The following is a 70738-nucleotide window of genomic DNA, read 5'->3' on the forward strand; positions in this document are numbered from 1 at the left end:
TCTTCATCTCTCATGGCTTCAACATACTCGCCATAACTGAAACCTGGCTTCAAAATTTGGACTCAGCTTCTCCTGCTGCCCTCTCCCATGGTGGTCTCCATTGGACTCACTCCCCCAGACCCAATGGACAGAAAGGAGGTGGAGTTGGATTGCTCCTATCCCCACAATACACCTTCCAAGTCCTTCCCATCCCTCCCTCTCTTTCCCTCTCTTCTTTCGAGATGCACTGTATTCGCCTTTTTTCTCCTATTTCTCTGAGAATTGCAGCAATTTATCGGCCTCCTGGACCGGTGTCACGCTTTCTTGATGACTTTGCTGCCTGGCTACCCTACTTTCTCTCCTCTGAAATACCCACCATCATTCTTGGTGACTTTAACATTCCTATCAACGTTAACAACCCAACTACAGCTAAACTTCTTGACTTAACCTCATCTTTTGACCTAACCCAATGGACACATACTTCCACTCACTCTAATGGTAATACCCTTGACCTTGTATTCTCTCATCTCTGCAACCCTAGCAATCTCACAAACACCCCCTTTCCTCTCTCTGATCACAACCTCATTAGTTTCACTATATCTTTGTCTCCAACCACCCATCCTTCCAATCAGCAAACTATCACTTGTAGAAACCTTCGCCACCTTAAGCCTTCTCTTCTCTATTCTGCTACTGACCACCTATATGATATAATCTCTCCCCTGTCCTGTCCTGACCTTGCCATCTCTGTCTACAACAGTTCACTCTCTTCATCACTAGATGCACTCGCTCCTCTAACCACACGCAGAATCAGGCCCCGACCATTACAACCCTGGCAAACTGACAACACTAGAAATCTCAAGAGACGTTGCCGTGCTCTTGAACGGCTGTGGCGTAAAACCAAATGCCTCCAAGACTTCACCATATATAAATCTGCCCTTCTAAAATACAATTCCTGCCTCCATGCTGCCAAACAAGCCTACTTTGTATCTCTTATTAATACTTTGTCATCCAATCCTCGCCGGCTCTTCTCAACTTTTAACTCTCTGCTTCGTCCCCCACCCCCTGTACCCACCAACTCACTCACTGCCCAAGAGATTGCCAATCACTTCAAAGACAAGATTGATGCAATTCGCGAGGACACCTCCGCTGTGCGTACATCTTCCCCACCCAACATACCTGGCCCAATAGCACATTCAACACTCTCCTCTTTTGAATTGGCTACTACTGAAGAGGTTGCAAAACTTTTTTCAGATGCTCACCTAACCAATTGTCCCTTGGACCCTGTTCCCTCACAACTATTACGGTCACCCTCTAATTCTATCCTATGCTCCCTCACTCACATCTACAATCTCTCCCTCTCAAGTGGCACCTTCCCCTCCCCTCTAAAACATGCACAGATCACCCCCATACTTAAAAAACCCTCTCTGGACCCCACCAACCTGAACAACTTAAGACCTATCTCATTGCTCCCATTCACCTCTAAACTTCTAGAACGCTTAGTCTACAACCGCCTTGGCTCCTACCTCAGTGAAAATAACCTTCTTGACCCATTACAGTCTGGCTTTCGCTCTCAGCACTCCACAGAAACTGCCTTACTAAAACTCACTAACGATCTACTAACTGCTAAAACCAACAACCAGTACTCCATACTCCTACTACTTGACCTCTCTGCTGCCTTTGATACTGTTGACCACCCGCTCCTCCTCAATAAACTACATTCCCTTGGCCTCCGAGATTCTGCGCTCTCCTGGTTCTCTGCCTATCTATCACAGCGCTCCTTCAGTGTCACCTACAACTCTGTATCCTCCTCTCCATTGCCCCTTTCTGTGGGGGTCCCCCAAGGCTCTGTTCTTGGACCCCTTCTCTTCTCTATTTATACCTCCTCCCTTGGTCACCTGATAACCGCCCACGGCTTCCAATACCACTTATACGCCGATGACACCCAAATCTATCTGTCTACTCCTCACCTCACTCCTTCAGTCTCCTCTCGCATTACTAACCTGCTAACTGACATATCAGCATGGATGTCACACCATTTCCTTAAACTAAACCTCTCTAAAACTGAGCTATTAATAATCCCCCCTGCACATGCCCCCCTCCATGACTTTTCCATCAAAATCAACAATGCAACCATCAGGCCCTCCCCTCACGCCAGGGTACTAGGTGTAATCCTAGACTCTGACTTGTCATTTCAGCCCCAAGTCCAATCGCTGTCGAAAGTTTGTAGATTTCACCTCCGTAACATCTCTAAAATTCGCCCCTTTTTAACAATTAAAACTACCAAGATCCTCATTCACTCCCTTGTTATATCTCGCCTTGACTATTGCAACTCCCTTCTCATTGGCCTGCCTCTACATAGGCTATCTCCTCTTCAGTCTATCATGAATGCTGCTGCCAGACTTATCCACCTTACCAACCGCTCAGTGTCTGCCAACCCTCTCCTCCAATCCCTACACTGGCTCCCAATCACCCAGCGAGTTAAATTCAAAATACTAACCACCACATACAAAGCCATTCACAACTCTGCCCCGAGCTACATCACCAATCTTGTCTCCAAATATCACCCAAACCGTCCCCTCCGTTCTTCTCAAGACCTCCTACTCTCAAGCTCTCTCGTCTCCTCCTCCCACACTCGTCTCCAGGATTTCTCCAGAGTCTCTCCAATCCTCTGGAACTCGCTACCTCCACCGGTCCGGCTATCCCCTACTCTTGCTACCTTCAGACGATCCCTGAAAACTCATCTATTCAGGGAAGCCTATCACGTCTCAAACTAATCTCCTACCACTTCCATAAACTCATTCCCAACAGTTATAACCTTCTGTACCACCTGCCCCACCCTTTTAGATTGTAAGCTCTTCTGAGCAGGGTCCTCTTAATCCTTTTGTATTTAATTGTATTGTAACTGTATTGTCTCCCTCTTATATTGTAAAGCGCTGCGTAAATTGCTGGCGCTATATAAATCCTGAATAATAATAATAATAATAACAGTCACCTTATAGTTACAATCAGCCTAATTCCAATTTACAAGGGAATCAGGTTTTTTATGAGGACCCCCAAGGGCGAAAAAGGGGTCCAGACCTAAGAGAGGCTCCAGAGGAGGGAGGAGGTCTCAGAGAAGGAAAAAGAAGGAGAACATAACCTGTGAGGGTGTGTTCAACCTTAGTAAGAAAGAATTGACTAATGAGGAACAGTATCTCTTAGACAAGGGCCTTACATTTGCCCCTCCAAGGAGGCTTGACAATTGTAACACTTTTATTGATATTCATAAATATATTACAAAAATCAATATCCAAAGTTATCTATTCTCCAATCTATTCAGAAACATAGCTAGAGCAGCCACATCAGGAACTGTGCATTCAGGAATATCAAATCCATCTCTTTTTAACCCCCCTACCCAGTTGGCTCCAGCCATTAGCATGTTCAGAAATTTGGTTTTAAAAGACCTTGCTAGTTTACCATCCAAAAAGATTCGGAATAACTGCTTGTCTAATATGGGTCTTAAATCTCTGTGTAAACACAAAGACCTTAATGGTGGGGTATCGTGCTATTTGATAAGAGTGACTATTTATAAGTGAAAACTTATAGAGAACTACCTAATAATCCTACATCTTTGTTCAAGAAAGAACTTACCACTCTTATCCAGAAAGGGTTTCATTCACAGGTATTAAATGATAAAGAAAAAATATTTCTTGTTCCCCTGGCTCCCTGAATTCCAATAATGTACTATTTACACAAAATTCCTAAGAATCCATTACATCCCCCTGGACATCCAATCATTAGTGGAATTGATCCATCACGTCACGTATTGCGCAATAAATAGATTTTTTTTCTCCAACCCCTTGTTCGAAAAAAAAACTCCCTCTTACCTCAAAGACACCAAGGATACAATTAAATTGTTGGAGGTAGTTAATGTGGGAGGTGATTACATTATGGCCACCGCTGATGTGGCCTCATTATACACCACAGAGGTGTCGAAGCTGTGCGCTGGTTTCTTGGAAGAGATAATACTCTTACTTCAGTCCAGGCTGAATACATTGTTGAACTACTTGAGTTTGCTACACAGCACAATTATTTTTGGTTTGACAACAAATTCTACCTTCAACAGAGGGGAGTGATTATGGCGGCAAAGTTTTCCCCCAGTCTCACAAATCTGTTTATGGCCAAGTGGGAGGAGGATTTTGTCTATGCTGATCATAGACATCAGCTCATTCTGTGGGCTAGGTACATTGACGACATCCTCCTCCTGAATCTCTGTCTCAATTCTTCTCATCCCTTAACAGGAATGATAGAGGTATTGTTTTATCATATGAGTTCAGTCAGGCAAAGATACATTTTGTGGACCTATAAATAGAATTATGTACGCGCCAATTCAAGTTCCGTACTTACTTGAAACTTACGGATCACAATAGATGACAAAATAGATCCTGGTTGCGTTCAGTCCCTAAAAGTCAATTCCTGAATTTATGCAGGAATTGTTCAGACATTGACACATTCAAGGATCAAGCTAACATATTAAAACAGAGGTTCCTTGATAAGGGTTATAGACAGGACGAAGTAGATTCGGACCTTCAACAAGTTCTAACCATTGACCGTGCATCTTTGTTGGGTGTCAAGCCTGGTGTCAAGCCATCCCGAAAGATCAATATGATTCTTTCAAATGGTCACTACTGACATTCTTCTCAATACAACACAAATAAATTCTATTGTTGAGCGTCATTGGGGTGTATTGAAGTGATCAGATTCTGGGATCTTTGATTCCAGAAAAAACAAAGGTTATCTACAGGGGATCTCCATCCATAAGGAGTAAGATTGCCCCCAATGTAATTAACCCACCGGTTAGATTATCCTTTTTATCATAATTTAATTGGATACTATCCTTGCAAGAAATGTACAGAGTGAGGCCGCGTACACACGCGGGGACTGTTCGCTCAACTTTGTCCGTCAAACAGTTTCAGCAAACAGTCCGCTCAAAATTAGCATGGACGGACTTGCCCACACACGACGAACGAACAGTTTGCTGAAACCGTGCGCGATGACGTGAACGGCACGTACGACGGGACGGAAAATACAACGTCCTATACACTGCATTACAACTTTCGGCGTGTAAATCCTTTCTGAGCATGCGCGGAACTTAGTTTGACGAACAAGCCTACACACGAGGGGACTGTTCGCTGAAACCAAGTTTCAGCGGACAGTTTTTCGGAAATTCCGAAAAACCTTGTTCAGCAAACTGTTCGCTGAAACTGTCCGCTGAAAGCCCACACAAGGGCGGACTGTCCGCCGAAACACTGTTCAGCGGACAAAGTTGGGCGAACAGTCCCCGCGTGTGTACTCGGCCTGACAGAATAATATCTGTAGAGGGCGGGTTGTTAAAGAATTTTCATCCATCATCACTAAATGCATTTTTCCTATCAAACAATTTTGTACATGTGCTACCACCAATGTCGTGTACTTGCTGACCTGCCCATGTGGTATACAGTACATGAGTCATACTATACATGCTTTTTCCATTAGGGTCAGTGAACATATTGTCAAAATAAAAAATGGGAACATCAAACATACTGTTCCACGCCATTACCGCAAATTCCAGAATTGTGATCCCAGGGGTACAAAATTTATGATCATTGACAGATTAATTCCTCTAGTTTCTGGACTAGAAATGTTTTGGATATACCAGTTACAGTCCCACTCCTCATTTGGAGTGGTACATAAATGCTTTTATAAATAAAGCATGACATTTTTATGTTCATAGTGGATCATCTATCTGAGATTCTTCCCTGTGAGTATACCACTATTTGTTATTGTTTATCATATTTCAGATATGTATATTATATTTAACCTGTGCATTATATACACTTAGTTGTATATAGTTTAACTGCTATGTACACCTCGCACCATCATGACGTTTTTATGTTTTTAGTTGTTTTCTATGGGAGTTCCATCTCTGAGAGTTAATTATCATCTTTTCTATAACTATACTCTAGATGTGCACATTGTTGTTGTATATAGCAGGACTAATATGGCTTCAATTTGAAATGGCCTCTGTGGAGATATCATGGCCGGCACCCCATTCCTCTATATTTTGCCGATTTATGGTTCTGCATGCCTTTCGGCTATATTGGTCGACACTAGGGATGAGCTTCGAGTTCGAGTCGAACTCATGTTCGACTCGAACATTGCCTGTTCGCCTGTTCAGCGAACAGTGAACAATTTGGGCTGTTCGCAGCAAATTCGAAAAGCCGGAACACCCTATACAAGTCTATGGGAGAAATCTAAAGTGCTAATTTTAAAGGGTAATATGCAGGTTACTGTCCTAAAAAGTGTTTGGGGACCCGGGTCCTGCCCCAGGGGACATGGATCAATGCAAAAAAAAAGTTTTAAAAACGTCCATTTTTTCAGGAGCAGTGATTTTAATAATGATTAAAGTGAAACAATAAAAGTGTAATATTCCTTTAAATTTCGTAGCTGGGGGGTATCTATAGTATGCCTGTGAAGGGGCGCATGTTTCTGGTGCTTAGAACTGTCCCTGCACAAAGTGTCATTTGTGCCGGAAAAAAAGTCTTTTAAAATCATTAGCGGCTATATTGTCGGGTCCCGTAATACAGAGAACACTCAATGAGTGTTCTCTGTATTAGCCGACAATTCATTCATTCATTGATAAAAAAAAAAAAAAGTGTGGGGGTTCCCCTAAATTCAATTACCAGGCCCTTCAGGTCTGACATGGATATTAAGGGGAACCCCGTGTCAAATAAAAAAAAAAAATTTACGTGGGGTCCCCCCAAATATCCATACCAGACCCTTCAGGTCTGATATGGATATTAAGGGGAACCCCGCATCAAATTTTTAAAAAAATTGACGTGGGGGTCCCCCTAAAAATCCATATCAGACCCTTTATCCGAGCACGCAACCTGGCAGGCCGCAGGAAAAGAGGGGGGGATGAGAGAGCGGCCCCCCCTCCCTCCTGAACCGTACCAGGCCACATACCCTCAACATTGGGAGGATGCTTTGGGGGTCTGTGACCCCTCAAAGCACCTTGTCCCCATGTTGATGAGGACAAGGGCCTCATCCTCACAACCCTGGCCGGTGGTTGTGAGGGTCTGCGGGCGGGGGGCTTATCAGAATCTGGAAGCCCCCTTTAACAAGGGGACCCCCAGATCCCGGCCCCCCCCCTGTTTGAAATGGTAAGGGGGTACAAAAGTACCCCTACCATTTCACAAAGAAAGTGTAAAAATGGTTAAATAAGACAAATACACTTTTGAAAAATTCCTTTATTAAAAATAAAAAAAAATAAAAAAAAGATTCCAGCGGTGCTAATCCACTCTTGCTATCCAGCGACGAATCTCCGGGGTCCAGCGATGGATGCTCATATCCAGCAACGGGGGATCTCTCAGTCCAGCGCTGTCCATACATCCGTCTTCTGTCTCCACTCCGGAGACACTGCGGAGATCCCAGCGCTGACGTTTCTTATATTAGGAGGGCGGGGCCACTCGTCACCTGACCCCGCCCTCTCTGACGCTGGTGAAGGGAGCCAGGGGTTCCCCAGTGACGTATGGGTGACCCCGCCCCCTCTGATGTAACAGAAACCTGCGTTACATCAGAGGGGGCGGGGTCACCCACACATCACTGGGGAACCCCTGGCTTCCCTCTCCAGCGTCAGAAGGGTGGGGTCAGGTGACGAGTGGCCCCGCCCTCCTAATATAAGAAACGTCAGCGCTGGGATCTCTGCAGTGTCTCCGGAGTGGAGACAGAAAAAGGATGTATGGACAGCGCTGGACTGAGAGATCCCCCGTCGCTGGATATGATCATCCATCGCTGAACCCCGGAGATCCGTCGCTGGATAGCAAGAGTGGATTAGCACCGCTGGAATCTTTTTTTTTTTTTTTTTAATAAAGGAATTTTTCAAAAGTGTGTTTGTCTTATTTAACCATTTTTACACTTTCTTTGTGAAATGGTAGGGGTACTTTTGTACCCCCTTACCATTTCAAACAGGGGGGGGCGGGATCTGGGGGTCCCCTTGTTAAAGGGGGCTTCCAGATTCTGATAAGCCCGCAGGCCCTCACAACCACCGGCCAGGGTTGTGAGGATGAGGCCCTTGTCCTCATCAACATGGGGACAAGGTGCTTTGAGGGGTCACAGACCCCCAAAGCATCCTCCCAATGTTGAGGGTATGTGGCCTGGTATGGTTCAGGAGGAAGGGGGGGCCGCTCTCTCGTCCCCCCCTCTTTTCCTGCGGCCTGCCAGGTTGCGTGCTCGGATAAAGGGTCTGATATGGATTTTTAGGGGGACCCCCACGTCAATTTTTTTTTAAATTTGATGCGGGGTTCCCCTTAATATCCAAATTAGACCTGAAGGGTCTGGTATGGATATTTAGGGGGACCCCCATGTCAATTTTTTTTTTAAATTTGACACGGGGTTCCCCTTAATATCCATGTCAGACCTGAATGGCCTGGTAATTGAATTTAGGGGAACCCCCACGCTTTTTTTATTTTTTTATTTTTTTTAGCAATGAATGAATGAATTGTCGGCTAATACAGAGAACACTCATTGAATGTTCTCTGTATTACGGGGACCCGACAATAGCCGCAAGTGATTTTAAAAGACTTTTTTTCCTGCACAAATGACACTTTGTGCAGGGACAGTTTTAAGCACCAGAAACATGCGCCCCTTCACAGGCATACTATAGACACCCCCCAGCTACGAAATTTAAAGGAATATTACACTTTTATTGTTTCACTTTAATCATTATTAAAATCACTGCTCCTGAAAAAACGGCCGTTTTTAAAACTTTTTTTTGCATTGATCCATGTCCCCTGCGGCAGGACCCGGGTCCCCAAACACTTTTTAGGATAGTAACCTCCATATTACCCTTTAAAATGATTATTTTAGATTGTGAACGTTCGAGTCCCATAGACTTTAATAGGGTTCTAAAGTTCACACGAAGTTTAGGTCTGTTCGCAGGTTCCGGTGCGAACCGAACAGGGGGGGTGTTCGGCTCATCCCTAGTCGACACACGTATTGTTATCACATTCCATCATGCTGTTCTCTAGCCCTTCACCATTATTATGATTGAGGGTTGAGGCGCTACCACTTCCGGTTTTCATATGGAAGTGGCGATAGTGTCCATTCAAAGCGAGGCTTGAGGCACGTCAACTTCCGGTTTATCTGGAAATTATGTTGTGTTGTTTTTGTTAACAGTATGGCTCCGGTTTTCCGCACTTTGCCATTGTGGCTTGTTAGCAGCCCACACCATTCACCTTATACAGTATATATGGGGTATATATAGGGCATTGTTTGTTACTGTTGGGCGCTTGAGATTTTTGCTCCGGACCGGACGTCACGTTTATTCGATCAGAACCTTCGGGTAGGTGTAAATTCAATTTGAAGCCACATTATCTATAAAAGCACACTGGTGATGGCTAATTATACCCCAGATAAAGTCTATTCAGACGAAATACGGTGGGTGAAGTTCCGCTATCACCATTGTGCCATCTTATGCCATTAATCCTCAATTGATATATGAATGTTTCATTTTTTACAAATTTTAATTAAAAGATCTGAAACATTATCACACTATGTGGAAACTTTTTTGTAATTTTGGTTTTACCGTGTGAGTTGATTCCAACCTCCCTGGGTGTTCTCCCCATCGGTTGTACCATATTTTGTCTATTGATGTCTATTGGCCTACAATTACTAACTCACGGACATTGTCCTGATTCACCAGACCATTTGGTCTTTATCACATATCTGTCAGTTTGTGGACATTATCACAATATTGTCTATATTGTATATATTTATGAACATTTTTTTTTTGAAGCACTGCATTATTTTTTCTTTTGGTTTGTCTCCGGGCCATTCTGGCTGCTTAATCTTTCACACAGCACGGTTTATACACATGACAAAATTCAGAAACATAAAACACAGGTAGCTGTCTTAGGGCTAGTTTACACTTTGCTTTAAAGCAAAGTTTCGGAAAGGCTTTGTTAAAGCTCTCTGAAGGCCAGTGAAAGCTCCTGTCACTAAATAAAATGGTTAGCTTACAGCCCTGTTTACACCTTGTTTTTGCTTAGTGCTTCGGTGGGCTTTGATGCGGCTTCCATGAAGCTTTTTGCTGGAGCATCAATGAGCCTTTGGTGAGGCTTTGATGAGGCTTTGGTGAGACTTTTTGAGGCTTCAATGAAGCTTCAGTGGGGTTTCAATTAAGCTTTACCATAGACTTTTATGTAGGCTTTGAAGATGCTTCGAATCACAACTAAAGCAACATGGGGGTATAATTTTTGAAGCAAAGATGAAGAAAAGCACAACAAAGCAAAAGCAAGGTGTAAACAGAACTGTAAGCTAACCATTTTATCAGCAGGATATATAGCAGGAACACAAGATCTCCATATTTCCTCCCTCACATAATGGTGGTCTACCTTGTTTACACAAGCAGAACCGCTGTTCTGCCCTTTCACGTACCATAATGTCATTTCAAGCTACCGGTCAGCCCTGCCACGGTATATATGCGGTGGGCAGTCCAGAAGCGGCTTAAAAATGTTTTAGGATGTCCCTGTTTTAGGATGTCTCCATGGCTCATTTAATAACCTTTCCAGATGCTCATATCTCCTCGCCTCATGTATGAACCATCACAGAACAATATCTACAGTGGTGTATAAAAGTGTTTGCCTCCTTCCTCATTTCCTGTTCCTTTGCATGTTTGTCACACTTAAGTGTTTCGGAACATCAAACCAATTTAAACAATAGTCAAGGACAACACAAGTAAACACAAAATGCAATTTGTAAATTAAGGTGTTTATTATCAAAGGTGAAAAAAAATCCAAACCATCATGGCCCTGTGTGAAAAAGTGATTGCCCCCCTTGTTAAAACATACTATAACTGTGGTTGTCCACACCTGAGTTCAATTTCTCTAGCCACACCCAGGCCTGATTATTGCCACACCTGTTTACAATCAAGGCATCACTTAAATAGGAGCTGCTTGACACAGTAAGGTCCTCCAGAAGATCCTTAAAAGCTACACATCATGCCGAGACCCAAAGAAATTCAGGAACAATTGAGAAAGAAAGTAATTGAGATCTATCAGTCTGGAAAGGGTTATAAAGCCATTTCCAAAGCTTTGGGAATCCAGCGAACCACAGTGAGAGCCATTATCCACAAATGGCGAAGACATGGAACAGTGGTGAACCTTCCCAGGAGTGGCCGGCCGCCCAAAATTACCCCAAGAGCGCAGCGACGACTCATCCAAGAGGTCACAAAAGACCCCACAACAACGTCCAAGGAACTGCAGGCCTCACTTGCCTCAGTTAAGGTCAGTGTTCATGCCTCCACCATCAGGAAAAGACTGGGCAAAAATGGCCTGCATGGCAGAGTTCCAAGGAGAAAACCACTTCTGAGCAAAAAGAACATCAAAGCTCGTCTCAATTTCTCCACAACACATCTTGATGATCCCCAAGACTTTTGGGACAACATTCTGTGGACCGATGAGACAAAACTGGAACTCTTTGGAAGGTGTGTGTCCAAGTATATCTGGCGTAGAAGGAACACTGCATTTCATAAAAAGAACATTATACCAACAGTAAAATATGGTGGTGGTAGTGTGATGGTCTGGGGCTATTTTGCTGCTTCAGGACCTGGAAGACTTGCCGTGATAAAAGGAACTATGAATTCTGCTGTCTACCAAGAGATCCTGAAGGAGAATGTCCGACCATCTGTTCGTGTACTCAAGCTGAAACGAACTTGGGTTCTGCAGCAGGACAATGATCCTAAACACACCAGCAAGTCCACCACCGAATGGCTGAAGAAAAACAAAATGAAGACTTTGGAGTGGCCTAGCCAAAGTCCTGACCTGAATCCTATTGAGATGTTGTGGTATGACCTTAAAAAGGCCGTTCATGCTCGAAAACCCTCTAATGTAACTGAATTAGGACAATTCTGCAAAGATGAGTGGGCCAAAATTCCTCCAGGACGCTGTAAAAGCCTCATTGCACGTTATCGCAAACGCTTGGTTGCAGTTGTTGCTGCTAAGGGTGGCCCAACCAGTTATTAGGTTTAGGGGGCAATCACTTTTTCACACAGGGCCATGATGGTTTGGATTTTTTTTCACCTTTAATAATAAACACCTTCATTTACAAATTGCATTTTGTGTTTACTTGTGTTGTCCTTGACTGTTGTTTAAATTGGTTTGATGTTCCGAAACACTTAAGTGTGACAAACATGCAAAGGAACAGGAAATGAGGAAGGGGGCAAACACTTTTTCACACCACTGTACATCTCAGTATTTAACTTCTACATTTCACTATTCCGATACTTCCTAATACGGCACGCTGCTCAGTTCTTCAAGCTGGTCCAATTAAGAGCTTCTTACTCCTTATGACTTTTAGAAGAAAAAAAAATTAATCTCTGTATACTTACCCTCTCTGTTTAGATTCACTTAAGATTGGTCAATGGTAGGAGAAGTGCAAACGTGCCCTTCCCAATCTGGATAGAAAGGACTGGGAAGACTTGAAATTCCTACATGAATGAATTGATCCAAATTCAGTTCTTATTTAGGATCTCTCCCCAAAAGACTCCTAGTTTTCCTCATTGCCAGGTAGGTAGCCCCTGGAACATATTTGCACATGTTTTGGATTTGCATCAAATTGCATCACTTTTGGTCAGCAGTATATGGTACTATAAATACTCACTTGCAACTGACCCTACTGATATCTCCTGCGTTGGCCCATCTGAGTATACACAAGGATGAGCAGAGATCTCATCACATTAAATTGCTCATTTCATAGTTAATGTATTATAATAAGAAAGAAATCCTTTATTGATGGGTCTCGCCCTTACCACCCGAAATGTCTCTGAGGGAACTGTCTGTTAATGATGCCTTGCCTATGTATAAGTTGAAAAAAGAAACTGCACTAAGGTGAATCACAAAATAATGATTGGTCTCAAAAGACCTGAACATGAGGTGACGTTAGCGCGAAGCTCAGCCCTACGCATTTCGCAAAAAAATTGCGTCATCCAGGGGCCCCCTGGGGGCAGGAATACGTGTCCAGGAAGGACGGGTTTGTCCGCGTGCGTCCGGCCGGTGCAACGGACTTAAGGCTGATGATTTTCGTTTACACTGTAAGTGCAATTTTATATTCTGGATTCTAATAATAAAAGGTTTTATATTATTGAAGCTTTATCCCTCTTTCATGATTGGTGCACACCTTTGAGCTTTTCAAATACACGAGAGATGTTCTGTGGGAATGCATCCAGCCATTTATGCATGAAAGCGGTGGTGCAAGGAGATTAATAAGGATTCCTTTGGAGTGGGGGACGATTATATATTTATATGCCTACTGTGACCCTCTGTAGTGGGGGGGGGGTCATGAAATTCTGGTAAGAAGCAAATTCGAAAAAAAAAATGTAAATGATTTAGCTGCCTTGGATGGATCAGTAATGGGTCTACACATGACTCTCCTGATAACTTGGAGTCTCCTTGTCTCTTTCTTCCCCCTTCCTACCCTGCCCCCTTCTTCCCCCTTCCTACCCTGCCCCCTTCTTTCTTCCCCCTTCTTCTTGTACCTTATTCCAACCTCCCTTATCTGCTGATTTGTCTGAAATGAACTATCCAGATTGGCTTACTTACTATTTGGGGTACATCACAAATGCTGTTTTCGTATACTTATAGCCATACCTTTCATATTGTTTGGTAGTTTATGTTACTTATGCCACATGTAATAATAAATAAATCTTTATGTACGAATAAAATAAAAAAATAACACAAAAAAAGAGGAAAAGGTGCTAAATTTTGATGGATTTTATGATGCATTCCTGAGAAAACATGAGTTTTCCACAAAGATTTTCTATTTAAATGGTCTTCTTTGGCATTTAAAAAGTCCTATTGATTTAGTAAAAATGTTTTATTTTCTACTTTATTTTTCTACTGTAAGAGATGCTGTATAGAATGATCCCCCATCCACCCACTGAGTACAATATATTGCTTATCAACCATTAAGATCCAACATATACCAAAACCTACACCGGGGTTCCTGTACTTGGGAGAAAAGGAGAAAATAATTTAGTGAAAACTGCATTTTTTTCAGATTTTTCTCTATTTGTCAGTTTTTAAAGAATCAGATCTGAGTATTTATAAATAATTTGTTCTAATGAATACCATTATAGATGCATAAAAATGGTAGACATTTTAGTCACAGAGTTATTTTGAGGATAATCAAAGTGTATTGAAACTGCTACATTTGGTCTGTGGGTTACAATGACCCCTGGTCATGCAACAAGTATGAGTCCCTGACATGTTTACATTTTATAAAGGACATTACTAAGATTTTTAAACAACTGAAAATGTCTTGGAAATACAAAAAGTGTCAACGTTTCCAATGATATTTTCATCAGGATGCCTGGATCAATTTTAAGTGATAATAAGACCTCATAAGTGCCTCCATAAGGTCCTTGTTCCTCAGGCTGTAGATCAGAGGATTTAGCAATGGGTTCATGAGTGAAGATATGACACTAAACAGTTTGTTTAAATTGACCATATCACTAGAAGTGGGGACCAGGTAAATAAAAATTAAAGATACATAAAAGATGAAGACCACCGTAATATGTGATGAGCAGGTGGAGAATGCTTTCATCTTTCCTGTCTTGCTACGGATTCTAAGGATGGTACTGAAGATAAAGACATAGGGAAGAAATGTCAAAAGAAAGGCTCCCAATGCAATACTACAACTTAATAAGAATAAAACCATTATGTTTATGAAGGGGTCAGTACATGTAATTTGATAAAGGTGTGGAAGGTCACAAAAGAAGTTATGGATGGAAGCTGTTCTGCAGAAGGACAATCTGAGCAAAAGTAAAGTATGAACCAAAGAGATAGAACATGCTGCAACCCAGACCAGAGAAGCCATACCAGTACAGACCCTCCAAGACATAATTAGTTTGTAATGTAGGGGGTGGCAGATGGCAATGTAGCGGTCGTAGGACATAGCCAAGAGCAAGAAAAGTTCTGAGCAAACAAATGAGATGTAGAAGAAGACTTGGGCTATACAGGCAGGAATTGATATTGAACGTTTTTTTGTGACCAAATCAAAGACCATCCTTGGTGCGGTCACTGATGAATAGGACATGTCCAGAAATGCCAAGTTGGCAAGAAAAAAATACATTGGGTTGTGTAGATGGTAGTCAGTGAGGATCAAGAAAAAAATAAGAAGGTTTATGATCAGAGTCATCAGATAGATCAGAAGGAAGAACACAAAAAGTCCATTCATGGTCAGTGGATGGTCTGATAGACCCACAAGAGTGAAAAAGGAAATCTCTGTCACATTTCCCATATTATTCTTTTTTTTTCCGCTGTTTACATTTATGGATAGATCTGAGGTTTAAAATGAAAACCTGTACGGTGTACCTACACATTACACCCAGGTTTACATGTGGGCATTTTTACCAGCGAATGATTTATTCTTATATAAAATGTTGGCATTCCCCTCAGGACAGTCTGCTGTGCTGTAAGAACACAAAGCTGAAAGTCTCATCAAAGGTCTCCTAAGATGTCATTTATAACACCTTGGGAGCCCCTTTTCTATAATTGAGAACAATCTTTAAAATTTGAATTTAGAATCCACTGAAAGTGTTTTTTACCTTTTTGTCACCTATTTTATTTATTGGTTAGTGGACAGAGTGATATAAAACACTATAAAAGGAGCACTACTTTTCTATTTGCCTCCATCATTTTGTAGCTAAATTTTATAAGGGTTGTCGATTAAAAACGTAGTTGAATCCTACAGCTGATAGTCAGTAAGCAAAGTAAATAACAACATTACAATGATCGAAAACTGAGGCAGGGATGACACTTCCAGATATATATTTATATTACCTGGCAGGGCAGATAAAACATCTACAGACATGGATAATACAGTAAAGAGAAGGAGGAGTGGAAAAGTACCTATTGGAAATACTCCAGGTAGAGGATTTAGTGGTAGGATTGGAGGCACAAACAGCAAGGCTACCTAAAATTAACCACTACAGCCCCGGAAGGATTCACCCCCTTAATGACCAGGCTATTTATTGCGATAGAGCACTACGTCACTTTAACTGACAATTGAGCGGTCGTGCAATACTGTACCTAATTAAAAGTTATGTCCTTTTTTGCTCACAAATAGAGCCTTATTTTGGTGGTATTTGTTCACCTCTGCTGTTATAATTTTTTGCACTGTAAACAAGAGCAACAATTAAAAAATATATATTTTTACTTTTTTGCTATATTAAATATCAAAAAAAGTAAAAAAAAACTAAATTGTTTTCTCAAAACAAAATGTACTCTTCTACATATTTTTGTAAAAAATTGCAATAAGCTTATATTGATTGGTTTGCGCAAAAGTTTTTGTGCAAAAAATAGGGGATAGATTTTCTGTCATTTTTATTATTATTTTCTTTTTACTAGTAATGATGGTGATCAGCAATTTTTAGCGGGGCCGCAACATTGTGGCGGACAGATTGGACACTTTTGACACTGTAAAAATGAACTGATTACTGTGTAAATGACGCTTGCAGGGAATGGGGTTAACATTAGGGGCAATCAATTAAATGTGTTTCCTAGGGAGGTATTTCTAACTGTGGGGGGCAGAGGACTAACTGGAGAAGGAGAGAGATTGCTGTTCCTAATCACGAGCAACATCTAATCTCTCTCTTCTCCTCTGTCAGAAAGGAGATCTGTTTTTTTACATTGGCATATCCACATTTAGGCTCTCTGTGGAGCGATCGTGGGTGGCCGGTGGACATCACGGCTGCCGGCCATGTGCATCGACTCTGGCGCCACTCCGCAGGATCTATTGCATGACGTACAGCTACGGAAAAAGAGCTGACCCGTATTACTGCGGCGGCTACTCAGCAATTGGTTAAGATTCCCATGTTTTCAATGGAACGAGTGGTGTGGAAAGAAGCTAAGGGAATAGTAGGGTTTAGGGATATTCCCCAGGAAATTCCCATCTGGAATAATTCATCATTTGAACAGCTGAGAGGAAACCCAGATGGAAGCTTCTGGAAACGGAAAGGTGAGGTTGTATTAGAGCACTTGTATGAACACGGAACTATATTTGAATATCTGAATAAACAACATGATTTATCACATTTTTATAAATATTTAAAATTAAGACATGCCTTGCAGACACAATTTGGCAAGAAGAATCTTAAGATATAAAAACACTTCCTTATAGGAATTTTGAAGTCACAGGGGCCGAAAGGACTGATATCAATATTGTACTCACTTCTATTACAAGCTAAAATAGGCAATAGACAACCATCGAGACTGGGTTCACACCATCACCACATGGGGCTCTCAGCAGGGGTCTGGTGTGTCCCGGTGACGTTTCTCCTCCGCTCCTCCGAGGACCTCCTGCTTTCTAGCTCCCTTGTTACCTCCTCTCATGCTCACCTTCAAGACTTAGCTTACAGTCCTGTTTACACCTTGTTTTTGCTTCATGCTTCGGTGGGCTTTGATGAGGCTTCCATGAGGCTTTTTGTTGGAGCTTCAATGAGCCTTTGGTGAGGCTCTGATGAGACTTTTTGAGGCTTCAATGAAGCTTCAGTAGGGCTTCAATCAAGCTTTGCAATAGACTTTTATGGAGACTTTGAAGATGCTTTGAATCACAACTAAAGCGACATGGGGTATAATTTTTGAAGCAAAGATGAAGCAAAGCACAACAAAGAAAAAGCAGCTATAAGCTAACCATTTTATTAGCAGGATATATAGCAGGAACACAAGATCTCCATTTTCCTCTCTCACATAATGGTGATCTGCCTTGTTTACACAAGCAGAACCGCTGTTCTGCCTTTTCCTCTGAATGATTGCAGGGTCCAATCACACCACACATGCCCCAGACCTCATACAGGAATTCATGTACCGGAATGTCATTTCACGCAGCCGGTCAGCCCTGCCACAGTATATATGTGGTGGGCAGTCCAGAAGCGGCTTAAAAATGTTTTAGGATGTCCCTGTTTTAGGATGTCCCAGGAAACTCTCCTTGCCTCATTTAATAATCTTTCCAGATGCTCATATCTCCTCGCCTCATTTATGAACCATCACAGAACAATCTCTACATCTCAGTATTTAACTTCTACATTTCACTATTCTGATACTTCCTAATATGGCATGCCGCTCAGTTCTTCAAGCTGATCCAATTAAGAGCTTTTTACTCCATATGACTTTTCGAAAAAATAATTTCATCTCTGTATACTTACCCTCTCTGTTTAGATTCACCTAAAATTGGTCAATGGTAGGAGCAGTGCAAACGTGACCTTCCCAATCTGGATAGAAAGGACTGGGAAGACTTGAAATTCCTCCAAGAATGAATTGATCCAGATTCAATTCTTACATAGGATCTCTCCCCAAAGGACTCCTAGCTGTTCTCATTGCCAGGTAGCCTCTGGAACATATTTGCACATGTTTTGGACTTGCACAAAGTTGCATCACTTTTGGACAGCAGTATAATGTACTATAAATACTCACTTGCAACTGACCCTACTGATATCTCCTGCATTGGCCCAACTGAGTCTACACAAGGATGAGTCCTCATCACATTAAATTGCTCATTTCATAGTTACATTTTATAAAGGACATTACTAAGATTTTTAAACAACTGAAAATGTCTAAGGAAATACAAAAAGTGTCAATGTTTACAATGATATTTTCATCAGGATGGCTGGATCAACTTTAAGTGATAATAAGACCTCATAAGTGCCTCCATAAGGTCCTTGTTCCTCAGGCTGTAGATCAGAGGATTCAGCAATGGGTTCATGAGCGAAGATACGACACTAAACAGTTTGTTTAAATTGACCATATCACTAGAAGTGGGGACCAAGTAAATAAAAATTAAAGATACATAAAAGATGAAGACCACCGTAATATGTGATGAACAGGTGGAGAAGGCTTTCCTCTTCCCGGTCTTGCTACGGATTCTAAGGATGGTACTGAAAATAAAGACATAGGGAAGAAATGTCAAAAGAAAGGCTCCAAATGCAATACTACAACTTAAAAGGAATAAAACCATTATGTTTATGAAGGGGTCAGTACAAGTAATTTTATATAGGTGTGGAAGGTCACAAAAGAAGTTATGGATGGAAGCTGTTCTGCAGAAGGACAACCTGAGCAAAAGTAAAGTATGAATCAAAGGGAGAGGACATCCTCCAACCCAGACCAGAGAGGCCATACCAGTACAGACCCTCCAAGACATAATTAGTTTGTAATGTAGAGGGTAGCAGATGGCAATGTAGCGGTCGTAGGACATAGCCGAGAGCAAGAAAACTTCTGAGCTAGCAAAGCAGATGTAGAAGAAGACTTGGGCTATACAGGCAGGAATGGATATTGATCGGCTTTTGGTGACCAAATCAAAGAGCATCCTTGGTGCCGTCACTGATGAATAAGACATGTCCAGAAATGCCAAGTTGGCAAGAAAAAAGTACATGGGGTTGTGCAGATGGTAGTCAGTGATGACCAAGAAAAAAATAAGAAGGTTTATGATAACAGTCATCAGATAAATCAGAAGGAAGAACATAAAAAGTCCATTCATGGTCAGTGGATGGTCTGATAGACCCACAAGAGTGAAAAAGGAAATCTCTGTCACATTTATCATATTATTCTTTGTTTTTTTTTCCGCTGTTTAAATTTATGGACAGATCTGAGGTTTAAAATGAAAACCTGTACGGTGTACCTACACATTACACCCAGGTTTACATGTGGGCATTTTTACCAGCGAATGATTTATTCTTATATAGAATGTTGGCATTCCCCTCAGGACAGTCTGCTGTGCTGTAAGAACACAAAGCTGAAAGTCTCATAAAAGGTCTCCTAAGATGTCATTTATAACACCTTGGGAGCCCCTTTTCTATAATTGAGAACAGTCTTTAAAGTTTGAATTTAAAATCCACTGAAAGTGTTTTTACCTTTTGGCACCTATTTTATTTATTATTTAGTGGACAGAGTGATATAAAACACTATAAAAGGAGCACTACTTTTCTATTTGCCTCCATCATTTTGTAGCTAAATTTTATAAGGGTTGTCGAATAAAAACATAGTTGAATCCTACAGCTGATAGTCAGTAAGGAAAGTAAATAACAACATTACAATGATCGAAAACTGAAGCAGGGATGACACTTCCAGATATATATTTATATTACCTGGCAGGGCGGATAAAACATCTACAGACATGGATAATACAGTAAAGAGAAGGAGGAGTGGAAAAGTACCTATTGGAAATACTCCAGGTAGAGGATTTAGTGGTAGGATTGGAGGCACAAACAGCAAGGCTACCTAAAATTAACCACTTCAGCCCCAGAAGGATTTACCCCCTTAATGACCAGGCCATTTTTTGCGATACAGCATTGTGTCACTTTAACTGACAATTGAGCGGTCGTGCAATACTGTACCTAATTAAAAGTTATGTCCTTTTTTGCTCACAAATAGAGCCTTATTTTGGTGGTATTTATTCACCTCTGCGGTTCTAATTGTTTGCGCTATAAACAAGAGCAACAATTAAAAAATATATATTTTTACTTTTTGCTATATTAAATATCAAAAAAAGTAAAAAAAACTAAATTGTTTTCTCAAAACAAAATGTACTCTTCTACATATTTTTGTAAAAAATTGCAATAAGCTTATATTGATTGGTTTGCGCAAAAGTTTTTGTGTAAAAAATAGGGGATAGATTTTCTGTCATTTTTATTATTATTTTCTTTTTACTAGTAATGATGGTGATCAGCAATTTTTAGCGGGACCGCAACATTGTGATGGACAGATTGGACACTTTTGACACTGTAAAAATGAACTGATTACTGTGTAAATGACGCTTGCAGGGAAGGGGGTTAACATTAGGGGGCAATCAATTAAATGTGTTCCCTAGGGAGGTTTTTCTAACTGTGGGGGGCAGAGGACTAACTGGAGAAGGAGAGAGATCGCTGTTCCTAATCACGAGCAACATCTAATCTCTCTCCTCCTCTGTCAGAACGGAGATCTGTTTTTTTACATTGGCATATCCACATTTAGGCTCTCTGTGGAGCGATCGTGGGTGGCCGGTGGACATCACGGCTGCCGGCCATGTGCATCGAGTCTGGCGCCACTCCGCAGGATCTATTGCATGACGTACAGCTACGGAAAAAGAGCTGACCTATATTACTGCGGCGGCTACTCAGCAATTGGTTAAGATTCCCATGTTTTCAATGAAACGAGTGGTGTGGAAAGAAGCTAAGGGAATAGTAGGGTTTAGGGATATTCCCCAGGAAATTCCCATCTGGAATAATCCATCATTTGAACAGCTGAGAGGAAACCCAGATGGAAGCTTCTGGAAACGGAAAGGTGAGGTTGTATTAGAGCACTTGTATGACCACGGAACTATATTTGAATATCTGAATAAACAACATGATTTATCAAATTTTTATAAATATTTAAAATTAAGACATACCTTGCAGACACAATTTGGCAAGCAGAATCTTAAGATATAAAAACACTTCCTTATAGGAATTCTGAATTCAGAGGGGCTGAAAGGACTGATATCAATATTGTACTCACTTCCATTACAAGCTAAAATAGGCAATAGACAACCATCGAGACTGGGTTCACACCATCACCCAATGGGGCTCTCAGCAGGGGTCCGGTGTGTCCCGGTGACGTTTCTCCTCCGCTCCTCCGAGGACCTCCTGTTTTTTAGCTCCCTTGTTACCTCCTCTCATGCTCGCCTTCAAGACTTCTCCAGAGCCTCTCCCATTCTCTGGAACTCCCTGCCCCAGTCTGTCCGCTCAGCCCCTACCCTGTCCACCTTTAGGAGTTCCCTGAAAACTCATTTATTCAGGGAAGCCACACCCACCTAACTGTCCCCAAGCCAGCCCCATCAAATCATTCTCTGCAGCTATTACCTTTTTTACCACCACCCTCTCCCTTTAGAATGTAAGCTCTACGAGCCGGGCCCTCTTGTACCTTTTGTATTGTACTGTAATAGTGTTGTCCCCCCTATACATTGTAAAACGCTGCGTAAACTGTTGGCGCTATATAAATCGTGAATAATAATAATAGTAATAATAATTGAGTCCACACTTTTGGCTGAATTCGGACCTGAAACATACCAAAAGACGCACAGGGCTCCTGTGAAAAATTGCACCAGAGCCACAGTGGCGATATGTGAACCAGCTCCATAGAGAGAAGGTCAAAATCTGCTGCTATTGCGAATTGGATGCTGTAAACATAAAAATGTCATGTTGGTATGAGGTGTACATAGCAGTTAAACTATATACAACTAAGAGCATATAATGCACAGGTTAAATATAATATACATATCTGAAATATGATAAAAAGAAGAAATAGTGTTATTCTCACAAGGAAGAATCTCACTAACACATATAGGGTGAGGGGTCAGAATTCAAATAGGAGGGGTGGGAGAGGACAATCTACAGGTGATAACTCTAGAAACTCTCAATTTGAACATGAGGACTATTATCAGAGAGGTTCACCCGCACAATATCACAAGGATCGGGTTTCTTACTCCAATTTGTCTCAATACAATCATCCACCATTTAATACGTACAATAGATTCTCCCCCTCAAAGATCATTATAATGATGATCCTCGTATGTATCACAATGGCGATTTTGAACAGTCACCTTATAGTTACAATCAGCCTAATCCCAATTTACAAGGGAATCAGGTTTTTTTATGAGGACCCCAAGGGTGAAATAAGGGGTCCAAAACCAAGAGAGGGTCCAGAGGAGGGAGGAGGTTTCAGAGGAGGAAAAAGAAGGAGAACATAACCTGTGCGGGTGTGTTCAGCCTTAGTAAGAAAGAATTGACTAATGAGAAACAGAATGTCTTAGATAAGGGCATTACATTTTCCCCTGCAAGGAGGCTTGACAAATTTAACACTTTTATTGATATTCATAAATATATTAGAAAAATCAATATCCAAAGGAATCTAATCTCCAGTCCATTCAGGAACATGGCTAGAGCAGTCACATCAGGAACTGTGCATTCAGGATTATCATACCCATCTCTTTTTAACCCCCCTACCCAGTTGGCTCCATCCATTAGCATGTTCAGAATTTTGGTTTTAAAAGACCTTGCTAGTTTACCATCCAAAAAGATTTGGGGTAACTCCTTGTATAATGTGAGTCTTAAATCTCTGTGTAAACACAAAGACCTGGTGATACGCCTTGCTGATAAGAGCGGGGGTATCTTGCTACTCGATAAGAGTGACTATATTAGTGAATAGTGTATAGAATCCTGAGTGATCAGAAAACTTATAGAGAACTACATAATAATCCTACATCTTTGTTCAAGAAAGACCTTACCACTGTTATTCAGAAAGGGTTTCATTCACAAATATTAAATGATAAAGAAAAAATATTTCTTGTTCCCCTGGCTCCCCGAATTCCGATAATGTACTATTTACCCAAAATTCACAAGAATCCATGACATCCCCCGCACGTTCAATCATTAGTGGAATTGATTCCATCACGTCATGTATCGGCTGATACATTTATTTTTTTCTCCAACCCCTTGTTCAAACAACACCCCCTCTTACCTCAAAGACACCAGGGATACAATTAAATTGTTGGAGGCAGTTAATGTGGGAGGTGATTACATTATGGCAACCACTGATGTGGCCTCATTATATACTTGTATCCCTCACCACAGAGGTGTCAAAGCTGTGAGCTGGTTTCTTGGAAAAGATAATACTCTTACTTCAGTCCAGGCTGAATACATTGCTGAAATACTTGAGTTTGCTACACAGCACAATTATTTTTGATTTGACAGCTTATTCCGTGGGCTAGGTACATTGACGACATCCTCCTTCTATGGGATGGCACCCCTGAATCTCTGTCTCAATTCTTTCCATCCCTAAACAGGAACGATAGAGGTATTGTTGTATCATATGAGTTCAGTCAGGCCAAGATACATTTTATGGACCTAGAAATAGAATTATGTGCCTGCCAGTTTCACGTTCCGTACTTACTTTAAGCCTACGGATGGCGACAGTTGTCACCATAGATCCTGGTTGCGTTCGGTCCCTAAAAGCAGGAATTGTTTAGACACTGACACATTCAAGGATCAAGCTAACATATTAAAACAGAGGTTCCTTAATAAGGGTTATAGACAGGATGAAGTAGATTCGGACCTTCAATAAGTTCTAACCATTGACCGTGCCTCTTTGTTGGGTGTCAAGCCTCCAAAAGATCGAGATTATTCTTTCAAATGGTCACTACTGACATCCTTCTCAATACAACACAAACAAATAAAATCTATTGTTGAGCATCATTGGGGTGTGTTGAAGGGTGAACAGACTCTGAGATCTTTGATTCCAGAAAAAGAAAAGGTCATCTACAGGGGAGCTCCATCCCTAAGGAGTAAGATTGCCCTCAATGTTATTAACACACCAGTTAGATCATTATTTTTCATAATTTAATTGGATACTATCCTTGCAAGAAATGTACAGTGTATCAGTATAAAATCTGTAAAGGGCGGGTTGTTAAAGAGTTTTCATCCACCGTCACTAAATGCACTTTTCCTAGCAAACTATATTGTACAGTACATGTTCTACCACCAATGTCATGTACTTGTTGACCTGCCCATGCGGTAAACAGTTTGTGGGTCGTACCATACGTAGTTTTTCCATTAGGGTAATCGAACATATTACCAAAATAAAAAATGGAAGTATCAAACATCCTGTTCCATGCCATTACCGTGAATTCCACAAGTGTGATCCCAGAGGTACAAAATGTATGATCATTGACAGATTCATTCCTCCATGGAGAGGGGGTGCCTCTACTAGGGGTGTTTCTAGACTAGAAACTTTTTGTATATACCAGTTACAGTCCCACTCCCCATTTGGTATGAATGTGGAGTGGGACATAAATGCTTTTATTGATAAAGCATGAAATTGCTATGTTCATATTAGCGTACTACTATTTCTTCTTTTTATCATATTTCATATATGTATTTTATATTTAACCTGTGCATTACATGCTCTTAGTTGTATATAATTTAACTGCTATGTACACCTGGTACCATCCTGAAATTTTTATGTTTTTAGTTGTTTTCTATGGGAGATCCTTCTCTGAGAGTTAATTATAATTTTTTTCTATAACTACATTCTAAATGTGCACATTGTATCTATTGTTTTGTTGTATGCTTGTTGTTGTATATAACAGGACTGATATGGCTTCAATTTGAATTGGCCTCTATGGAGATATCATGGTCGGCACCCCATTCCTCTTTATTTTGCCCATTTACGGTACTGCATGCCTTTCGGACCGCTGTATTGACTGACACGCGTATTGTCATCACGTTCCATCATGCTGTTTGATGGCCCTTCAACGCTATTACGATCAAGGCTTGAGGTGCATCGGGTGAAGTGCCGCTATCACCATTGTGCCATCTTTTGCCATTAATCCTTGACTGATATGTGAGTGTTACATTTTTTACTAATTTGAATGAAAAGATCTTAAACATTATCACACTATGTGGAAACTTTTTTGTCATTTTGATTTTACCATGTGAGCTGATTCCAACCTCCCTGGGTGTTCTCCCCATCGACTGTACCATATTGTGATGTCTGTTTGAACACATACTGGTGTTCTATATCATACCAAGTTTAGTGAGATCGAGGCTATCCGGATTGTTGTTGGTTTTGAATCAACCATGGTGTTTTGACACCCAAGCCTTTTTGACTTGAGAGGTAGAAGCCCCTTCAAGTCCAACCTTTCTGGTAAGCCTTCAGATAATTGGTGGCAGTCTCCACACAAGATTCCCTCACCTGTTGACCTTATTGATGTCTCTTGGCCTACAATTAATAACTCACGGACATTGTCCTGATTCACCAGACCATTTGGTCTTTACCACATATCTGTCAGTTTACATGTGGTGGACATTTTCACAATATTGTCTATATTTATGAACATATTTTCTTTTTTAAGTGCTGCATTATTTTGGTTTATTGCTGTTTGTCTCCGGCCATGCTGGTTGTTTAATCTTTCGCAGAGCACGGTTTATACATATGACAAAATTCAGAAACATAAGACAGAGGTAGCTGTCTTAGGGCTAGTTTACATTTTGATTTAAAACAAGGCTTTGGACAGGCTCCTGTCACTAAATAAAATTTCAGTCCTGTTTACACCTTGCTTTTGCTTAGTGCTTTGGTGGGCATTGATGAGGCTTCCATGAGGCTTTGGTGGGGTTTCCATGAGGCTTTGGTGGAGCTTCAATGAGCCTTTGGTGAGGCTTCGATGAGGCTTTGGTGAGACTTCGTGAGGCTTCGGTGGAGCATGAATCGAGCATTGCCATAGACTTTTATGGAGGCTTTGAAGCACAACTAAAGCAACATGGGGTATCATTTTTGAAGCTAAGCTAAAGAAAAGCACATCATAGAAAAAGCAAGGTGTAAACAGGACTGTAAGCTAACTATTTTTTTTTTAAACAAAACGAGTTTATTGGTAAATGGCACAGTATACAAAAAAAAGAAGAGTTACAGGTGTTGGTACATTCTACAGCCAAGGGTAATAACAATTAGAAGTAGCTCCATCACATCGAGAAACCCAGAGCAGATCTATAAAAACAGCGTCAAATATACATGTGTAAGCACCGTAGCAGTGTTGCAAAGTAAATAGAGTAACAGGACGGGGAACCCAGTAGCACCTGAAAACATATCCCTCGCAAGGCACACCCATGGAAGTTTCAACTCACCAGTTAGTTCCCACAAGTATCCGGGTCATTAAGCCAAGGATCCCAAATCTTATTAAACTTGCCAGGGCACCCCCTGTGTGCATATATGACTTTCTTTATTGGCAAGGTAGAATTGACCTCAGTCATCCAAGCCCTGAGTGTCGGGGTTTCGGGCCGCATCCACAACCGGGCAATTAATTTCCTAGCACTGAACAATGTTTCCTGGATGAAAATAGCATTCGAGGGTTCCATCGGGGCTCCCAGCTCGAGGCCCAATAAACAAGTTTTAGGGCCCACCTGGAGGGGGAGCCCATGTGGTCATGTAGGAAATGAACTACCTGCAACCAGAAGGCTTGAATGTCTGGACAAGACCACATCAAATGGTAAAAGGAGCATGGGAGACTCCCACAGCGCGGACACCCCGGCTCCAGGGAGGGTTTATTTCTACGAATCCTGGCAGGTGTAAGATAAGACTTATGCAGGATGTACAATTGAGTCAGCCTGTCAGTCACCCTAGGGGAGACTTGTTTAACCACATCTAAGATCTCCTCCCACTCCTCCCCCGCAATCGGGCCTACATCCTCCTCCCACCTGTACCTTGCTACCTCTGTGAGACCGGCCACGGCACGTCTTCTAAGGGAGTCATAAAGTGTTGATATTAGTTTCGTGGGCTCCTCTCCAACTATAGTACCTACGACTGACAGTTCCTGTGGATTAGGGAATCCCACCCCAAATTGAGCCCGAAGGGCGTGGGACAACTGTGCAAAGCGAAATATCATATATGGGGGGAGCTCGAACTCCCTCTGCAGCGCCCGGAAACTGCGTACTCCCAGCGGGGTGATGACCCGATACAAGTACACCACCCCTCTGGAGGCCCAGAGACCCGCACCCGCCAGCCCCGGAAGCTCCCTTAACTGGGAGTTGTACCACAGGGGTGTATGGGAGTGTACCCAGTCTGCGCCCAACATCCTCTGTGCAATGCCCCATATCCGCCTGTGCTGGGTCAGTAAAGGGGCATATACCCTCACTCTCCTGCTGGACTCCCTCCCCCTAAACAAAACCTGGAGGGGGGAATGGGCACAGCTATGAGACCTCCCACATAGCAATGTCTGGTACCTGGAAGCATCCATCTTGTGTAGGTGAAAGAAGTGGGAGAGCTGGGCGGCTACGTAATAGGCGTGAAAGTCGGGGAGTGCAGCACCCCCCATATTGGTAGGATTCTTGAGTGTATTCCAGGCCAACTTGTGCCTACCGGAGCCCCAGACAAACGAGTTAAGAATAGTATCTATAGTTTTAAAATATTTAAGGGGGATAAAAGTAGACGCCTGCCAGAATTTATAGAGGAACTTGTGGAGAAGAATCATTTTGATTAAGTTTATCCTTCCCATGACACCGAGGGGGAGCCTGGCCCATGATTGAGTTTTAGATTTCAAGTAAGAGATCAGGGGTTCGATGTTAAGGGCTATATAATCGGAGGGGTCCCTGGTTATCTGGATCCCCAGATACTGAATGGAGGCCACCCTGCACAACGGAAGGGACGCCGCATCCCGCTCCGGCGGAGAGAGGTCAATGGGGAGAATAAGTGATTTTGCCCAGTTAATGGTAAGGCCCGAGTGTTTACCAAAATCCTCGATAATACTAAGAGCCGCTCTCAGGGAGGGTCCCTTATCCCTAAGATACAGGAGCATATCATCTGCGTACATGCTGACCGTTTCCGTGATGGACCCCGCTCTAAGGCCCTCAATATGCGCGCTGGACCTGAGGGAAATAGCTAGCGGTTCCACCGCCAGGGCGTATAGGAGCGGGGATAGGGGGCACCCCTGCCTGGTCCCCCGCCCCAGGGGAAAGGGCCCCCGAAAGGCAACCGTTGACCACCACACACGCCTCCGGAAAGAAATATAATAACTGGACCCACTTCAAAAACTTGGGCCCGAACCCGAATCGTCGAAGGCACTCCCATAAATATCCCCACTCCACCGAATCAAATGCCTTGGCCGCGTCCAACGCCACCACGGCCCTAGCACCGCCATTGTCATGAGAGGCTTGCAAGTTCATGTGGAGTCTACGGATGTTCATCGCCGTGTTTTTACCGGGCATGAAGCCTGTTTGGTCTGGGTGGATAAGGGACAAAATATGGGGGCATAATCGGGACGCCAGGATCTTGGCCAAAATTTTCATGTCTACCTGCAGCAGTGAAATCGGCGATATGAGTCAGGGCGATGCGGATCTTTTCCCGGCTTTGGGATGACTATAATCGTTGCTTGACGTAGAGTATCAGGGAGGGAATTGGACTCAAAAAGGTAAGTGTATAAATTTAGTAACTCAGGGGCCAAAACTTCAGAGTATGTTGCGTAGAAATCTAACGGTAGACCGTCATGTCCCGGGGCCTTGGCCATCGCCAGGGACGACAGCGCCAATGTTGCCTCCTCCAGCGAAATCGGAGCTTCCAGATCAGCGATCTGGGCCACCGACAGCTGAGGGAAGAGAACATCCCGAAGAAAAGTCCGGGTCTCCTGAGGCGTGACCTCCACACGAGAGGCGTAAAGGTCAGCATAATAAGACCGGAACATCTCGGCGACATCCCCCGGTTCAGAGACAAGAGCTCCGCTCTCATCCACCAGAGATACCACTACCGGCGGCCTCGTATCCTGATGGGCGAGGTACGCCAAAAGCTTACCCGCTCGCTCACCCTGCTCAAAAATCCGCTGTCGCGTAAAAAAATGTTTGCGCTTGGCCCGTTCAAAGTGTAGCTGATCTAAAACACGAGTTTGGAGCTTAAGGGCCGAGGCACTCGCCTCGCTGGGGTGCAACGTAAACTCCCGGGTGACAACCTCCAGCTGCTCCTCCGCCTGACTGATTATCATTTTAGAGGAACATTTCAATCTATTGATCCGCCTTATCAGAAAGGACCGTGCATGAAGTTTGAATGCATCCCAGACATCTCCCCCCGCTGCCGTCCCCCGGTTAATGGCAAAAAAGTGACTCCACTCCTCAGACAAGTCATCCTGCTCCCCCAGCGCCTTCAGCCAAAAGGGATTCAGGCGCCAGACTCTAGGTCCCGTCTGCTGTGTCAGTGACAGGGTGGCCCAACAGGGAGCATGATCCGATAAGGATCTTGCATGGAACCCCGCATCAACTAACTGTGGGAGAAGGACGTTGGATGTCAAAATATAATCTATGCGAGACATAGTAGAGTGCGTAGCCGAGAAGCAGGAATATGCCAGGGTCGTGGGGTACCTATGTCGCCAGACATCCGTCAGCGCGAACTCTCTAAGGGTGCGACCCAGCCTAGACCCCACTTGGGCCGCGGGGGCGGAGCCACCCTGCAGCCTGTCCATGTTCGGGTTAAGGGCCAAGTTAAAGTCCCCAAGCCATATGGCAGGGGTATCAGGGTATTGGGCCATATAGGACAGTCCCTCAGACACGACATTAGCAGAGTATGGGGGTGTTATGTACACTGCCAAGAGCAGATATCTCCTGCCCTGGATAGTGCAATGTATAAAGACAAATCGGCCCTGGGGATCAGTCCGTAAGTCCAGCAGATGAAAGTGCAACGCCTTAGCTATCAACAGGGATACTCCTCGAGAATAGGGAGTGTGAGTTGCGTGGTATGCCCAGCCAACCCATGGCCTTCTGAGCGCCAGCTGGAGCCGGCCTGTGACATGAGTTTCTACCAGTACTATAACATCTGCTCTGTAGGATTTAAGGCACGTAAAAACGGCCGTACGCTTAAGCTTATCCCTAATACCTCGGACGTTCCATGTTAGAAATTTAACTGGAGCCATATTATAATAGCGTTCAGGTTATACATCTGGCTGGGCGGACCGATCCCCAGTGCGGAATCCATCACATCCCTCCCAACCCCCATCCACCAACCAAGCACCAAATACTGGAGCACATTCCTTTGTACCATAAACTCAGAAAATAACAAAAAATCAACACAAACCTGAACCCCCACCCCACCCTCCCTCCCCCCACCCAGCTCTCAGTCCCTCCAACTGAACCGGAGCATATGACCCTAACTTGCCAAACTTTCGCCCGTGCCCCCTGTAGCAAGTGCAACCAGCAGATCCTCCCCCCGCTGCCCGGATTACACATGGCCACAGGGAGACAAACCGGGCGTTTAACTATATAGGAGATGGTCACTCGCTGCATAAGGCTCATAGAGTAGCCCAGTGGGCCAAGCCGTGAAGGGTCGCGGCCTCCGCCCCCGGTATTAGTAAAAAGGGTATTTTAAACAGCACTACATAATTAAAAGGCATGACAATAAGAAAGGTAACAATAGGAAAAGGAGGAGAGGAGAGATACATAGATGGGACATAAGAAGTAGAAGAGGAGAAGAAAAGCACATGTTCCGGCAAGGTATACTCATGTTATATGGTCAGCCATGTAAAAGCAGGGAGACACACTACAAAAAGTTTCAGGCTCCCTCCACAGAGAAAAGAGCGCGGTCAGGCTCAAGCTCAGCTTGTCCCACGGGAACAGTCTCAGTTCATCAATTGCTCGGTCGAGGCCTGGTGGACGTAATAAGGGCACGGGCAGCCCTGCACATAACACAGAATGCCAACAGTCATCAACAGTGCGGAGCACGGCAATAGGTAGAATAGTCTAGTCACTTACAGGTAAGAGCCAGTGTCCAGCGGTATGTAATCAAACAGGGGAGGCAAATCCCAGGAACAGTAGCTCATAACTGGCAGGACAGTCCGCTCGCTACGCCCGGTGATTTCTGTCCGCCTCTCTTATGTGCAGCCATTCCATCACTTGCGCCGGGTCATCAAAGAAATGCGCTCGGTCTTCACCCAGGACACGCAGCCTCGCCGGGTACATCATGGCGTATTTAAGGTGGCCAACACGCAGCCGCTTCTTAACCTCCGTGAAGCGGGCCCGCTGCTTCTGAACTTCCGCGGAGAAATCTGGAAAGGCCATAATATGACCTTCCTGATACGGAATGTTGCCCTTCTCCCTGCTCAAGCGCAAAACGGTATCCCTGTCCCGAAAATTGAGCAGTTTGGCGATAAATGTGCGGGGTGGTGCGCCTTCCGGTGGGCGCCGCGCTGGCATGCGATGCGCCCGCTCTACAATAAAGGTGGTGGAGAATGCTTCCCGTCCATAGGTTTTAGTCAGAAGATTCTCAAGAAAGGTAGGTGGATCGGAGCCCTCCGCACCCTCCGGTAGGCCAATAAAGCGAAGGTTCGACCTGCGTGATCTGTTTTCAAGGTCGTCTTGCTTCTGGGCAAGAAGATGGAGTTGGCGCCTCACCTCCTCATGGGAGTGTTGGAGCGGATGCAGCTCATCCTCCACTCGGCCAAGCCTGTCCTCAGTCTCCTTCACGCGGTCTCTAAGTTTAGACATGTCCTGTCTTATAAGAGAGATGTCGACCCTGATCTCCTCAATTTTGGTGGTAAGGGAGGACTGGCAGGTGGAAATAGCCTCCAGTACCTTGTCCGTGTCATTCGCCGCTGGATGAGCTATGGAAGGCGCGGAGGCGCCACCTTGAGCCGACTCCTTATCCTGCCTGCGGAACTTTTCCAGGGAGGCCGTCGCCGAGCCGTGTTTCTTTGTAGGGGACATGTCGGGAAGAATACCACAGGGTCCTCATCCACCGATTTCCCTCAGTCGTAGGCTGTCGCCGAAGCACAGGATAGCCGTTCAGGATAAACCGAGAGCGGAGCTCAACTCACTTGCGACTTACTCCATCGCCGTCCAGGCCACGCCCCCCGTAAGCTAACTATTTTATCAGCAGGATATATAGCAGGAACACAAGATCTCCATTTTTACTCCCTCACCGTTCTGCCTTTTCCTCTGAAAGATTGCAAGGTCCAATCACAGACCTCATGTAGGAAATCACTTACCGGAATGTCATTTCGTGCAGGCGGGAAGCCCTGCCATGGTATATATGCGGTGGGCAGTCTGGAAGCGGTTTAAAAATGTTTTAGGATGTTCCTGTTTTAGGATGTCCCGGGAAACTCTCCTTCCCTCATTTACTAAGCTTTCCAGATGCCCATATCTCCTCCCCTCATTTATGAACCATCACACAACAATCTCTACATCTCCGTATTTAACTTCTACATTTCACTATTCCGATACTTCCTAATACGCATGCTGCTTGGTTCTTCAAGCTGATCCAATCAAGAGCTTCTTACTCCATATGACTTTTTGAAAATTTCTTTCATCTCTGTATACTTAGCCTCTCTGTTTAGATTCACCTAAGATTGGTCAATGGTAGGAGCAGTCCAAATGTGACCTTCCCAATCTGGATCGAAATGACTGGGAAGACAAGAAATTCTTCCAGTAATGAATTGATCCAGATTCAATTCTTACATAGGATCTCTCCCCAAAAGACTCCTAGCTTTCCTCATTGCCAGGTAGGTAGCCCCTGGAACATATTTGCATGTTTTGGACTTGCACCAAATTGCATCACTTTTGGACAGCAGTATATGGTACTATAAATACTCACTTGCACCTGACCCTACTGATATCTCCTGCGTTGGCCCATCTGAGTATACACAAGGATGAGCAGAGGCCTCATCACATTAAATGACTAATTTTATGAATGAATGAATTAAATACTTGTATAGCGCACAATGCGAACTGAATCGCCTCTAGGCGAATAGTTAATGTATTATGATAAGAAAGAAATCCTTTATTGATGGGTCTTGCCCTTACCACCCAAAGTCTCTTTGAGGGAACTGTCTGTTAATGACGCCTTGCCTATATAGAAGTTGACCTACATAAATAGAAATTGAAAAACAATAATAATAATAAATTTGAAAAGGTTTAGTTGCATTGGATGGGTCAGTAATGTGCCTACACATGACTCTCCTGGTTAATTGGAGTCTCCATGTCTCCCTCTTCCCACTTCCTACCCTCCCTTCTTCTTTTTTACCCCTTCTTCTTGCCCCTTTTCCATCCTCCCTTATCTGCTGATTTATGTGAAATTAACCATCCAGATTGGCTTACTTGCTATTTGGGGTACAAATGCTGTTTTTGTATACTTATAGCTATACCTTTAATATTGTTTGGTTGTTTATGTTACTTATGCCACATGTAATAATAAATAAATCCTAATGTATGGATAAAAAAAAAAAAAAGAAAAGGAAAATGTGCTAAATTTTGATGGATTTTGGGATGCATTCCTCAGAAAACATGAGTTTTACATTAGCTTTTCTAATCTAAGCCCTTGTACACACGGTCGGACATTCCGACAACCAAATCCGTCGGATTTTTTCGACGGATTTTGTCCGAAACTGTTACATACACACGGTCGGACAAATTTGTTCAGAACGTGATGACGTTATTTCGTTACGATGTGACTACGTTCAGGCTAGTAGCCAATTAGCTTTGGTGTAGGAATTTGATCTGAGCATGCGTGGCACTTTGTCCGATCGGAATTCTCTACACATGATCGGAGTATGTCCGATCGGAGCATTTTGTCGGAAAATTTTACCAACAAGTTGGAAAACTTGGTCCGTCGGATACTCCGATGGAAAACAGTCCGATGGAGACCACACACAGTCGGAATATCCGACAAAACGGTCCGATACGACACATTCCATTGGAATCTCCGACCGTGTGTACAAGGACTTATGGTCTTCTTTGGCATTTAAAAAGTCCTATTTATTTAGTAAAAATGGTTTTCTTTTTTTTTCTACTGTAAGAGATGCTGTATAGAATGATCCCCCATCCACCCACTGAGTACAATATATTGCTTATCAACCATAAAGATCCAACGTATACCAAAACCTACACCGGGGTTCCTGTACTTGGGAGAAAAAGGAGAAAATAATTTGGTGAAAATATTTGAACAAGTATTATACATTGCTCATAAATCAAACTAAAACTGCATTTTTTCAGATTTTTCTCTATTTGTCTGTTTTTAAAGAATCTGATCTGAGTATTTATAAATAATTTGTTCTAATGAAAAGCCTTGTAGATGCATCAAAATGGTAGACATTTTAATCACAGAGTTATTTTGAGGATAATCAAAATGTACTGAAACGGCTACATTTGGTCTGTGGGTTACAATGACCCCTGGTCATGCAATTGTAAGTACAAGTATGAGTCCCTGACATGTTTACATTTTATAAAGGACATTACTAAGAATTTTAAACAACTGAAAATGTCCCGGAAATACAAAAAGTATCAACGTTTCCAATGATATTTTCATCAGGATGTCTGGATCAACTTTAAGTGATAATAAGACCTCATAAATGCCTCCATGAGATCTTTGTTCCTCAGGGTGTAGATCAGAGGATTCAGCAATGGGTTAATGAGGGCAGATATGACTGTAGACAGTTTGTTTAAATTGACCATATTGCTGGAAGAGGGAACAAAATAAATAAAAAGTAAGGAGCCATAAAATATGAAGACCACGGTGAGGTGTGATGTGCAGGTGGAGAAGGCTTTCCTCTTTCCTGTCTTGCTACGGATTCTAAGGATGGTACTGAAAATAAAGACATAGGGAAGAAATGTCAAAAGAAAGAATCCCAAAAAAAGACTACCACTTAATAAGAATACGACCATTATGTTTATGAAGGTGTCAGTACATGTAATTTGATATAAGTGTGGAAGGTCACAAAAGAAGTTGTGGATGGAAGATGTTCTGCAGAAGGACAACCTGAGCAGAAGTAAAGTATGAACCAAAGAGACAGAAGATCCTGCACCCCAGACCAGAGAGGACATACGAGTACAGACCCTCCAAGACATAATTAGTTTGTAATGTAGGGGGTGGCAGACGGCAATGTAGCGATCGTAGGACATAGCCGAGAGCAAGAAAATTTCTGAGCAAGCAAAGGAGAGGTAGAAGAAGACTTGGGCTATACAGGCAGGAACGGATATTGATCGGCTTTTTGTGACCAAATCAAAGAGCATCCTTGGTGCCGTCACTGATGAATAGGACATGTCCAGAAATGCCAAGTTGGCAAGAAAAAAATACATTGGGTTGTGCAGATGGTAGTCAGTGAGGACCAAGAAAAAAATAAGAAGGTTTGTGATCAGAGTCATCAGATAGATCAGAAGGAAGAGCAGAAAAAGTCCATTCATGGTCTGTGGATGGTCTGATAGACCCACAAGAGTGAAAAAGGAAATCTCTGTCACATTTCTCATATTATTCTTTTTTTTCTCTGTTTATGGATAGATCTGAGGTTTAAAATGAAAACCTGTACGGTGTACCTACACATTACTCTCAGGTTTACATGTGGGCATTTTTACCAGCGAATGATTTATTCTTAAATAAAATGTTGGCATTCCCCTCAGGACAGTCTGCTGTGCTGTAAGAACACAAAGCTGAAAGTCTCATAAAAGGTCTCCTAAGATGTCATTTATAACACCTTGGGAGCCCCTTTTCTATAATTGAGAACAGTCTTTAAAATTTGAATTTAGAATCCACTGAAAGTGTTTTTTACCTTTTTGTCACCTATTTTATTTATTATTTAGTGGACAGAGTGATATAAAACACTATAAAAGGAGCACTACTTTTCTTTTTGCCTCCATCATTTTGTAGCTAAATTTTATAAGGGTTGTCAATTAAAAACGTAGTTGAATCCTACAGCTGATAGTCAGTAAGGAAAGTAAATAACAACATTACAATGATCGAAAACTGAGGCAGGGATGGCACTTCCAGATATATATTTATATTACCTGGCAGGGCGGATAAAACAGCTACAGACATGGATAATACAGTAAAGAGAAGGAGGAGTGGAAAAGTACCTATTGGAAATACTCCAGGTAGAGGATTTAGTGGTAGGATTGGAGGCACAAACAGCAAGGCTACCTAAAATTAACCACTTCAGCCCTGGAAGGATTTACCCCCTTAATGAACAGGCTATTTATTGCGATAGAGCACTACGTCACTTTAACTGACAATTGTGCGGTCGTGCAACGCTGTACCCAAGTAAAATTTATATCCCTTTTCCCCACAAATAGAACTTTATTTTGATGGTATTTGATCACCTCTACAGTTTTTATTTTTAAACTATAATCAAAAAAAGAGCGAAAATTAAAAAAAAAAAAATATATATATATATATATATATATATATATATATTTATTTATTTTTTTTTATTTTTTACTTTGTACTATAATAAATATCCCCCCAAAAATGTAAAAAAAAAAACAAATTTCTTTATCAGTTTAGGCCAAAATTTATTCTTCTACATCAAAATAAAAGGGGGTAACCGCGCTGAGACCTGAAAGATAAATATAGCAATCAAAAATATAAATAAAAAAAATCACAAGGCTGCTGCTCAGCTGTGGGATACGCACACAATCAGTAGAAATAGACTAAGGCCGCGTACACACGCGCGGACTGTTCGCCCAACTTTGTCCGCTGAACAGTGTTTCGGCGGACAGTCCGCTCGTGTGTGGGCTTTCAGCGGACAGTTTCAGCGAACAGTTTGACGAACAAGGTTTTTCGGAAATTCCGTAAAACTGTCCGCTGAAACCTTGTTTGAGCGAACAGTCTGCCCGTGTGTAGGCTTGTTCGTCAAACTAAGTTCCGCGCATGCTCAGAAAGGATTTACACGCCGAAAGTTATAATGCAGTGTATAGGACGTCGTATTTTTCGTCCCGTCGTACGTGCCGTTCACGTCATCACGCACGGTTTCAGCAAACTGTTCGTTCGTCGTGTGTGGGCATGTCCGTCCATGCTAATTTTGAGCGGACTGTTTGCCGAAACTGTTTGACGGACAAAGTTGGGCGAACAGTCCCCGCGTGTGTACGCGGCCTAAAAAGAGCTGCGCCAACAAATAAAAGAAACTGTCACAAGTGTCAGTAAACAGCACTACATTCACCATAAAGTCTTTCACTTATTATATTAATAAAAGTCCATAGTAGAGAAGTTTCTTTATATTGGAAAATCGCTCAGCTTCAAATGAACGCACCACAGTGATTCCACACACATATCAAAAATGTGCCCAGCCACCGACAAAAGATTGCGCTTACCAGATGGTAAAAGCATAAGGAGCGTTATGGTAAGAGCCAATCGCAACCTCTCGCCTGTACCAGATGTCTTGCTATCCCAGGGGCGACACCTCACGTGCTGTAGGTCATTGCCGTGCTCCACACTCCCATTCCCAAACAATATGCTTTTGTTGGGAAGAAATAGCTGCTCCTTTCTCCAGAGTGATTACAGCTATCAGTCTGGAGATAGGAGCAGCTATTTCTTCCCAACAAAAGATAATTGTTTGGGAATGGGAGTGTGGAGCACGGCAATGACCTACAGCACATGAAGTGTCGCCCCTGGGATAGCAAGACATTTGGTACAGGTGAGAGGTTGCGATTGGCTCTTACCATAACGCTCCTTATGCTTTTACCATCTGGTAAGCGCAATCTTTTGTCGGTGGCTTGGCACATTTTTGATATGTGTGTTGAATCACTGTGGTGCGTTCATTTGAAGCTGAGCGATTTTCAAATATAAAGAAACTTCTCTACTATGGACTTTTATTAATATAATAAGTGAAAGGCTTTATCCTTCTACATATTTTTGGTAAAAAAAAATAAGTGTATATTGGTAGGTTTGCACAAAAGGCATTGTGTCTACAAAATAGGGGATGGATTTATGGCATTTTTATTATTTTTCCTTTTTTTACTACTAATGACGGTGATTAGCGAATTTTTAGCAGGACTGCGACATTGCGGCGGACAGATCGGACACTTTTGACACTTTTTTGGGACCAGTGACATTTATACAGTGATCAGTGCTGTAAAAATGTAGGATTTCCATCTTAAATTACACTGGCAGGGAAGGGGTTAACATTAGGGGGCAATCAAGGGGTTAAATGTGTTTCCTAGGGAGGTGTTTCTGACTGTGGGGGGAGGGGACTGACTGGGGAAGGAGAGAGATCACTGTTCCCAATCACGAGGAACAGCTGACCTCTCTCTCCTCCTCTGTCAGAACGGAGATCTGCTTTTTTACATTGACGGATCCACGTTCTGGCTCTCTGTGGAGCGATCATGGGTGGCCGGTGAACATCATGGCCACCGGTCAAGTGCATTGACTCTGGCACTGCTCCGCAGGATCTATTGCATGACGTACAGCTACGGCGATAGAGCTGACCTGCTGCCGTATAACTGCGACGGCTGGTCAGCAAGGGGTTAAGATCCTCATGTTTACAATGGCACGAGTGGTGTGGAAAGAAGCTAAGGGAATAGTAGGGTTTAGGAATATTCCCCAGGAAATTCCCATCTGGACTAATCCATCATTTGAACAGCTGAGAGGAAACCCAGATGGAAGCTTCTGGAAACAGAAAGGTGAGGTTGTATTAGAGCAGGTGTATGAACACAGAACTATGCGAACATTTGAATAAACAACATGATTTATCACATAAAGATTTTTATAAATATTTAAAATTAAGAAATGCCTTGCAGACGCAATTTGTCAAGTAGAATCTTAAGATATCAAAAAAAAACCCTTATAGGAATGTGAAGTCACAAGGGCCGAAGGGGCTGATATCAATATTGTAATCACTTCTATTACAAGCTAAAATAGGCAATAGACAACCATTGAGACTGGATTCACACCATCGCCACTAGGGGTCCGGTGTGTCCCGGTTCACCATTTCAGGTTCGATCTCAGTCCAAATTTTTGGCTAAATTTGGACCTGAAACGTACCAAAAGACGCACAAGGATCCTGTGCAAATTCTCAGCGGAGCCGCAGAGGATATATGTGAACTGGCTCTATAGAAAGAGGATTAAAATCTCCTGCTATTGCGAATTGGATCCGGGGAACCTCCATCCAATTTGCAATGGTGTGAACCCGGCCTCTAAGTACGAGACAAATGGCAGGTTTTGATCCCAGAAATAACAGATAAGAAATGGGAGGAGATATGCTCCTCGTACTTGTTGGTATCATCAATAGATAATAACAAGATTACACAATTGTATATAATGCACCAGATATATCTTAGCCCCATTAGACTATATAAAATGTGTAGAAGGCCAACATCATCAGAATGTTTGTGATGTCATCAAGATTAAGCAGATTTCTGCCATTTGATTTGGTCATGTAGGGAGGTAATGGGATATTACAGACATGGATAATACAAAAAAGAGAAGGAGGAGTCAAAAAATAAAACAATTATCTGATATGATTAAAAGACCGGTGCCTTGTACCCCTGAATTATGTTTGTTGGGGGTGTTGAATGATGAAGAACGGTCAGGACATGAAAAAGAAAAAAAAGGCTAGAAAGCAAATTGCTTAAAGATGGATGCCAGTTATAAATCCTTCTATCAGAGAATGGATGAATGCAGTTAATCATATCATAACAAAATTTATATATGAAAGTAGGGGAAACTTACAGAAATATCAGAAAATTTGGAGTAAATGGTGTAGTATGGAAGGGACTAGTGAGAGATAGAGTAGATGAACAGAATGATGAATGTAGAAAATTGTAAATGTCCTTTTTTATTATTACGTATGTGTTTGATATGTAATAAAGAGTATGAGAAAGTAAAAATAAAAGAAAAAAGAAGAAAAGTTTAAATTTACCAGGATCAACAGAGTTTGGTAGAAGCAACAACAGTCCAGTTCCAATTCAGAAACCAAAAGAAAAAATAATGCAGCGCTTAAAAAAGAAAATATGTTCATAAATATAGACAATATTGTGATAATGTCCACCACGTGTAAACTGACAGATATGTGGTAAAGACCAAATGGTCTGATGAATCCGGACAATGTCCGTGAGTTAGTAATTGTAGGCCAAATGTTTCAGATCTTTTATTAAAATTAGTAAACAATTGAACACTCACATATCAATCAAGAATTAATGGCATAAGATGGCACAATGGTGATAGCGGCACTTCTACCGACGTGTTTCATCTGAATAGATTTGATCTGGGGTATAAGTAACAACCATCACCAGTGTGCTTTTATAAGTAATGTGGCTCCAAAAAGAATTTCCGCCTACCGGAAGTTCCTGGTCGAACAAATGTCACTTCTGGACCGGAGCAAAAATATCAAGTGCCAAACAGTAACAAACAAGACCCCATCTATACCCCATATATCGTATAAGGTGACTGGTGTATGAACCGCACTTCGATGTAGGCTGCTAACAAGCCACAATGGAAAAGTGCGAAAAACTGGAGCCGTATTGTTAACAAAAACAACACAACGTAATTTCCGGATAAAACGGAAGTTGACGTACATTTTGTACCCCTGGGATCACAATTGTGGAATTCATGGTAATGGCGTGGAACAGTATGTTTGATGCTCCCATTTTTTCTTTTGGCAATATGTTTGCCGACCCTAATGGAAAAAGCACGTATAGTATGACCCACGCATGGGCAGGGCAGCAAGTACAAAATATTGGTGGTAGAACATGTACAAAATAGTTTAATAGAAAAAGGTCATTTAGTAAAGGTGGATGAAAATTCCTTAACAACACGCCCTCTACAGATGTTATACTGATACACTGTACATTTTTTGCAAGGATAGTATCCAATAAAATTATGAAAAAAGGATGATCTAACCGGTTAATAACATTGGGGGCAATCTTACTCCTTAGGGATGGAGCTCTCTGTAGATGACCTTTGCTTTTTCTGGAATCACAAATCTCAGAATCTGATCACTCTTCAACACACCCCAATGAGGCTCAACAATAGATTTTATTTGTTTGTGTTGTATTGAGAAAGATGTCAGTAGTGACCATTGAAAAGAATCATTCCAATCTTTCAGAGGCTTGACACCCAACAAACATGCACGGTCAATGGTTAGAACTTGTTGAAGGTCCGAATCTATTTCGTCCTGCCTATAACCCTTATCAAGGAACCTCTGTTTTAATATGTTAGCCTTATCCTTAAATGTGTCAATGTCTGAACAATTCCTGCGTAAACGCAGGAATTGACTTTTAGGGACTGAATGCAACCAGGATCTCCGGTGACAACTGTCAGTTGGCATAAATCAGTTGCGATCCGAAGGTTTAAAGTAAGTACGGAACTTGAATTGGTGGGCACATAATTATTTTTCTAGGTCCAGAAAATGTATCTTGGCCTGACTGAACTCATATAATAAAACAATACCTCTATCGTTCCTGCTAAGAGAAGAATTGAGATAGAGATTCAGGGGTGCCATCCCGTAGGGGGAGGATGTCGTCAATGTACTTAGACCACAGAATGATCTGAGGTCTATGCTCAGCATAGACGACATCCTCCTCCCACTTGGCCATAAACAGATTTGTAATGGCAAACTTTGCCCTCATAGTCACGCCCCTCTATTGAAGGTAGCAAACTCAAGTAGTTCAACAATGTAGTCAGCCTGGACTGAAGTAAGAGTATTATCTCTTCCGAGAAACCAGCGCACAGCTTCGACACCTCTGTGGTGAGGGATACAAGTGTATAATGAGGCCACATCAGCGGTGGCCATAATGTAATCACCTCCCACATTAACTGCCTCCAACAATTGAATTGTATCCCTGGTGTCTTTGAGGTAAGAGTGAGTTTTTTTTAACAAGGGGTTGGAGAAAAAAATAAATGTATCGGCCGATACATGACGTGATGGAATCAATTCCACTAATGATTGGACGTGCGGGGGATGTCATGGATTCTTGTGAATTTTGGGTAAATAGTACATTATCGGAATTCGGGGAGCCAGGGGAACAAGAAATAATTTTTGTTTATCATTTAATATTTGTGAATGAAACCCTTTCTGAATAACAGTGGTAAGGCCTTTCTTGAACAAAGATGTAGGATTATTATGTAGTTCTCTATAAGTTTTCTGATCACTGCTCTTATCAGCGAGGCGTATCACCAGGTCTTTGTGTTTACACAGAGATTTAAGACTCACATTAGACAAGGAGTTACCCCAAATCTTTTTGGATGGTAAACTAGCAAGGTCTTTTAAAACCAAAATTCTGAACATGCTAATGGTTGGAGCCAACTGGGTAGGGGGGTTAAAAAGAGACAGATATGATAATCCTGAATGCACAGTTCCTGATGTGACTGCTGTAGCCATGTTCCTGAATGGATTAGAGATTAGATTCCTTTAGATATTGATTTTTCTAATATATTTATGAATATCAATAAAAGTGTTACATTTGTCAAGAGTCCTTGCAGGGGCAAATTTTAGGCCCTTATCTAAGACATTCTGTTTCTCGTTAGTCAATTCTTGCTTACTAAGGCTGAACACACCCTCACAGGTTATGTTCTCCTTCTTTTTCCACCTCTGAGACCTCCTCCCTCCTCTGGACCCTCTCTTGGTTTTGGACCCCTTATTTCACCCTTGGGGTCCTCATAAAAAAACCTGATTCCCTTGTAAATTGGGATTAGGCTGATTGTAACTATAAGGTGACTGTTCAAAATTGCCATTGTGATATACATGAGGATCATCATTATAATGATCTTTGAGGAGAGAGAATCTATTGTACGTATTAAATGGTGGATGATTGTATTGAGACAAATTGGAGTAAGAAACCCGATCCTTGTGATAACGTGCGGGTGAACCTCTTTGATAATAGTCCTCATGTTCAAATTGAGAGTTTCTAGAGTTATTACCTCTAGCTTGTCCTCTCCCACCCCTCCTATTTGAATTCTGACCCCTCCCCTTATATGTGTTAGTGAGATTCTTCCTTGTGAGTATACCACTATTTCTTCTTTTTAGCATATTTCAGATATGTATATCATATTTAACCTGTGCATTATATGCTCTTAGTTGTATATAGTTTAACTGCTATGTACACCTCATACCAACATGACATTTTTATGTTTTTAGTTGTTTTCTATGGGAGATCCTTCTGTGAGAGTTTATTATCATCTTTTCTATAACTATATTCTAGATGTGCACATTTTATCTATTGTTTTGTTGTATGCTTGTTGTTGTATATAACAGGACTGATATGGCTTTAATTTGAATTGGCCTCTATGGAGATATCATGGCCGGCACCCCCTTCCTCTATATTTTGCCCATTTCCGGTACTGCATGCCTTTCAGGCCTCTGTATTGGCTGACATGCGTATTGTTATCCGTCATGCTGTTCGACGGCCCTTCACCGCTATTACAATCAAAGCTTGAGGCGCTTCCACTTCCGATTTTTATCCGGAAGTGACAATAGCGTCCATTCAAAGAGTGGCTTGAGAAGCATCAACTTCCGGGTTTAACAGGAAATGACGTTGTGTTGTTTTTTGTTAACAATATGGCTCCTGTTTTCCACACTTTGCCATTGTGGCTTGTTGGACACTTGAGATGTTTATTTAACCAGAGCTTTCGGTAGGGGGGAAAATTAATTTGGAGCCACATTACCTATAAAAGCACACTGGTGATGGCTGTTACTTATACCCCAGATGAAGTCTATTCAGACAAAATGCATCGGTGAAGTGCTGCCATCACCATTGTGCCATTTTATGCCATTAATCCTTGACTGATATGTGAGTGTTCAATTTTTTTACTAATTTTAATTAAAAGATCTGAAACATTATTGCACTATGTGGAACCTTTTATGTCATTTTGGATTTACCGTGTGAGCTGATTCCAACCTCCCTGGGTGTCCTCCCCATCGGCTGTATCATATTTTGATGTCTGTTTGAACACATACTGGTGTCCTGTATCGTACTAAGTTTAGTGAGATTGAGGATATCCGGATTGTCGCTGGTTTTACATCAGCCATGGTGTTTTGACACCCAAGCCTTTTTGATTTGAGAGGTATAAGCACCTTCAAGTCCAACCTTTCTGGTAAGCCTTCAGATAATTGGTGGCAGTCTCCACACAAGATTCCCTAACCTGTTAAACTTATTGATGTCTATTGGCCTACAATTACTAACTCAGGGACGTTGTCCTGATTCACCAGACCATTTGGTCTTTACCACATATCTGTCAGTTTTCACGTGGTGGACATTATCACAATATTGTCTATATTTATGAAATCTTTTCTTTTTTAAGTGCTGCATTATTTTTTATTTTGGTTTATTGCTGTTTGTCTCCGGCCATGCTGGCTGTTTAATCTTTCACAGAGCACGGTTTATACACATGACAAAATTCAGAAACATAAGACAGAGGTAGCTGTCTTAGGGCTAGTTTACATTTTGATTTAAAACAAGGCTTTGGACAGGCTCCTGTCACTAAATAAAATTTCAGTCCTGTTTACACCTTGCTTTTGCTTAGTGCTTTGGTGGGCATTGATGTGGCTTCCATGAGGCTTTGGTGGGGCTTCCATGAGGCTTTGGTGGAGCTTCAATGAGCCTTTGGTGAGGCTTTGATGAGGCTTTGGTGAGACTTCGTGAGGCTTAAAGGAGGCTTCAACAATCTCTACATCCCAGTATTTAACTTCTACATTTCACTATTCCGATACTTCCTAATACAGCATGCTGCTCGGTTCTTCAAGGTAATCCAATCAAGAGCTTCTTACTCCATATGACTTTTCAAAAATTTCTTTCATCTCTGTATACTTACCCTCTCTGTTTACATTCACCTAAGATTGGTCAATGGTAGGAGCAGTCCAAATGTGACCTTCCCAATCTGGATCGAAATGACTGGGAAGACTTGAAATTCTTCCAGTAATGAATTGATCCAGATTCAATTCTTACATAGGATCTCTCCCCAAAAGACTCCTAGCTTTCTTCATTGCCAGGTAGGTAGCCCCTGGAACATATTTGCACATTTTGGACTTGCACCAAATTGCATCACTTTTGGATAGCAGTATATGGTACTATAAATACTCACTTGCACCTGACCCTACTGATATCTCCTGCGTTGGCCCATCTGAGTATACACAAGGATGAGCAGAGACCTCATCACATTAAATTGTTAATTTTATAGTTAATGTATTATGATAAGAAAGAAATCCTTTATTGATGGGTCTCACCCTTACCACCCAAAGTCTCTTTGAGGGAACTGTTTGTTAATGACGCCTTGCCTATATAGAAGTTGACCTACATAAATAGAAATGGAAAAACAATAATAATAATAAATTTGAAAAGATTTAGTTGCCTTGGATGGGTCAGTAATGTGCCCAAACATGACTCTCCTTGTCTCCTTCTTCCCCTTCCTACCCTGCCCCCTTCTTTCTTCCCCCTTCTTCCTGTCTCTTATTCCAACCTCCCTTATCTGCTGAGTTATCTGAAATTAACCATCCAGATTGGCTTACTTGCTATTTGGGGTACAAATGCTGTTTTTGTATACTTATAGCCATACCTTTAATATTGTTTGGTTGTTTATGTTACTTATGCCACATGTAATAATAAATAAATCCTAATGTATGGATAAAAAAAAAAAGGAAAATGTGCTAAATTTTGATGGATTTTGGGATGCATTCCTCAGAAAACATGAGTTTTACATTAGCTTTTCTAATCTAAGCCCTTGTACACACGGTCGGACATTCCGACAACCAAATCGGTCGGATTTTGTCTGACGGATTTTGTCCGAAACTGTTGCATACACACGGTCGGACAAATTTGTTCAGAACGTGATGACGTTATATCATTACGAAGGGACTACGTTCAGGCTAGTAGCCAATAGCTTTTGTGTAGGAATTTGATCTGAGCATGCATGGCACTTCCGATCTGAATTCTCTACACATGATCGGACAAGGTCCGATCGGATCATGTTGTCGGAAAATTTTACTGACAAGTTGGAAAACTTGGTCCGTTGGATACTCCGACGGAAACAGACCGATGAAGACCACACACAGTCAGATTATCCGACAAAAAGGTCCGATTCGACACATTCCATTGGAATCTCCGACCGTGTGTACAAGGGCTTATGGTCTTCTTTGGCATTTAAAAAGTCCTATTTATTTAGTAAAAATTGTTTTCTTTTTTTTCTACTGTAGGAGATGCTGTATAGAATGATCACCCATCCTCCCACTGAGTACAATATATTGCTTATCAACCATAAAGATCCAACATATACCAAAACCTACACCGGGGTTCCTGTACTTGGGAGAAAAAGGAGAAAATAATTTGGTGAAAATATTTGAACAGGTATTATACATTGCTCATAAATCAAACGAAAACTGCATTTTTTCAGATTTTTCTCTATTTGTCTGTTTTTAACCACTTCCCGACCAGCGCACGACGATGTACGTCGACAGAATGGCACGGGCAGGCATATTGGCGTACATGTACGTCCAATATTCGTTGCCGCCGTGCCACCGGGAGCGTGCCGCCGGCGGCGCGCTCCCACGCTGGTCGGGACCCCCGTGAGTCCGGTCGCGGGACCCGCGGACTCGATCGCCGCGGGCATCCCCGCGATCGTCTCACGGAGCGGCCGAATGGAGGAAATGCTGTATAAACAACATTTTCCCATTCTGCCTAGCAACTAGTGACGCTGATCTCTGCTCCATGTGATTGGAGCAGAGATCAGTGTACACTAAATGAAAGCCCAACCCCCCCACAGTTAGTAACACACCCTTAGGAACACTTAACCCCTACACTGCCACCCACTGGTTAACCCTTTCACTGCCAGTGTCATTTACACAGGAATCACTGCATTTATATAGCAGTGATTACTGAATAAATGACAATGGTCCCAAAAATGTGTCAAAAATGTCCGATGGGTCCCCGACAATGTCGCAGTCACAATAAAAATCGCAGATCGCCGCCATTACTAGTAAAAAAAAAAATAATAAAAAATTATTAATAAAAATGCTATAAAACTATCCCTATTTTGTAAACGCTATAACTTTTGCGCAAACCAATCAATATTCGCTTATTGCGATTTTTTTTTACCAAAAATATGTAGAAGAATACGTATCGGCCTAAATTGAGGGAAAAAAATGTTTTTTTATATATTTTCGGGGGATATTTATTATAACAAAAAGTAAAAAATAATGCGTTTTTTTCAAAATTTTCAAAATTGTCGCTCTATTTTTGTTTATAGCGCAAAAAATAAAAACCGCAGGGGTGATCAAATACCACCAAAAGAAAGCTCTATTTGTGGGAAAAAAAGGACGTCAATTTTGTTAGGGAGCCATGTCGCACGACCGCGCAATTGTCAGTTAAAGCGACGCAGTGCCGAATCGCAAAAAGTGGTCTGGTCTTTGACCAGCAAATTGGTCCGGTCTGAAAGTGGTTAAAGAATCTGATCTGAGTATTTATAAATAATTTGTTCTAATGAAAAGCCTTGTAGATGCATCAAAATGGTAGACATTTTAGTCACAGAGTTATTTTGAGGATAATCAAAATGTACTGAAACGGCTACATTTGGTCTGTGGGATACAATGACCTCTGGTCATGCAATTGTAAGTACAAGTATGAGTCCCTGACATGTTTACATTTTATAAAGGACATTACTAAGAATTTTAAACAACTGAAAATGTCCCGGAAATACAAAAAATGTCAAAGTTTCCAATGATATTTTCATCATGATGCCTGGATCAACTTTAAGTGATAATAAGACCTCATAAGTGCCTCCATGAGATCTTTGTTCCTCAGGCTGTAGATCAGAGGATTCAGCAATGGGTTTGGCTTTGATGAGGCTTTGGTGAGACTTCGTGAGGCTTAAAGGAGGCTTCAACAATCTCTACATCTCAGTATTTAACTTCTATATTTCACTATTCCGATACTTCCTAATACGGCATGCTGCTTGGTTCTTCAAGCTGATCCAATCAAGAGCTTCTTACTCCATATGACTTTTCGAAAATTTCTTTCATCTCTGTATACTTACCCTCTCTGTTTACTTTCACCTAAGATTGGTCAATGGTAGGAGCAGTCCAAATGTGACCTTCCCAATCTGGATCGAAATGACTGGGAAGACTTGAAATTCTTCCAGTAATGAATTGATCCAGATTCAATTCTTACATAGGATCTCTCCCCAAAAGACTCCTAGCTTTCTTCATTGCCAGGTAGGTAGCCCCTGGAACATATTTGCACATTTTGGACTTGCACCAAATTGCATCACTTTTGGACAGCAGTATATGGTACTATAAATACTCATTTGCACCTGACCCTACTGATATCTCCTGCGTTGGCCCATCTGAGTATACACAAGGATGAGCAGAGACCTCATCACATTAAATTGTTAATTTCATAGTTAATGTATTATGATAAGAAAGAAATCCTTTATTGATGGGTCTCGCCCTTACCACCCAAAGTCTCTTTGAGGGAACTGTTTGTTAATGACGCCTTGCCTATATAGAAGTTGACCTACATAAATAGAAATTGAAAAACAATAATAATAATAAATTTGAAAAGATTTAGTTGCCTTGGATGGGTCAGTAATGTGCCCAAACATGACTCTCCTTGTCTCCTTCTTCCCCTTCCTACCCTGCCCCCTTCTTTCTTCCCCCTTCTTCTTGTCTCTTATTCCAACCTCCCTTATCTGCTGAGTTATCTGAAATTAACCATCCAGATTGGCTTACTTGCTATTTGGGGTACAAATGCTGTTTTTGTATACTTATAGCCATACCTTTAATATTGTTTGGTTGTTTATGTTACTTATGCCACATGTAATAATAAATAAATCCTAATGTATGGATAAAAAAAAAAAAGGAAAATGTGCTAAATTTTGATGGATTTTGGGATGCATTCCTCAGAAAACATGAGTTTTACATTAGCTTTTCTAATCTAAGCCCTTGTACACACGGTCGGACATTCCGACAACCAAATCGGTCGGATTTTGTCTGACGGATTTTGTCCGAAACTGTTGCATACACACGGTCGGACAAATTTGTTCAGAACGTGATGACGTTATATCATTACGAAGGGACTACGTTCAGGCTAGTAGCCAATAGCTTTTGTGTAGGAATTTGATCTGAGCATGCATGGCACTTCCGATCTGAATTCTCTACACATGATCGGACAAGGTCCGATCGGATCATGTTGTCGGAAAATTTTACTGACAAGTTGGAAAACTTGGTCCGTTGGATACTCCGACGGAAACAGACCGATGAAGACCACACACAGTCAGATTATCCGACAAAAAGGTCCGATTCGACACATTCCATTGGAATCTCCGACCGTGTGTACAAGGGCTTATGGTCTTCTTTGGCATTTAAAAAGTCCTATTTATTTAGTAAAAATTGTTTTCTTTTTTTTCTACTGTAGGAGATGCTGTATAGAATGATCACCCATCCTCCCACTGAGTACAATATATTGCTTATCAACCATAAAGATCCAACATATACCAAAACCTACACCGGGGTTCCTGTACTTGGGAGAAAAAGGAGAAAATAATTTGGTGAAAATATTTGAACAGGTATTATACATTGCTCATAAATCAAACGAAAACTGCATTTTTTCAGATTTTTCTCTATTTGTCTGTTTTTAACCACTTCCCGACCAGCGCACGACGATGTACGTCGACAGAATGGCACGGGCAGGCATATTGGCGTACATGTACGTCCAATATTCGTTGCCGCCGTGCCATCGGGAGCGTGCCACCGGCGGCGCGCTCCCACGCTGGTCGGGACCCCCGTGAGTCCGGTCGCGGGACCCGCGGACTCGATCGCCGCGGGCATCCCCGCGATCGTCTCACGGAGCGGCCGAATGGAGGAAATGCTGTATAAACAACATTTTCCCATTCTGCCTAGCAACTAGTGACGCTGATCTCTGCTCCATGTGATTGGAGCAGAGATCAGTGTACACTAAATGAAAGCCCAAACCCCCCACAGTTAGTAACACACCCTTAGGAACACTTAACCCCTACACTGCCACCCACTGGTTAACCCTTTCACTGCCAGTGTCATTTACACAGGAATCACTGCATTTATATAGCAGTGATTACTGTATAAATGACAATGGTCCCAAAAATGTGTCAAAAATGTCCGATGGGTCCCCGACAATGTCGCAGTCACAATAAAAATCGCAGATCGCCGCCATTACTAGTAAAAAAAATAAATAATAAAAAATTATTAATAAAAATGCTATAAAACTATCCCTATTTTGTAAACACTATAACTTTTGCGCAAACCAATCAATAATCGCTTATTGCGATTTTTTTTACCAAAAATATGTAGAAGAATACGTATCGGCCTAAATTGAGGGAAAAAAATGTTTTTTTATATATTTTTGGGGGATATTTATTATAACAAAAAGTAAAAAATAATGCGTTTTTTTCAAAATTGTCGCTCTATTTTTGTTTATAGCGCAAAAAATAAAAACCGCAGGGGTGATCAAATACCACCAAAAGAAAGCTCTATTTGTGGGAAAAAAAGGACGTCAATTTTGTTAGGGAGCCACGTCGCACGACCGCGCAATTGTCAGTTAAAGCGACGCAGTGCCGAATCGCAAAAAGTGGTCTGGTCTTTGACCAGCAAATTGGTCCGGTCTGAAAGTGGTTAAAGAATCTGATCTGAGTATTTATAAATAATTTGTTCTAATGAAAAGCCTTGTAGATGCATCAAAATGGTAGACATTTTAGTCACAGAGTTATTTTGAGGATAATCAAAATGTACTGAAACGGCTACATTTGGTCTGTGGGTTACAATGACCTCTGGTCATGCAATTGTAAGTACAAGTATGAGTCCCTGACATGTTTACATTTTATAAAGTACATTACTAAGAATTTTAAACAACTGAAAATGTCCCGGAAATACAAAAAATGTCAAAGTTTCCAATGATATTTTCATCATGATGCCTGGATCAACTTTAAGTGATAATAAGACCTCATAAGTGCCTCCATGAGATCTTTGTTCCTCAGGCTGTAGATCAGAGGATTCAGCAATGGGTTAATGAGAGCAGTTATGACTGTAGACAGTTTGTTTAAATTGACCATATTGCTGGAAGAGGGAACAAAATAAATAAAAAGTAAGGAGCCATAAAATATGGAGACCACGGTGAGGTGTGATGTGCAGGTGGAGAAGGCTTTCCTCTTTCCAGTCTTGCTACGGATTCTAAGGATGGTACTGAAAATAAAGACATAGGGAAGAAATGTCAAAAGAAAGAATCCCAAAAAAAGACTACCGCTTAATAAGAATAAAACCATTATGTTTATGAAGGGGTCAGTACATGTAATTTGATAAAGGTGTGGAAGGTCACAAAAGAAGCTGTGGATGGAAGTTGTTCTGCAGAAGGACAACCTGAGCAAAAGTAAAGTATGAACCAAAGAGACAGAACACCCTGCACCCCAGACCAGAGAGGCCATACGAGTACAGACCCTCCAAGACATCATTAGTTTGTAATGTAGGGGGTGGCAGATGGCAATGTAGCGGTCGTAGGACATAACTGAGAGCAAGAAAATTTCTGAGCAAGCAAAGGAGATGTAGAAAAAGGCTTGGGATATACAGGCAGGAATGGATATTGAACGTCGTTTTGTGACCAAATCAAAGAGCATCCTTGGTGCCGTCACTGATGAATAGGACATGTCCAGAAATGCCAAGTTGGCAAGAAAAAAATACATTGGGTTGTGCAGATTGTAGTCAGTGAGGACCAAGAAAAAAATAAGAAGGTTTGTGATCAGAGTCATCAGATAGATGAGAAGGAAGAGAACAAGTAGTCCATTCATGGTCAGTGGATGGTCTGATAGACCCACAAGAGTGAAAAAGGAAATCTTTGTCACATTTCTCATATTATTCTTTTTTTTTATAGATCTGAGGTTTAAAATGAAAACCTGTACGGTGTACCTACACATTACACCCAGTTTTACATGTGGGCATTTTTACCAGCGAATGATTTATTCTTATATAAAATGTTGGCATTCCCCTCAGGACAGTCTGAGGTGCTGTAAGAACACAAAGCTGAAAGTCTCATAAAAGGTCTCCTAAGATGTCATTTATAACACCTTGGGAGCCCCTTTTCTATAATTGAGAACAGTCATTAAAATTTTAATTTAGAATCCACTGAAAGTTTTTTTTTACCTTTTTGTCACCTATTTTATTTATTATTTAGTGGACAGAGTGATATAAAACACTATAAAAGGAGCACTACTTTTCTATTTGCCTCCATCATTTTGTAGCTAAATTTTATAAGGGTTGTCGATTAAAAACGTAGTTGAATCCTACAGCTGATAGTCAGTAAGGAAAGTAAATAACAACATTACAATGATCGAAAACTGAAGCAGGGATGACACTTCCAGATATATATTTATATTACCTGGCAGGGCGGATAAAACAGCTACAGACATGGATAATACAGTAAAGAGAAGGAGGAGTGGAAAAGTACCTATTGGAAATACTCCAGGTAGAGGATTTAGTGGTAGGATTGGAGGCACAAACAGCAAGGCTACCTAAAATTAACCACTTCAGCCCTGGAAGGATTCACCCCCTTAATGAACAGGCTATTTATTGCGATAGAGCACTGCGTCACTGTAACTGACAATTGCGCGGTCGTAGAATGCTGTACCCAAGTAAAATTTATATCCTTTTTCCCCACAAATAGAACTTTATTTTGGTGGTATTTGATCACCTCTGCAGTTTTTATTTTTAAACTATAATCTAAAAAAGAGCGACAATTTAAAAAAAAAAAAAAAAAATATATATATATTTATTTATTTTTATTTTTTACTTTGTACTATAATAAATATCCCCCAAAAAATGTAAAAAAAACAAAACAAATTTCTTTATTAGTTTAGGCCAAAATGTATTCTTCTACATCAAAATAAAAGGGGGTAATCACTCTAAGACCTGAAAGATAAATATAGTCATCAAAAATATAAATAAAAAAATCACAAGGCTGCTGCTCAACTGTGGGATACGCACACAATCAGTAGAAATAGACTAAAAAGAGCTGCACCAAGAAATAAAAGTAACTGTCACAAGTGTCAACAAACACCACTACATTCACCATAAAGTCTTTCACTTATTATATTAATAAAAGTCCATAGTAGAGAAGTTTTTTTATATTGGAAAATCGCTTAGCTTCAAATGAACGCACCACAGTGATTCCACACGAATATCAAAAATGTGCCCCACCACCGACAAAAGACTGCGCTTACCAGATGGTAAAAGCATAAGGAGCGTTATGGTAAGAGCCAATCGCAACCTCTCGCCTGTACCAAATGTCTTGCTATCCCAGGGGCGACACTTCATGTGCTGTACGTCATTGACGTGCTCCACACTCCCATTCCCAAACAATATGCTTTTGTTGGGAAGAAATAGCTGCTCCTTTCTCCAGAGTGATTACAGCTATCAGTCTGGAGATAGGAGCAGCTATTTCTTCCCAACAAAAGATAATTGTTTGGGAATGGAAGTGTGGACATCTGGTACAGGCGAGAGGTTGCGATTGGCTCTTACCATAACGCTCCTTGCACTTTTACCATCTGGTAAGCGCAGTCTTTTGTCGATGGCTTGGCACATTTTTGATACGTGTGTGGAATCACTGTGGTGCGTTCATTTGAAGCTGAGCGATTTTCTAATATAAAGAAACATCTCTACTATGGACTTTTATTAATATAAGGTAAAATATTTTGGTAAAAAATAAGCCTATATTGGTAGGTTTGCACAAAAGTCATTGCGTCTACAAAATAGGGGATAGATTCATGGCATTTTTTATTTTTTTTTAAAGACATTTTATTGAACAATAAAAGGTGTACATACAATAAGTCAATGGTAAGCATAAAGTATTGCAAGAGCAAACAAAGCACAATGCAGAACATTACAATGCTTGCGATGTAAAGACACAAACCTGGTCTACCATATAACATAAAGCTCGAACAGAAGCAACTGTATATAAACAACCTGTGGTAAGAGGAGGAGCAATTCCATAAAGCATAAATTCAAAAACCATAGCCACCAATTAACGGTTGACATGTTATTTGTAAACACAGCACTATGTAATCAAAAGGCAGTGGATGGAGTTGGGTAAAATCGTCCTTGCCAAACTGTTTAGATTCATCCTGAAGTACGCAATTAGTGAGACAAGGACATGCGAAGGGAGTTGTGTAGGTACAGTGAACAGTGATCTGCAAGAGCAGAAGAAAGAAAAAGGAGAAAGAATACTAGGGATGAAATCGTAGAGACTAAAAATAAAAGGGGATTAGGTGAAGAGGAAAAACAAACCGACCTGGACCAGCCAGGCCCCATATCTGTGTCAGACATATTCAACGGGTCAGGGAGTCAGAGACAGTAATCTGGGGATGAACGGAAAAGTAACCAAGATGACCAAATGCAGTTAAATGTAGAAGGGGTATGATTCGCCTGATGTATCAATTCCTCCATCTCGGCTGTTTTGTTTATGCGGTGGAACCACTCCTCTAGTGAGGGGGGACTTTTTGTTTTCCATTTCGCAGGTATGCACATATTCGCGGCCATGATCATGTGCATGGGTAAGGAGCCAATGTAGGATTTTTTGGGATGGGCCGACGCATGAAAGAGGAATTGATTAGGGGAGAACATCAATGGGCGAGTGGAGAATTTTTGGGTAATTTTGTGCACTTCTTGCCAAAAAGGTTTAATTAAGGGACAAGACCACCAAATGTGTTCTAGGGTACCAGGGTTTGCTTGACACCTCCAACATTGAGGGGAGACGGATGGGTAGATGTGATGCAACTTGAGAGGTGTGTTGTACCATCTGGAGAGTAGTTTGAAGGCGTTTTCTTGCACACAAACATTTCGGGAGCCCTTGTGTGCGACGCGGTATGCAAATTCCCATTCCTTGGGGGTAAGGCTCGATGGCAGGTCTCTGTTCCAAGCTTTTGAGGACCAGTGTTCTTGTGTAGGATGATCTGGGAACAGCAAATTATACGAAAAGGAGATCAAGTGCCTCTGTGGTTCAGCAAGTGTGCATATATGTTCGAAAGGGGTTAAGGTGCGAGTTCCCTTTAGGGCGTATTGGGTTGAGGTCAGGAAATGTCGCATTTGGTTATATGTCCAAAGAGATAGACCTCTGTTTAGCATATTCTGAGATAACTCTGTGAAGGATAAGAGGCGCTTACGGGCATAGAAATCTTTGGCCAGGATCATGGGATGGGGCCATAGGCCATGTAAGAAAGAGGGGTGCATGCCAGGTGTAAAGGCCGGGTTGAGTTTCAAAGGTGTTAACGGTCCAATGACCGAGGACAACTGGAATTTATTACAAGCGTATCGAAAAGCAGAAAGTGATGTAGCGATCAACGGGTGGGAAGAATAAATGCGAGGAACATGAGTGGGAATTAGCCACAGGGTTTGGGCTACTGGAATAGGATCTAGAGATGATTCAAGTTGGACCCAATCTTTAGTTTTTAGGTGAACGTTCCAGTCTATTATTCTGGTGAGGTGACACGCTAGATAATATTTGTGTATGTCTGGTAAACCTATACCCCCCTGTGTTTTTGGAGTTGTGAGTCTAGAATAACTCAGTCTAGGCCTCTTGGCCCCCCAGATAAACGTTAAGCAAATTTTTCGAAAGGAAGCAAAAAATGATTGAGGGAGTGAAATAGGTATAGTTTGGAGTAAATAAAGGATTCGTGGTAAAATATTCATTTTAACGATTGCCGCTCTACCAAACCAGGAGAAAAGGCCTTTGGACCATTTCTGAAGATCGGCAGAAACTGTTTGTAGTAGTGGTTGGAAGTTAAGTGAATACAAGTTAGCCAGAGATGTAGGGAGTTGTATTCCTAAGTACGGTATACTGGAAGGGTTCCATTTGAAGGGGAAATTCCTTTGACATTGGGAGCATTGGTTTTCAGTCAGGGAAATGTTTAAAGCCAGGGATTTGTTAAAGTTAATCTTTAAGTTAGAAATTGTGTGGAATTGGTCAAGAATCTTAAGTAAGTTAGGTATTGACGTTAAGGGTTCCGTCAGAAACAGAAGGACATCATCCGCGAAAGCGGCGACTTTAAACGTTCTCCCCTTCACATCAACACCTTTAATATCTGGGTGCGCTTTTATTAGTCTTAATAATGGTTCGAGGGTAAGGATAAATATAATCGGGGATAGTGGACATCCTTGTCGGGTGCCGTTGGAGATCTGGAAGGCATTCGACAGGTGGCCGTTGACTTTCACCCTCGCCGTGGGGCCTGTGTATAGCGTATTAATAAAGTTGATTCATGGCATTTTTATTATTTTTTTCTTTTTTTACTACTAATGACGGTGATTAGCGATTTTTAGCAGGACTGCGACATTGCGGGGGGCAGATCAAACACTTTTGACACTTTTTTGGGACCAGTGACATTTATACAGTGATCAGTGCTGTAAAAATGCACAAATTTCCGTTTTAAATTACGCTGGCCGGAAAGGGGTTAACATTAGGGGCAATCAAGGGGTTAAATGTGTTTCCTAAGGAGGTGTTTCTAACTGTGGAGGGAGGGGACTGACTGGGGAAGGAGAGAGATCGCTGTTCCCAATCACGAGGAACAGCTGACCTCTCTCTCCTCCTCTGTCAGAACGGAGATCTGTTTTTTTTACATTGACGGATCCACGTTCTTGCTCTCTGTGGAGCGATCATGGGTGGCCGGTGGACATCACGTGCATTGACTCTGGCACTGCTCCACAGGATCTATTGCATGACGTACAGCTATGGCGATAGAGCTGACCTGCTGCCGTATAACTGTGGCGGCTGATCAGCAAGTGGATAAGATCCCCATGTTTACAATGACATGAGTGGTGTGGAAAGAAGCTAAGGGAATAGTAGGGTTTAGGGATATTCCCCAGGAAATTCCCATCTGGAAGAATCCATCATTTGAACAGCTGAGAGGAAACCCAGATGGAAGCTTCTGGAAACCGAAAGGTGAGGTTGTATTAGAGCAGGTGTGTGAACACGGAACTATGCGAACATTTGAATACCTGAATAAACAACATGATTTATCACATAAACATTTTTATAAATATTTAAAATTAAGAAATGCCTTGCAGACGCAATTTGTCAAGTAGAATCTTAAAGAGGAGGGCCGGTTTAAAAAAAAAATTTAAAAGTCAGCAGCTGCAAACACTGTAGCTGCTGACTTAATAAGCCGACTTACCTGTCCAGGGCGCCCGCGATGTCGGCCGCCGAGGCCGACCCATCCCTTGGCTCTTGGGTCCCGGCGCAGCCATTCGATCTAAGGGAAACAAGCAGTGGAGCCTTGCGGCTTCACTGCCCGTTTCCTACTGCGCATGCGCGAGTCACGCAGCGCTTTGTGAATGGGGCGCGCTGTGTTCTGGGACACACAGTTTCCAGAACACAGCGCGACCCATTACCCAGAAGATTCCGCACGGAGGAGAGAAGACCGAACATCTCCACAGAGGAGGAAGAGGCCGATTAGGATGATGTGCCTAGCAACAGGCATTTCTGGGTTTTTTTTCATTTTTTTTTTCAAATTTTTTATGTATTTTTTTTTTTCAGGGTGGCCCTCCACTTTAAGATAAAAAAAAAACCCTTATAGGAATGTGAAGTCACAGGGGCCAAAGGGGCTGATATCAATATTGTAATCACTTCTATTACAAGCTAAAATAGGCAGACAACCATTGAGACTGGATTCACACCATCGCCGCATGTGGCTCCCAGCAGGGGTCCGGTGTGTCCCAGTTCACCATTTCAGGTTCGATCTCAGTCCAAATTTTTGGCTAAATTTGGACCTGAAACGTAACAAAAGACGCACAAGGCTCCTGTGCAAATTCTCAGTGGAGCCGCAGAGGATATATGTGAACTGGCTCCATAGAGAGAAGATCAAAATCTTCTGCTATAGTGAATTGGATCCGGGGAAACCCCATCCAATTTGCAATGGTGTGAACCCGGCCTCTAAGTACGAGACAAATGTCAGGTTTTGATCCCAGAAATAACAGATAAGAAATGGAAGGAGATATGCTCCTCGCACTTGTTGGCATCGCCAATAGATAATAACAAGATTACACAATTGTATATAATGCACCAGATATATCTTAGCCCCATTAGACTATAAAAAATTGGTAGAATGCCAATATCAGAATGTTTGTGATGTCATCAAGATTAAGCAGATTTCTGCCATTTGATTTGGTCATGTAGGGAGGTAATGGGATATTACAGACATGGATAATACAAAAAAGAGAAGGAAGAGTCAAAAAATAAAACAATTATCTGAAATGATTAAAAGACCGGTGCCTTGTACCCCTGAATTATGTTTGTTGGGGGTGTTGAATGATGAAGAACGGTCAGGACATGAAAAAGAAAAAAAAGCCTAGAAAGCAAATTGCTTAAAGATGGATGGCAGTTATAAATCCTTCTATCAGAGAATGGATGAATGCAGTTAATCATATCATAGCAAAAGGTATATATGAAAGTAGGGGAAACTTACAGAAATATCAGAAAATTTGGAGTAAATGGTGTAGTATGGAAGGGACTAGTGAGAGATAGAGTAGATGAACAGAATGATGAATGTAGAAAATTGTAAATGTAATTTTTATTATTACGTATGTGTTTGATATGTAATAAAGTGTATGAAAAAGTAAAAAGAAAAGAAAAAATAAGGAAAGTTAAAATTTACCAGGATCAACAGAGTTTGGTAGAAGCAACAACAGTCCAGTTCCAATTCAGAAACCAAAAGAAAAAATAATGCAGCGCTTAAAAAAGAAAATCTGCTCATAAATATAGACAATATTGTGATAATGTCCACCACGTGTAAACTGACAGATATGTGGTAAAGACCAAATGGTCTGATGAATCCGGACAATGTCCGTGAGTTATTAATTGTAGGCCAAATGTTTCAGATCTTTTAATTAAAATTAGTAAACAATTGAACACTCACATATCAATCAAGTATTAATGGCATAAGATGGCACAATGGTGATAGCGGCACTTCTACCAACGCGTTTCATCTGAATAGATTTGATCTGGGGTATAAGTTATAAGGATTAACAGCCAAAAGTAGTACAGCTGCTAAAATTAATTAACCCCAAATGGGCTACCCAACCCCCAGAGGATTTCATGTCAGACACCCGCTCCAGGGAAACTTCCGGGGTTTTTGAACAAAAAGGGGGGTTATTTTATAACACATTTGAACCCCCAACCCCTTTAATGGCACTCCAACCATATGCCCCCACTCGAAGACCAGAATATGCCCGCCAACCACCAGACCAGGGTTGTTTCAACTGTGGTCAAATGGGACATTGGAAGTCCAATTGTCCCTACCGTAGGGGCCAAACGGGACCTTGGGGGAAGGGAAATGGACGAAGGCGTTACCCTAACGCCTTTTCTTCAACTCCACAACATCAACGTCCCCCAACTTACCAAGGACCAGTGTCAGGCCCCAGATATCACCAGCCCTATCAAGGACCCCAAGGACCCCCTCCACCTAACAATGCCGCCCTTCGTGTTCCACCACCCCCACCAGCCCCTATTCCCATGCAATGGCCTGCCACCCAACCCTCAAGCAGGACATGGGGCTGCCTGGAGTATGTCCCTTCCCTCAGCCTGGTATGTTACAATGTGTCCTGGAGGAGCCTACCCCAGGTGATCCTGGGTGTAGATGGAAAACGCATTTGTTTTCTCATTGACACTGGTGCCACCTCTAGCTCCATCAATGATGTGACCTTTGACACGCCACAATGTTCTGAGGGAAGCTCCATAGGTATTAATGGGACTCCTGTTACCCACCCTATCACCCCACCCTTATCAGTAACCACCCCGGAGGGGGTGCTACTTTGCCAACAACGGTTTGCCATCCTGCCCCAATGCCCAGTCTCCCTGATGGGAAGGGACTTAATGTCCAAACTGGGAGTGGTGATCAAATTTGATCCACAGGGAGCAGTAACTGCCAGCTCCGCACTCTGCGACTTACAAGGCCCAAAGAGACAATCCAAAAAAGGGTATTTTGTACTCTTACCTGCCTCCCTGGAAACCCATGCTAGTTGGGCAGAGAATAACGCGAGTGTAGGTTTCATCCCATGTACCCCTTACACCCCCCAAATGCGCCCAGACTCAGTACCTGTTTTTCAAAAACAATATGCACTACATTCTGACAAAATTGAGGGGATTACACCCCTCATCAATAGGTATGTAGCCATGGGCATCCTGACACCCGTCATCAGCTCATGGAACACCCCCATATACCCAGTGAGAAAGGCAAGCGGGGAATGGCGCTTGGTACAGGACCTCAGGGCAGTCAACAAAATGGTGGTTCCTCTCCCCCCTCTGGTCTCAGACATTGCCTTTATTTTTTCTTGCATACCGGCAAAATCTGTGGCCTACACAGTAATTGACTTAGCTAACGCTTTTTTTAGCATCCCTGTGGATCCACTGGCCCAGCCCATGTTTGCTTTTTCTTGGGGGGGGGCGGGGAGGGGGCAACTGACCTGGACCCGCCTACCGCAGGGCTATGTGGACAGCCCGGCAGCCTTCTCTATGGTATTGAATGAGACAGTCAAATCCTGGCAATCGAGCGCCGGGTCGGTACTCATCCAATATGTGGATGACCTCCTTCTCTGCAGCCCCACCCCAGAAGCTTGTGAAGAAGACTCAAAGAACTTGCTGGATCACCTAGCCAAGGCAGGTCACTTGGCCTCACGGAAAAAGATACAGTGGGTGACCCCTACTGTAGAGTACTTGGGGTGCATCCTCAACAAGGGAGAGAGAAGTGTTTCCCCCCACCGTGCCGCAGCCCTTAACGCTCTGCAGCCACCCAGGGACAAGGCCGCCCTCTTGTCTTTCCTGGGAGCAATCGTCTATTGCCGGCAATGGATCCCTGACTGCTCATTTCATGACTCCATTCTGAGGAGGGCCACGCTCTCCACTGCACCAAAAGTGGTGGAATGGACGGAGGAAATGTTACACTCATTTAACACCCTCCTCTCCTCCCTTGCCTCCGCCCCGGCCTTAAGACTAGTGGACTACAGGAAAACTTTTTATCTATATTGTGTAGTTAATGGATCTGCCTTTGCAGCAGTTCTTGCCCAAGAGCACGGTAATTCTTACCGACCGGTGGCTTTCCTTTCAAAGAAACTCCCACTCCAGGTCCAGGGCATGCCTGCTTGCCTCCAGAACATGGCCGCATGTGCCATGGCCATCCAAGAGGCCAACAAGTTAGTTCTGGGACACCCCCTAACTGTATACACTACCCACTCAGTCACCCACCTTATACAAAACCTCAATACACAACATATGACCACCCAAACAGCCAGCGGGTATGAAATCATTCTTCTAAACACCTCCAATCTGACCATCAAACACACCTCTGACACCTCCCCCATCCTCAGGCTATTACATTCTCTGCTCAAACTCATGAATTATGGTGAACCATCCAAAATGCATGACTGCACAAAAGTGTTGGACCAAGTCACCTCCCCACGTAGGGACTTAACAGACGTACCTCTGGCCGGTGCAGAGGAAGTTTTTGTGGACGGCAGTTGCTCGCGCCCTTCGGATTCCACTTTCCTGACAGGATACGCGGTAGTACAACTCCCAGATCTGGTTCTGGAGGCTAAGCCACTTCCGCCTTCCTCGGCACAGGTCGCGGAACTGGTAGCCCTCACCAGAGCATGTATCCTGTTCACAAATAGGGATGTCAATATTTACACTGACAGTCGATACGCCTTCGGCGTGGTTCACGATTTCGGGGTGATCTGGGCTAACAGGGGGTTTAGAACGGCTGACAACAAAATTATAGCCAACAAGGAGCATATCTTGGCCCTTCTCCAGGCTATACTACTGCCCAAACATTTGGCGATTATTAAAGTCAAGGCTCACACCACCACTGGTAGCTACATTGCCCGAGGCAACGCCCTTGCGGATAGATGCGCTCGAGCGGCGGCAAATTCCTCCACACATCCACCCGCCCCTACCACGATATTTTTCCAACAAGATTTTTCAGCGCCAGATTTCCCCTCAGTTGCAGCCCAAATCCAATGCATGGCCACAGACGCTGATGTACTTTTCTGGGTCCAGCAAGGATTGTCCAAAGACCAAAGAGGCCTTTGGACAAATGGAGGGGTCATTGGGATCCCTGAAGCCAGCTCGGCCCTCATCCTTTCCTACCTGCATGGTCCCGGACATATAGGGTCCCAACCCTTGCAACAGCTGTATGAAAAAACCTTAAAAGCATTAGATGCACAGACTGACATTAACCTATATTCTTTACAGGAAGAGTACGTGAAACATCTGGTAAGTACAATAGAAGAACATAATGAACAAGTAGCTGTCACCTTTTCTCCTCTTCCAACAGAACCTACTCACCCATTCATCCCGGGGGATAAAGTGTTGATCAAGCAGCTTGCCCAACGGAAGCACGTGGGGCCCATCTACTCCGGTCCATGGAACGTGGAGAAGGTCTCCAGGACTGCTGTCCTCACAGACTACACCCCTCAGTGGATCCATGCCAGCAGACTAAAAAAATGCCCCGAACCTCCACCGACTCCAGAACACCCCCAGAGGACACTTGCCCAAGACCAACAGGAGGACGCCACCACCAAAGGGACCCCAGAGACGAACCTACAGACCCTCCAGGAACAGTTCGGCAGAATCTCCCTGGACTTTCCTCCTCCTCCCACCAGCTCGGACTGAAGTCTTTGCAAAAAGAAAGAGACAGGGGCTTAGAAGATCAGTATGTACTACACACCATTTTGCTCTGGTCGATAGTATTGACTTTTGTGGTTTTTGGGGGGGCATACTGGGATTTTTCAAGAAAATATTTCTCGTATTAGTGATGATAGTGTTGTTGATAGTAATGTTCTATGTGATCGCCAAGTGCTGCTGCATAGCAGCCTCCAAGGTTTCCCATCCAACAATAGCAACCAAGCCCAATGACGAAGAGAAAGCACTTATGGCTTTTTCCAAGAATGTCTGGTATAGAGGATGATCGATAACTTTGTGCCAAAGTTATGATCACAGGAGAGATTATAAGGATTAACAAGTCTCCATTTTGTTATACTGTCATCCATTTTAAAACTTTGTATGACCAAGCTAGAATTCTAACTACTTTTGACATAGATGCTTGCTATTTGGAAAACATGCTGTTTTCTTTGAATGCCCTTGGCCGCGAGAGTTTGTACAGAGAAAGCCAAGATATGCAACTATCTTATATCGTCTATGACCTAGAACGTCTGGACCACAGACTATTAGCACAATATTGTTGAATATTGTTGAATATCGTAGTCTTATTCTTATCTCGTGAAGGTTAATGACGTGCTTTGCCGTGAAGACAATTTCTGCTTATTTTGCTTGTTCTGTCAATAAACCTGTTACTAGGAAAAGCTTGGTGTATAGCTACGAGCGGGTCCCTGATTGGCTACTCCACAGGGCGCCACCCCAACTGTTTCAGCATATAACCTGTTGTATTCAAAACATTAAATTGTAATCATTATTCACGTACATCTCGTGTATGTGCCTTGATTATCTCACCGGTGAATGGGACTCCCAAGTTTATCCAGACCACGGCCTAGGCGAGATAGGAAGAGGAAATCGAGCACCTAACAGAGCAAGGACCTACCTTTACATAAGTAACAACCATCACCAGCGTGCTTTTATAAGTAATGTGGCTCCAAAAAGAATTTCCGCTTACCGGAAGTTCCTGGTCGAACAAATGTCACTTCCGGACCGGAGCAAAAATATCAAGTGCCAAACAGTAACAAACAAGACCCCATATATACCCCATATATTGTATAAGGTGACTGGTGTATGAACCGCACTTCGATGTGGACTGCTAACAAGCCACAATGGAAAAGTGCGGAAAACTGGAGCCGTATTGTTAACAAAAACAACACAACGTAATTTCCGGATAAAACGGAAGTTGACGTACATTTTGTACCCCTGGGATCACAATTGTGGAATTCACGGTAATGGCGTGGAACAGTATGTTTGATGCTCCCATTTTTTCTTTTGCCAATATTTTTGCCGACCCTAATGGAAAAAGCATGCATAGTATGACCCACATACTGTTTATTGCATGGGCAGGGCAGCAAGTACAAAATATTGGTGGTAGAACATGTACAAAATTGTTTCATAGAAAAAGTGCATTTAGTAAAGGTGGATGAAAATTCCTTAACAACCCGCCCTCTACAGATGTTATACTGATACACTGTACATTTTTTGCAAGGATAGTATCCAATAAAATTATGAAAAAAGGATGATCTAACCGGTTAATAACATCGGGGGCAATCTTACTCCTTAGGGATGGAGCTCCCCTGTAGATGACCTTTGCTTTTTCTGGAATCAAAAATCTCAGAATCTGATCACTCTTCAACACACCCCAATGATGCTCAACAATAGATTTTATTTGTTTGTGTTGTATTGAGAATGATGTCAGTAGTGACCATTGAAAAGAATCATCTCAATCTTTCAGAGGCTTGACACCCAACAAACATGCACGGTCAATGGTTAGAACTTGTTGAAGGTCCGAATCTATTTTATCCTGCCTATAACCCTTATCAAGGAACCTCTGTTTTAATATGTTAGCTTGATCCTTGAATGTGTCAATGTCTGAACAATTCCTGCATAAACACAGGAATTGACTTTTAGGGACTGAATGCAACCAGAATCTATGGTGACAACTGTCAGTTGGCATAAATCAGTTGCGATCCGAAGGTTTAAAGTAAGTACGGAACTTGAATTGGTGGGCACATAATTATTTTTCTAGGTCCAGAAAATGTATCTTGGCCTGACTGAACTCATATAATAAAACAATACCTCTATTGTTCCTGTTAAGAGAAGAATTGAGATAGAGATTCAGGGGTGCCATCCCGTAGAGGGAGGATGTCGTCAATGTACCTAGACCACAGAATTATCTGTTGAAATCTTAGCATAGACGACATCCTCCTCCCACTTGGCCATAAACAGATTTGTAATGGCAAACTTTGCCCTCATAGCCACGCCCCTCTATTGAAGGTAGCAAACTCAAGTAGTTCAACAATGTAGTCAGCCTGGACTGAAGTAAGAATATTATCTCTTCCGAGAAACAAGCGCACAGCTTCAACACCTCTGTGGTGAGGGATACAAGTGTATAATGAGGCCACATCAGCGGTGGCCATAATGTAATCACCTCCCACATTAACTGCCTCCAACAATTGAATTGTATCCCTGGTGTCTTTGAGGTAAGAGTGAGTTTTTTTTAACAAGGGGTTGGAGAAAAAAATAAATGTATCGGCCGATACATGACATGATGGAATCAATTCCACTAATGATTGGACGTGTGGGGGATGTCATGGATTCTTGTGAATTGTGGGTAAATAGTACATTATCGGAATTCAGGGAGCCAGGGGAACAAGAAATAATTTTTGTTTATCATTTAATATTTGTGAATGAAACCCTTTATGAATAACAGTCGTAAGGCCTTTCTTGAACAAAGATGTAGGATTATTATGTAGTTTTCTGATCACTGCTCTTATCAGCGAGACGTATCACCAGGTCTTTGTGTTTACACAGAGATTTAAGACTCACATTAGACAAGGAGTTACCCCGAATCTTTTTGGATGGTAAACTAGCAAGGTCTTTTAAAACCAAATTTCTGAACATGCTAATGGCTGGAGCCAACTGGGTAGGGGGGTTAAAAAGAGACAGATATGATAATCCTGAATGCACAGTTCCTGATGTGACTGCTATAGCCATGTTCCTGAATGGATTGGAGATTAGATTCCTTTGGATATTGATTTTTCTAATATATTTATGAATATCAATAAAAGTGTTAAATTTGTGAAGAGTCCTTGCAGGGAAAAATGTAAGGCCCTTATCTAAGACATTCTGTTTCTCGTTAGTCAATTCTTTCTTACTAAGGTTGAACACACCCGCACAGGTTATGTTCTCCTTCTTTTTCCTCCTCTGAGACCTCCTCCCTCCTCTGGACCCTCTCTTGGTTTTGGACCCCTTATTTCACCCTTGGGGTCCTCATAAAAAAACCTGATTCCCTTGTAAATTGGGATTAGGCCGATTGTAACTATAAGGTGACTGTTCAAAATCGCCATTGTGATATACATGAGGATCATCATTATAATGATCTTTGAGGGGAGAGAATCTATTGTACGTATTAAATGGTGGATGATTGTATTGAGACAAATTGGAGTAAGAAACCCGATCCTTGTGATAACATGCGGGTGAACCTCTTTGATAATAGTCCTCATGTTCAAATTGAGAGTTTCTAGAGTTATTACCTCTAGCTTGTCCTCTCCCACCCCTCCTATTTGAATTCTGACCCCTCCCCCTATATGTGTTAGTGAGATTCTTCCTTGTGAGTATACCACTATTTCTTCTTTTTAGCATATTTCAGATATGTATATCATATTTAACCTGTGTATTATATGCTCTTAGTTGTATATAGTTTAACTGCTATGTACACCTCATACCATCATGACATTTTTATGTTTTTAGTTTTTTTCTATGGGAGATCCTTCTGTGAGACTTTATTATCATCTTTTCTATAACTATATTCTAGATGTGCACATTTTATCTATTGTTTTGTTGTATGCTTGTTGTTGTATATAACAGGACTGATATGGCTTTAATTTGAATTGGCCTCTATGGAGATATCATGGCCGGCACCCCCTTCCTCTATATTTTGTCCATTTCCAGTACTGCATGCCTTTCAGGCCTCTGTATTGGCTGACATGCGTATTGTTATCACGTTCTGTCATGCTTCACCGCTATTACAATCAAAGCTTGAGACACTTCCACTTCCGATTTTTATCCGGAAGTGACGATAGCGTCCATTCGAAGAGAGGCTTGAGAAGCATCAACTTCCGGGTTTAACAGGAAATGACGTTGTGTTGTTTTTTGTTAACAATATGGCTCCTGTTTTCCGCACTTTGCCATTGTGGCTTGTTAGCAGCCCACATCAAAGAGCGGTTTATACACCATTCACCTTATAGGATATATGGAGGATATATGGGGTATATATGGGGTATTGTTTGTTACTGTTGGACACTTGAGATTTTTGATCCAGACTGGATGTGGTATTTATTTGACCAGAGCTTTCGGTAGGGGGAAATTTATTTGGAGCCACATTACCTATAAAAGCACACTGGTGATGGCTTTTACTTATACTCCAGATGAAGTCTATTCAGACAAAATGCATCTGTGAAGTGCTGCCATCACCATTGTGCCATTTTATGCCATTAATCCTTGACTGATATGTGAGTGTTCAATTTTTTTACTAATTTTAATTAAAAGATCTGAAACATTATTGCACTATGTGGAACCTTTTATGTCATTTTGGATTTACCGTGTGAGCTGATTCCAACCTCCCTGGGTGTCCTCCCCATCGGCTGTATCATATTTTGATGTCTGTTTGAACACATACTGGTGTCCTATATCGTACTAAGTTTAGTGAGATTGAGGATATCCGGATTGTCGCTGGTTTTACATCAGCCATGGTGTTTTGACACCCAAGCCTTTTTGATTTGAGAGGTATAAGCACCTTCAAGTCCAACCTTTCTGGTAAGCCTTCAGATAATTAGTGGCAGTCTCCACACAAGATTCCCTAACCTGTTAAACTTATTGATGTCTATTGGCCTACAATTACTAACTCACGGACATTGTCCTGATTCACCAGACCATTTGGTCTTTACCACATATCTGTCAGTTTTCACGTGGTGGACATTATCACAATATTGTCTATATTTATGAAATCTTTTCTTTTTTAAGTGCTGCATTATTTTTTATTTTGGTTTATTGCTGTTTGTCTCCGGCCATGCTGGCTGTTTAATCTTTCACAGAGCATGGTTTATACACATGACAAAATTCAGAAACATAAGACACAGGTAGTCTTAGGGCTAGTTTACATTTTGATTTAAAACAAGGCTTTGGACAGGCTCCTGTCACTAAATAAAATTTCAGTCCTGTTTACACCTTGCTTTTGCTTAGTGCTTGGTGGGCATTGATGTGGCTTCCATGAGGCTTTGGTGGGGCTTCCATGAGGCTTTGGTGGAGCTTCAATGAGCCTTTGGTGAGGCTTTGATGAGGCTTTGGTGAGACTTCGTGAGGCTTAAAGGAGGCTTCAACAATCTCTATATCTCAGTATTTAACTTCTATATTTCACTATTCCGATACTTCCTAATACGGCACGCTACTCGGTTCTTCAAGCTGATCCAATCAAGAGCTTCTTACTCCATATGACTTTTCGAAAATTTCTTTCATCTCTGTATACTTACCCTCTCTGTTTACATTCACCTAAGATTGGTCAATGGTAGGAGCAGTCCAAATGTGACCTTCCCAATCTGGATCGAAATGACTGGGAAGACTTGAAATTCTTCCAGTAATGAATTGATCCAGATTCAATTCTTACATAGGATCTCTCCCCAAAAGACTCCTAGCTTTCTTCATTGCCAGGTAGGTAGCCCCTGGAACATATTTGCACATTTTGGACTTGCACCAAATTGCATCACTTTTGGATAGCAGTATATGGTACTATAAATACTCACTTGCACCTGACCCTACTGATATCTCCTGCGTTGGCCCATCTGAGTATACACAAGGATGAGCAGAGACCTCATCACATTAAATTGTTAATTTCATAGTTAATGTATTATGATAAGAAAGAAATCCTTTATTGATGGGTCTCACCCTTACCACCCAAAGTCTCTTTGAGGGAACTGTTTGTTAATGACGCCTTGCCTATATAGAAGTTGACCTACATAAATAGAAATTGAAAAACAATAATAATAATAAATTTGAAAAGATTTAGTTGCCTTGGATGGGTCAGTAATGTGCCCAAACATGACTCTCCTTGTCTCCTTCTTCCCCTTCCTACCCTGCCCCCTTCTTTCTTCCCCCTTCTTCTTGTCTCTTATTCCAACCTCCCTTATCTTCTGAGTTATCTGAAATTAACCATCCAGATTGGCTTACTTGCTATTTGGGGTACAAATGCTGTTTTTGTATACTTATAGCTATACCTTTAATATTGTTTGGTTGTTTATGTTACTTATGTCACATGTAATAATAAATAAATCCTAATGTATGGGTAAAAAAAAAAAAGAAGGAAAATGTGCTAAATGTTGATGGATTTTGGGATGCATTCCTCAGAAAACATGAGTTTTACATTAGCTTTTCTAATCTAAGCCCTTGTACACACGGTCGGACATTCCGACAACCAAATCCGTCAGATTTTGTCTGACGGATTTTGTCCGAAACTGTTGCATACACGCGGTTGGACAAATTTGTTCAGAACGTGATGACGTTATTTCATTACGATGGGACTACGTTCAGGCTAGTAGCCAATAGCTTTGGTGTAGGAATTTGATCTGAGCATGCGAGGCACTTCCGATCTGAATTCTCTACACATGATCGGACAAGGTCCGATCGGATCATGTTGTCAGAAAATTTTACCGACAAGTTGGAAAACTTGGTCCGTCGGATACTCCGACGGAAACAGTCCGATGAAGACCACATACAGTTGGATTATGCGACAAAACGGTCCAATCGGACACATTCCGTTGGAATCTACGACCGTGTGTACAAGGGCTTATGGTCTTCTTTGGCATTTAAAAAGTCCTATTTAGTAAAAAGGGTTTTCTTTTTGTTTTCTACTGTAGGAGATGCTGTATAGAATGATCACCCATCCTCCCACTGAGTACAATATATTGCCTATCAACCATAAAGATCCAACATATACCAAAACCTACACCGGGGTTCCTGTACTTGGGAGAAAAAGGAGAAAATAATTTGGTGAAAATATTTGAACAGGTATTATACATTGCTCATAAATCAAACTAAAACTGCATTTTTTCACATTTTTCTCTATTTGTCTGTTTTAAAAAAATCTGATCTGAGTATTTATAAATAATTTGTTCTAATAAAAAGCCTTGTAGATGCATCAAAATGGTAGACATTTTAGTCACAGAGTTATTTTGAGGATAATCAAAATGTACTGAAATGGTTACATTTGGTCTGTGGGTTACAATGACCCCTGGTCATGCAATTGTAAGTACAAGTATGAGTCCCTGACATGTTTACATTTTATAAAGGACATTACTAACATTTTTAAACAACTGAAAATGTCCCGAAAATACAAAAAGTGCCAACGTTTCCAATAATATTTTCATCATAATGCCTGGATCAACTTTAAGTGATAATAAGACCTCATAAGTGCCTCCATAAGGTCCTTGTTCCTCAGGCTGTAGATCAGAGGATTCAGCAATGGGTTAATGAGGGCAGTTATGACTGTAGACAGTTTGTTTAAATTGACCATATCGCTGGAAGAGGGAACAAAATAAATAAAAAGTAAGGAGCCATAAAAGATGAAGACCACGGTGAGGTGTGATGTGCAGGTGGAGAATGCTTTCCTCTTTCCTGTCTTGCTACGGATTCTGAGGATGATACTGAAAATAAAGACATACGGAAGAAATGTCAACAGAAAGAATCCCAAAAAAAGACTACCACTTAATAAGAATACGGCCATTATGTTTATGAAGGGGTCAGTACATGTAATTTGAT

At 41.9% G+C, this 70738-nt stretch overlaps 5 protein-coding genes across 5 annotated transcripts in view; all 5 read right to left on the reverse strand.

The window, feature by feature from the left end:
• Positions 1 to 13897: 13897 nt before the first annotated feature.
• Positions 13898 to 15386, reverse strand: LOC143958088 (olfactory receptor 2A12-like). Its single transcript, XM_077467539.1, has one exon. The coding sequence runs from the start codon at positions 15292 to 15294 to the stop codon at positions 14356 to 14358; it is 939 nt and encodes a 312-aa protein (XP_077323665.1). The 5' UTR covers positions 15295 to 15386; the 3' UTR covers positions 13898 to 14355.
• A 1844-nt stretch (positions 15387 to 17230) lies between these two features.
• LOC143958089 (olfactory receptor 2A12-like) lies at positions 17231 to 19769 on the reverse strand. Its single transcript, XM_077467541.1, has one exon. It carries the CDS (start codon positions 19588 to 19590, stop codon positions 18652 to 18654), a length of 939 nt encoding a protein of 312 aa, XP_077323667.1. The 5' UTR covers positions 19591 to 19769; the 3' UTR covers positions 17231 to 18651.
• A 14485-nt stretch (positions 19770 to 34254) lies between these two features.
• On the reverse strand, positions 34255 to 35848 carry LOC143958090 (olfactory receptor 1J21-like). The gene has a single exon (XM_077467542.1). The coding sequence runs from the start codon at positions 35762 to 35764 to the stop codon at positions 34826 to 34828; it is 939 nt and encodes a 312-aa protein (XP_077323668.1). The 5' UTR covers positions 35765 to 35848; the 3' UTR covers positions 34255 to 34825.
• A 13036-nt stretch (positions 35849 to 48884) lies between these two features.
• On the reverse strand, positions 48885 to 52162 carry LOC143958034 (olfactory receptor 1G1-like). The gene has a single exon (XM_077467481.1). It carries the CDS (start codon positions 52149 to 52151, stop codon positions 51150 to 51152), a length of 1002 nt encoding a protein of 333 aa, XP_077323607.1. The 5' UTR covers positions 52152 to 52162; the 3' UTR covers positions 48885 to 51149.
• Positions 52163 to 69976: 17814 nt separating this feature from the next.
• LOC143958091 (olfactory receptor 8U9-like) overlaps positions 69977 to 70738 on the reverse strand; it is a 1393-nt gene continuing 631 nt past the window's right edge. The window contains exon 1 of the mRNA XM_077467543.1: positions 69977 to 70738. This exon is cut by the window's right edge and continues 631 nt beyond it. Coding sequence (XP_077323669.1) covers positions 70347 to 70738 — 392 coding nt within the window. The 3' untranslated portion in view covers positions 69977 to 70346.

The sequence above is a fragment of the Lithobates pipiens genome, unplaced genomic scaffold (assembly GCF_037356315.1).
Source record: "Lithobates pipiens isolate NorthernLeopardFrog02 unplaced genomic scaffold, aLitPip1_a1.2 Scaffold_56, whole genome shotgun sequence".
Lineage (NCBI taxonomy): Eukaryota > Metazoa > Chordata > Amphibia > Anura > Ranidae > Lithobates > Lithobates pipiens.

What these genes read in the sequence shown, in the direction of transcription:
- LOC143958088 (XM_077467539.1), bottom strand. Translation starts at nt 15,294, where the DNA reads ATGGGAAATGTGACAGAGATTTCCTTTTTCACTCTTGTGGGTCTATCA.
- LOC143958034 (XM_077467481.1), bottom strand. Translation starts at nt 52,151, where the DNA reads ATGTGTAGGTACACCGTACAGGTTTTCATTTTAAACCTCAGATCTATA.
- LOC143958090 (XM_077467542.1), bottom strand. Translation starts at nt 35,764, where the DNA reads ATGAGAAATGTGACAGAGATTTCCTTTTTCACTCTTGTGGGTCTATCA.
- LOC143958089 (XM_077467541.1), bottom strand. Translation starts at nt 19,590, where the DNA reads ATGATAAATGTGACAGAGATTTCCTTTTTCACTCTTGTGGGTCTATCA.